Source organism: Streptopelia decaocto (genome assembly GCF_964273445.1).
Source record: "Streptopelia decaocto genome assembly, chromosome: 7".
NCBI lineage: Eukaryota > Metazoa > Chordata > Aves > Columbiformes > Columbidae > Streptopelia > Streptopelia decaocto.
This window is the reverse complement of record NC_138661.1, coordinates 43,530,893-43,602,981: the sequence shown is the minus strand read 5'-3', so window position 1 is coordinate 43,602,981 and position 72,089 is coordinate 43,530,893.

Genomic DNA, 72,089 nt, shown 5'->3' with positions numbered 1-72,089 from the left:
GTGCTGTTTTGGAAAGCAGTGAATAACGTAATTCAGGATTATGCAGTGTAACCCAAAGGAAGCAAAAATCCATTATGTAATGTATCTACAGTGGAATATCCAACATAAGTAGGGTGTTGTTAGTATCAGAAAAAGTGACAGAAGAAAATGAATACATTTAAAGGTGCCTTGCCTGGGTTGTATATGTATGATCTGAAGATAGGAAGGCTCTTCAATCTACCAGGCAAAGCTATGCTGAAGAGAAAAATTAGAGTTAAATTTTTACTAAAGAGGTTCATTAAACGCTGGAACAACTTCTTTATGAATGTGCCAAATTCATCTCCTTGAAGTCTTTAAATAAAGAAAAGATCTGTTCATAGAACACACATCCAGCTCTGCTGGAAGATACAGATTTTATAAAGGAATCTGTTGATAAAATTAATTGGTCCATGCTAGGCAAAATCTGGTAAGATTATTACAGGAGTATTCTGGCCTGAAAAGCTGCAGCACTTTCTGGAGGGTTTTAACTACAGAGCCACAGAAAATCCATGTTTGTGTGAAGAATTCTGAACGACACAGCTATAAGGATTTAGTTTGCTGTGATGCGTGCACATAAAATAGACAAATTATTGGCACTCGTCTCTGAAACAGAACCAAATGTGCTGATTGAATCCATGTTTATACAATGATTGCTTTAACTTTCAGTCAAGAAAAAAACCTGCCTTTGTGGCAGTCTGGTTTCTAACACTGGTTACTCAGGGGAGGTATGCAAGGTAATATAAAAGGTATTTTAGCACTGGAGAATGTTATCTGAAAATGAGTGCATTATTTTTTTTCCTTCTTATTTCACTGGTATGTTAGGTATATCTGTGCCATTACACCAGTAAAGGAAACTTACTAAGGAAAATTATTATTAATGTGCTTTTATTCGTTAAGTTTGACAGAAGATTCGGATCTTTTGTAAAGAGCTTGTGCTTTTTATTACAATAGAAGACAACTTGTGGCTCCAAAGTGAAAAAAAAAAAAAAAAGGAAGTAAACTTCTCATGAACTAAAACTGAAAGAAACAGAAAACTCTCTTCTTGTTGGTATTTAACTTCGTGCAGTGAAGATACATACACAAAAGGAGAAAGGTTGTTGAACTAGAATTCAATAGCATCTGACAGAAGTCTATTGAGTACTATATTGTATTCAGAGTTTTAAAAATGAATGCTTAGGATTGAAAATTTTATGTCAGTTTTCATGCTACATATCAGAACAACAAAAAAACTGTTGCTGAAATTTAGGTTTGTAGATTCATTTCAATGAACATGTGATGTGTTCTACTCTTGAATTACCCAATCATTGTTAGAAAAATGCAAAATGTTTGCAGTATCAGTGCAGGAATAAGAAATAGGATACAAACTACTTAGCAAAGGTTCAAAGGGTAGATTCTAGTGAATAGGTTTAAGAAAATGAAATTGTTTTCTTTGGTGTTCACGTAAGCAGATACCACCATAATCTGAAAGCAACTGAATGAGTCAAAAAATAAAAAAAAAATAGAGGCTTTGAACTCCAGGTTAATGACTTCAATCTATATCAGGTGAACAGTAAGATAAATCTTTACATATCACTTTCATGGTTTCTTGATGTTTTACAGTGGAAATGCTTTTTTCTGTATCATGAGTGATTACATTGTTAGGTGTATATTTGCAAAATTATTGACATTCACTTTGTTTTCTATGTATTAACAAAGCAGAACATATGTGGCTTTCAGACACCATTAAATAATCCTCACTTTCTGCAGGCATAGATAGAAGACTGCTTCCTTTTTCCAGTTCATTCTGGAATGAAAAAGCTACTAAGTGTTCTATCCTATGCAACTTCCTTTCCTTCCCTGCTCTTGAGAATCACTGAGACTTGCATGCCCAGTTTTACTCTTTGTGCAATGTTAACTTCATCCATTAGCAGTCAGATATTAACATAAAACAGGCATCTTTCGTGCAAAGAGGCCAAGCAGCAGAAAGGGAGAAAGCTAACTTTTCTTTCTATCACAGCTGCAGCATACATCTGCTTTGGTGTGAGATTCAGCTTGCCAGGGAGCAGAAGGACCAGCCAAGCCAGAAGGCAAGCCATAAGCCTGGGCTGACAGCAAGGGAGGCAGAACCCCTGCTCACAATGCCAAAGAAAGAAGAACAGCCAGGTCAGCCGATCAGCGAGCAAACCCATGATCGCCAGTCTGCAGTGTCAAGGCAGGAAGCTACAACACCAGGCACATCATACCTCCCACATTGTTCAGACATGGGCCAAAGCCAAGGCCAGAGATTAAATTCAGCTCCCATGCCAGAGAGTGGAACTCACATGGACAAGAGCCTTGGATGTGGTTGGTCAGGGTGGTTAGAGTCTTTGGTGTAGTCAGGGCCCTGAGAGAGCCGTGCATCAGTCTTACCTGCACTGTAGTTTCTATGGACACCTGAAAGGAACATGTACCAGCCCAGTTAGTAATCCAGAAAATCAAGGAACCATGAGCCTGAGGTGTCTCATGATTCAAGTCTTTCCAACAGCTTAGCCATGATTGCTATTTTTGAAATAACTCTATAAAACCCCTTTATTTCTGTTGGATGTTTTTGCTGCACTGAACTTCACAAATGAGGAAGCCAAGAAATTAATGCAATATTTGAAGGATGGAAATTATTAAGCATATTTTTCTAACGTTGACTGTTTTTCACATACTGTTTTTTCTGGTCTAGGTTACAGCCTGCCACAGAAACACAAAATAGCCCAGAGAAAAAAGCTGATCTCATTAGGCATTCACTCCAGTTCCTAGACGCGAGAAAGAGATGGGCTGCTAGTTGTCTATATTTTACCAGATTCTCCGGATTTTTCAAAAGCCATCTGTGTACTCTAAAAAGAGCATGTGGATGCATACACAGTATCAACTATACAGCAGCTATTTGTTGATGGAGTATTTGGTGTGGAATGAAAAAATCAGGCTTACAACCATTGTTATCTGTTGTCTTACTTAAGATTCAAAGGAAGTTGACTATTGGAAAATACATTAGAATACTACACAATGTACTCTGTTAACTTTTCTTGTTAAGATTTTAGTAATCAAAGACTCTTTGCAAAAATGTTGCAGCTCTTTGAAAACTTCACTTGAAGCATGCTATGTGTCCCTTGGTAATCACAGTGCAATTTGTTGCAGTCTGTAGCCAGAACTGCCTTTGCTCACTGTTTGTAATAGTGGTGTCAATACCAGTTGCCCTGGAGGTAACTGCTCCTCACTAGTACTAAATGGACTATGCTGTGGCAGAGTAATTAGTTTAGAAAATTTTATTCCTTTTTAAATTGATTAATTCCCTGTTGGCTACACTTTAGGGAAAGAGTTAGGATTTATCCACTTTTTTCTTCTACCGATATTGTTTACACTACTGAGCTCACATCATATCATATTCTGTCAGTCTTGCTAATCCTTTCATATGAGTTATATGCTGAGTAGAAAATGCAGGAATCTGCTACGTGCTACATTTTGTACATTCTACTACCCGATACAACTTTAGTCCTTGGATTTCTGTATTACCAGGGATCTGAAAAATAATGTTGTATTACACTATTTTAGTAATTCTGCCTTGGGCCATTACACTACTGTCTTACATCATTTGAAACCACCCAGAAAAATCTAAGAACGCATAGAAATAGTACACTTTTAACTGTTTTATTTTACCAAGTAAGATATTTTGAGCTACATTTTCTCTTGCTGTGTCTTTGTAAGGTTTTTTATCTATTAATCTATTTGGGGATCTAATACAAATGTTGAGATAATAATGAAAGATTGTAATGGACCTTAAAAGACTTCATGTAGGGATTATCATGGCATCACTGTGTTATCAGAGACCTCTTGCAATGAAACTGTAGAGAGACTCAGGACTACGACTGCCTCTTTGGAGAAAAGTACATGCAGCATAACCATCTTAATGCCTGAAACTGTCTCATCTGGCATTTTGCTTGCAAAGGAGGTAACAAGATTGTAAGAAGCTGCTGGGCTAAACATTAAAACTCTCAAGAGAGACTGACTGGTGACGAAGACATGCTTCATTTTCTTAGATGCAACAAGAAATGTCTTGAATTTCTAAGTCACTGACCTTATTTCAGGTACTGGCTGTGAGAAGGGGAATTGGGTTTTGACAGCTTTCTTTCATCTGAGCATATGATGACTTGGATTGTAGCAAGGCAAAGGCTTCTTTCAAAGTGACCATTCAGAATGCTGGCTGAGAAACTCGAAATGCCTTTGTGCAAGCAATGAAAGAATCATCCAGAGCAGCAGTTCTTTGTCTCTGCCTTTGAAGGGAGATGTATACAGGGGACAGAATTTGAAATGCTGTTTTTCAGATTTAGTAGGCTGGTGAGCATTCCTGTCAAGAATTTTCCTGAAGAACTAAGCACAATGTAAGGAAGGGAGTAGGACAGACTGCACAGACAGTAAGATCCTGTTTGTTTCTAAATGTTTATACAGCAATAGCTTAAAGAAATATCAGTTAAGAGCAGAATGACACAATTTTAGATATTTATCTTGCTCCCAAGACTTATGATCTGAATTAGAGACATCAAATGCTTGGGTTCACAGTCTGGATATTGTGCACTTGAAGTGTTTACATGGCTCACACGGCATATTCAGAATGTGTCTGTTCACCAAAAAGGAGATTTTTAGCTCTGATCCTTGGAAGGGTAGCATTTTGGATGTAAACACATTGTCAAGAGGCACAATGTTCTCCTTCCAAAGCTGTAAACTGGCTCCAATAGTGATTGGAAACCGTGAGTCTTTTGTTCCTTTTTTTTTGATGAATGGGTTATATTGTTCTATATTTTTATATACTTCTATCTTTCCGACTCTTCACTATTCACTTTTAAAAAAATTATGTTAAAATAGCCTTACAGTTTCAAAATCAAGTCTTCAAATGTCAGGAAACTTGACAGTCCAAGTTCTAAATGAATGATTGATTATGCATGAATGCACATACATTATGATATAGATGTCATAATGTATGCTGTCAAGCATAGATTTTAGTGACATGATCATGTTTTTTTTTTCTTTTTTTTTCCCCCACAGAGCCCTTGTCTCTTTTAGGTCAATGAAAACAAGGGAAATATAAAACAGAAAAGCATGAGAGACAGATAACAAGACTGAAGCCTGATGTTAGAAGAGGGAACAGAGAAAGGAATATGCAGACAGAAAAGAAATGGAAAAAATAGAGCTGATCCTAAAAGTTTTACTACTGCATAATGCTGAAAACCAATGCAATAAAAACTACTGGAAAGTTTTATTAATATAGGGAAGTTAGTTTAATTCTTACTTCTCCTTGATTATGAGGGAGATAGAAGAACATAGAAATTTGCTGTTGCAAATTGCAACTTCCCTGATTAATATCAGGTCAAACAACCATTACTCTCTGAATTAAATCCCTACTCTGAGAAAGAGAGAAATTCAGAACCAGTTAACTAGGTACCTCTGATCAGCTTTAGTAACCAGCCCTTGGAGTTATGAAGGCCTATTGTCCCTCTACAAGGAGAGAGAATCCCTCTGCCCATCATAATTCTTATTTTAAATGAGTTTATTAATACACTGATTAGCTGCCCCAGTTTTACTTCTGCATATTATAGTAGATGATAGTTCTTTCTTTGCAAAATTGTAGCTCCTATTTATGTCAGCAATAGTGATACTTGTATCGAAGTGCCAAAACCCACCTTCTCTGTTGTTGTGGCAAGGGGACTACACAGTATAATATGCTTATTATTATATGAAAATAATAATAGATCTTCCAACAGATTAAGCCAAGCAGCTGCCCTTTGACAAAAGGAATAGTACAAAAGCACTGGGTACTCAGGAGAAGCAGAGCTGCTGTAATTTATTCTGATTAAAGAGACGCCACCGTAAAATTAAAACCTAAGTACTTTGTTTTGTAAAATTGGGTTAGAGTGTCTCAATACAACATAACCAACAGTTACAGAACATACCTAATTGCTTATTTCATTCAAATTTACATTGGACAAGCCTATTGTACATTAATCAAAGAGATGGCTGGCTTGAAAACTTGGTGAGAGTTTACTCAATAGTTTTATATTGCCACTCAGTGATGGTGAAATATGTATTTTTCAAATTAATTTTAGTACTGCTCATCATCTAAAATATCTGAAGGGACCAGCCATGACCCTGTTAGCAGCACTAAATGTGTTTAATTGTGCATATGCAGCCTTCTAAAGCTACATCTACTATTGTGGCCATGTAAGTGTGGGCAGTTTTAGTAGTTGCAACTCTGATGCCAGAGTGCTTATGGCAACATAGTGTTTAGGGTGGTTCTAACTGCTCAAATCTTTTGTGTATTTATAGTCCCCATTTGGATGTATGATATCAGAACTAGACTCTTACCAGTGCTCCAGCCAACTTACTTAAGTGGAGAATACCTTCAGTTTACTGTAGCAGTGACTGTAGGTAAGTGTTCCCTAAGATCTTATTGTTCTGTTTAACCTTGTGTGCTTATTTTTGTATCCTATACAATATTATACAATATACAATCCTATACAATATTATAATGGCATGGGCCCTACTCACACCACTCAAGAAATTTTCCATTATATTGCAAAATGCTACTGACTAGACCATGCAACCTGAACAAAGGAAAATTATTTAATCAGGCTTGTAAATGATAAAAAAATAAAACATGACAGACTATTAGAAAATTATTTTTTCCCAAGCTAAGGACAAGACAAAAAGAGTCAGCTTTGTAAGTGGTGTTGTCTCTCTTCATATTATATTTTCTTTGAGTATTATTGAAGTCGACAGATATCGTTAAAAAGTGCACCTGCTATTGCAACAAGAGCCTTGCCAGCAAATTTTGAGGTAAATTCAATGACTTCTTCAGTAGATGAAAGTCTGCCACCTAGTGACTGCCTTCAGCAGCTCCATTGCACCTAAGCACATCGAAGTCTTGGAAAATTACCATGAAGAACTGAGACTTGCGGTGATTTGGCATGGTTTCTGATTGAGGAAATTGTTATGCATTGATATGTGATGTCTCCTCCTGATAGACTTTGGTGAATAAATTATCTGCTCTTTTAAATTACTTGGATGTTTGAAAATCTTAGAGAGCACGTAAGCAGAACAATAGCACACCCACATCTTTTTATCGAAGACAGATTTAAAAAAGATCCCATGTCAGTCATTTGACTTCAGAAACATTCTCCATTACAAGTTCACTTGAGAACATGTTATTGTTAATGCTGCTGTTATTGAAGGTTTGTTACATTTGATCTTAGCATTTATGACTGTACAGTAATCTATAGATGATTAGACTTATATAGTAAACTGCTGGAGCGAATAAGGACTCAGCAAAACAAGTCGATTCAATGTGAATCACGCTAAAGCCATTTATTACAGAAACAAGTCTCCTTATATATGTAACTATATTCTAATCACGCGTCCACGCTCCAAGCATGGATTCGCTAAATGAGTATCGTGGGCTGTCCGTGCGCTGGAGTCTCACTGATGATACGTCCGATGATTCATGCCACGCCAGGACCCCGGTGATTGTGGAACGCTCCTCTTTCTCACAGCAGATTCTGTTCTCAGCTTCTCGAAGCAGCCTTGGGATTCCTTTGAGCCTGACTAATTCAGCAACAGATCTTTATCTATCAAAACCCCTCCACAGTAAACCTCAATGGCACACTGTCACAGAGGCCGTGTGCAGCCTCTGAACACCATGGTAATAATGATTCTTACTGATTATTACTGGATTTCACAGACAAAGTCACTTTGCTATCAGTGAAATTATCCTTAGTAGAAATCCCAGGCAAAATGTTGAGGAGTATTGTAACAGAGAAATAATTTGCTATCATTTTTGTCACAGAGTCAGAAAACTTGCAGTGATGGACACGAGCAAGATGGGACCTGTGACAAGCATTGTCCATGGAGAGTCCAAGGAACCAGGTAGAATGTTGTCACACCTACTGAATAAATTGGTGTGTCTTCTTAAAGTCTTACCTCTTAGTGATCTGTGTATTCTCTTCTTTATGTACTAACAACAACAAATAACAATAATAGTGATACAGTCTTAAAGTAAATGACCTTGAGTCTCCAAATTTTCTAAAGCAATCCAGTAAATATCATTGCCAATAGCTTTTCTTCATACCCAACCTTAATTTTCTTTCTTGATCTTTTCCATTAACCCTAGTTCTCCTCTCTTATATTTGTTTAACCCTCAATCTCTCTGTTACTTTGGTTTTAGCTGCATCAAATACTTGAGAAAAGGAAAAGGATGAAAAATGAAATGTAAAAAAGTTGAGAAAAACAGAGAGAAAGTGAAATATACAGAAATGTGTTTCTTTTGGCTAGTTTTGTTAGGACTTGCCAGTTAGGACTGTGTAAAAAAGAATAACAGCATTTACAGAACATCAGCAGAATATGGGAGAAAATAAAAGAGGAACTGAACATAAAGTGGAAACCACATGGAGTAATTTGCTGAGCTTCACATTGTCTTAGAGTGTAATTTTTTTCTGTGCCGTATTACAAAATAAAAAATAGGAGATAGGATAAGGAGCTCAGAGAAACTTGTGACTATGCCACAATTGCTAAGTACATCACTGTTTTTTCCCCAATGTGTTTTTCATGCAATAAAATGTTACTCAGTTTTCTTCATAGCAAATTTTCCTTTGAGCCTCCCTCCTCCCTTCTCTAACCCTCAACTATTCTTTTATATTATTTCCAAGGGGGTTTTGCCAATTACTTCAGCTTTATTTTTGTTATATTGTATTGAAATAAAGAGTTTCTGCCTGGCTGGTAGGATCTAGAAAGACTGAAAGGAAATCTTTATATTTTCCTTTCCCTTCCTGTACCTTACGTTTTTAAAGAAAAAGCCATATCCCTCTGACCTGGAAACTGCTGAGGGACATAAGGATTGTTCCAGTCAACAACCAAAATTTGAAACATGTTACTGTGTTTTGGTATGTAATAACTTTACAATGCATGACAATAATGAGGAACAATGAAAACAAGTAGAAACTTGATCTTCAATATTAGAAGTCTGTTCTTGTTAATTTAAAAGAGATTCTTCTTTGTCTGGGAACAGTAGGAGGACTTTCACTGTCTGAGGACTTCAGCCGTAACAGAGCTATGCATAATCCTACAGTTGAAATATGGGAACTTGGACTGGCATCACTTACACACTTATAGTGTTCCCCATATCAGGTGATGTGTTCAGGATAAGCTCTTCTACCTGGAGTTTTGCAGGATGAAGTTACAATATGCAAATTTATACAGTTGTCTGCATGTCCCTGTGCCGGCACTGTTGTCCTCAGCTCAGTGAAGACAGAGGAGCCTTCACGTCATAACCAAATAGGAAGAACAGTCTCCCTGTAGAAAGCTGTCTCTGTCCTTTCTCATTCTGCAAAGACAGATAGCAAAACCATCAAATGATGTCTATTACTGGTGTGCACTCTAAAGCTGTGGTGTCGCTTCATATCTCCTTTTGCTGAATATTTCTAGATGGTTGAGATTAAAGTGTTCCGAGTGAGCATTTTATTTGGTTCTAATGAGGCTATTCTGGTGTGTTAATTTCCCATTCACTGGACTCTTCAAAGAGCTCAGCATGGCTACAGAGTCCTGAAGATACACCTCAAGCTGCTGCAGAATTAACTTAGGAATTATAAAAGATTACTCTTTACATATAAATGATTACTCTTTTTCATAATACATGAAAAAGGAGATGTGCAATTGGCACTTTAACAAACTGGCAGAAGGAAATTAAAATTTAACATGATTATGAAATGACAATTATTAGTAGTAATTAATTGGTGTTACCTTTCTGTAGCCCTGTTCAGTACCCTTGTTGAAAGCTTATGTCAGTGTATTCAGGTGAAAATTTGGGAGAGTAACCTTACAAAATACTGTAAATTATGTATTTTTTTTTTCTGTGGGAACTATGTCATTTGTTATTGTTAACAAGCAGCACTTGCATCCCATAAATTTTCATCTTAAAAGAACCTAAAGAGCTTTGGGACTGCCTGAAATTGCAGACATTCCTGTACCAATAATTAAAGTTAACTGCATTTGTACTACACTGAGAAAGGTTGGTAAGATACTACCCCTAAATTGCAGCTCTTAGTAAAAAGTAGGGTAGATAGTACTGTAAACATTTGAAATCACAGAAAGGTCTTCCTGGCTTGCAGAGGAGAATAGGAAGGTACTGAAGCTGACATGATGCCTTTGCTGATTTTTAATTACTATGACTAATCATAAACTTTTTACATGTCATCTACAGTACTACTAGCAGAGAATTCCTCTACTAGAATCATAGAATTGTTTTGGTTGGAAAAGACCTTTAATATCATTGACTCCAACTGTTAACATAGCACTGTCAAGTCCACCTCTAAACCATGCCACAAAGAACAGCAGAGGACCTTCTGCTAGAAGACCATGGTGGGGCAATGGCTCAGTAAACGCAAGTGTGATTTCTTGTATAATTTTTTATTTTTGGAATCTCAAACCTCACCAGTCTGGACCACATAATTTAGGAATGCAGTCAGGCAAATGTGACTTAGACCAGTCTTCTGCCACTTCCCTGTATGTCTCAGTGTCATTCGAACCCATTTGCCAGACACCAGGCAGCAATGTACTTCCCTCATGGACTGATCCCTCATGGAAGAGGGAAAAAACAAACTAAGCCAAAACAAACCTCACAAACTCATGAAAAAAACATGAGAAAAGACACAGAGGTATGCATAGAAGGAAAAAATAATAAAAAATATCAGAAGTTAAGAAAGAGTGAAAAGCAGCAGTGGAAATATCATAAAGAATATATATTTTACCATTATTGCCTCATAAACCTATGTTTCCTGCTGGAGGGAAATAACAGGGAGCAGCAAGAGAGGGCTGCTGTGCAAGGTAAGGTGAACCAGGAGCAGAAGCTGACAGCAGGCCATGGCACACTAACAAGGACACAGTCCACCTGTATGTGACAAAGAGGAACAGAGCACGTCCAGTGGCAATAACCAGAGCCAGCCTCAGTCCTGTGGTTGTCGGACGAGACCGTAGTAATGAGGCAGGACCAAAGTTAAGCCAGGAACTCCAGCCAGTAGATCAGAATCCAGATCAGCAAGGTCAAGCACAGATACAGCTGCCATGTAGCTCAGGACTGAAGGCAAGGACCTCAGCTTAAAAGTGCCTTCCAACCAGACTGGGGGAAGAGGCCATTGATGGGGCTTCTCACAGCTCTCACACAGCTTTTTCTTCAGCAACTTGATCCCAGGTTTCAGCTGTACAATCAGAGCTGGCTGTGGGCACAGACAGCCAAACCCTGCCTATGAGAAGGGGAAGTGGCCTTTTGCTTGGGGAAAATTAAGGCTTTTCCAGGGAAGAAACTAAATAAGACACTTCGGGGCACAGGTGTCTTACTGTTTTAACATATACTTTGTGTGCACAGAAGGACTACCTGCCTACAGCAAATACATAGAATGCCTGGTATTACTCAGAAATACCAGTCTTATGTGGTATTAATTACATTAACACCTTTTTTATATATGTGCAAAAAAATGGAGAGTTCCTGACAGGTAGTGAGTCTAGTACTACAAGGAATATTGGAGTTGCCATACAAAATTTTTCTTGCCCACAGGAGGATGCAGAGAAGGCAGATGGAAAAGACAAGAGCTAGGACTAGGCTGCTGTCTCCACCATAAAAATTTATGTAGTTTCCTAAGCTGCCCCTCAACACTGGCCATGGGGCGGAATTGTCTTTGATGGTTTCACAAGCATCCCTGCTTTAGGGGAATAGGGAAGCACAACAGGACATGATACAGCTCCTACACAACCAGAATATCTGTGTTGCACTGGTTGGTACTAGCTGGGAGTTCAGCATCCACAGGTGTTCTAGTAAATCTGCACCTGGACCTGGATGAGAGAGGAAGTCAAGGTAGCCTTGGGAACTTAGTAAAGGTCAGTATCAGCATGGCCCAGACATGCTGTAAAAGCCCTGTGACACATAAGACAGACATTAAACTAATCAACATTGTGTTCCTTTGTTACAGGGCCCAGGAATTTTGGACAAGCTTTTCAATTTGCGTGTTGGATTTGGACAGGCTAGGTTTGTCCTGCTTCTTTCTGTTCTCAATTTTAGCATCTAGCAAATGTGTGAATATTCATCTGTCATATTTGAGAATGCTAATGCATACATCTATTCTGTTCTTTCATTGCTTCAGTCTGCTACTCTTTTCATAACACTTCTACCTCACCAAAGAAAGAAGAAAGTCCTTTCAGTGAATGAAAAAGTGTATACTCCAGATGTTTCATTGTTTTACAACCAGTATCTTACTTGTATGTCTTGTGATCATTTTTTATCGTTTTTCTGCAGGACAGAGATCAGGCCCATGCTCTTTATTTCTAACACTTTACTAGGATGGAAAAGTATAGTTATCTATCTGGACAAAGATCTTTTTAAAATTGATATATAAAGTTGTAAGTAGAACTGTTACTACAGAAAAACGGTGTTGGAACATCATTAGCTGCCAACAAAGACATGAAAATAAAGATTTCTATATTTAAGATACCACAAAGAAATTACCTCTAAGCATGGCTATTTACCAGCAATCTTGTTATTTTTAACAATAGGGGAAGCTGAAATGTCAATACACACTTTTCTCAACATTTTGTTGGAGGCCTTTAACAGTGCTGTATAACAATACAGTGCTTTTAATGTGGCTAAAAGCTTGTTGTAAAAGGCAATTGCTACAAGTATGCAATCTAGGACTTCCACGCTGCACAGGGCAATATAAACATTGCAGAGGGAAAAGGAAGAAGGTAGGGCTGATAAATCCCACCTGTTCCTGTATGAATAAAGGATTAGCTAATAATCCTGATTTCTGGTGGTTTTAGGTGGTTCAACAAAAATAATTTATCCCAATGCTCCATAACTATCCAACAAATTACAGTAATAGCTTCCCTGTTTTTCTGGATACTGAGAGAAAATGGATAAGTATCTACAACTTTGTCAAAAAAAAAAAAAAAAAAAAGTTTTGAATTACTTTGAAATAGAACTTTTCAGCCTGTCAAAAGATAGACATTTCTCTTATTGGAACTGATTAGAAATTTACAACTTAAATTTGGATCATATTAAGAACTGGGCTACTGTTTGGACCAGTTTTGAGAGAAACTGATTAAACCCATTTCAAAATACGATTGTGGATTTCTTGCCATTTTCTTCTTGTAGGTATCCTGTACAGGATGTCTCAGTGAAACACCATTCTCATCCTCAATTCCCTTCCAACCTGAATTATCCTATAACTATAGATTAATCATCCTATGACTTCACTTTAAATAATTGTAGAAGATATAGTTTTAAAAATATTTTTGCTTTAAACAAAGACAAGTAAAAGCCTGTTTAAAACTGCGGTGCCATGGTAGAATATTTTTCGGTAGGTACTGCTGGAAAAGGAGGTGTATATTTGTGAAGAAGGAAACAACCATGGAGACAAACATGGAAGCTGGATATAACCTGAACAAGACTCCTGTGTTCCAGAGACAAGGCTAAGGAGAGAGTTTTTGAATACAGTTTGAAAGGGACTCAGAAGTTGTCAACAAGAACTTTGGTATTTATTTGTTGATTTTGAATAGCTGCTGTGTACAAGATTTGTATATTCTTACATCAAAATAGAATTGCATCTTGACTTGATACCTTATCCCTCCTAGACCTGCACGTAAAAGTCCAAATTCCAGAGAGCAGCTCACATCAAAAATGATAACGATAATTAATACAATAATTTAAATAGGGCTCAGGCATATAGCCAAATGGAAACAGAAGCTGAAAAGCCTAGAATTGTATACAGTCTGAAAGGTGGTTGGCAGTCTAGAAAACTTGAAAGAAAGTTTACGTAATGAATTATTTTGAAAGACTATAAAGACCCTTTATAACTCACAAAAGAATATGAACCTTTTATTAGGAGATTGCTCATCTTTCGCAAATATGAAAGCTGTGAAGGAGAGTTTATTTTCAACATTAGGCTGGTATTAGCCTAACATTTTAATTTCTGGTTTAGTTGATAATGACATTTATTTTCTGTATGTACTATAGTGGGTCTTTTGATAGTTTTATTAATTTGTGAAAATAAATGCATCTTTTTCTTTGAAACCCAGTTTAATTTTACACATTGTTAAAAAGTGTTAAGGAAGATAAAACATACAGACCAATTTTCTGTCAAAACATACTGCATTAAAACATCAGAGGAACGCACTCTGTACTCAGAAAAGCTATAAACATGCTGACTGACAATACTATTAAAGTTGTATAAATAGCCATCCTCATTGTTTCAAATATCATCCTAAAGAAAAAATTATATCCAACCCAAAAGTAAAGAAAAATGCATCCTTTCAGACTGAGTAAAGTGTTCTGTAAAAAAAAAAAAAATAAAAGTTGTTCTGAGTTGAAAAAGGAAAAATTTTCATTTAGAAAATGAGTTTTCAATTTTCTATTTTTTTTTACTGTTTCTTTGTTTGTTTTCATTAAAACAAGAAGCCAAAAATAAATAATACAAAACCCACTCTCGATCTTTAGCTTTGTTACAACAAAACAAAACAACAATCTAACATCCATAAAGTTCCATAACCCATAAAATGAGATGTGGACTTAGCTGGGACAGACAGTTGTGTGGTATTTCTGTTAGCTCTATTAAGAACTTGCGGATTATACTGGCCTGTTAGTCATCTGTTCTGATTTTTTAGATAGGATTACCATAATAATTCACTTTGTTACTCTTAATGTTTTTTGTTTGCTTATACAGAAGGTATACGGAAAGTATGCAATGGCTTTATACTTATGACTGTGTAGCCAAACAGCCACACTGAGCTAATTGCCAACCGAGATAATAGTTTGGGGAACAGGCAGAGACAGAGGTCAAGTTAATTATGATCAGTCCAACAGAGAGGATTTGCCCCCTTTTCACTTCCATTTCCATAATTCAAAGATAATATTAAATACAACTCCAGCTAGCAATGTCCTTTTCATCTGCATGTAGCTGCATACACAGCAAGAGCCAAGGCCATTGTCTATTCCATACTTGACTGCTGTAATAAACCTTCACTGTTCACTTGGCAGCTAACTTACTGTTCAGCACAACTGTCCAAAGAAGGCCTACGGCACCTGTGTTCCAAGATTTGCACTTGCATCCTGCAGTCCCTCCAGAAATGATCCCACTTTTCTGCTCGCTGCTTAAATGTTCTGATAGTATGACTAAAACCACAGGCTGAATCCCAGCAGGTCTCTATCAAGCACCCTAGTTCCTCTTGTCTATTATTTGTGGACCTTCTGAAAACAAATGTGGTGCAAATCCCTTTTGGCTTCCAAGCCTTACAGTTGCTTTGCCATATCCCACACATCTTTCCCTTTTTCCTGCAGCAGACTTCCAACTCTTGCTCTTAGCTGCAGTTTCCACCCCAGTTTCATTCAAAATACCTTGCTGCTCCCACTAAGGTTGTGCTTTAATACTTTTTCTGAACTGTTTCTGAGGGAGCATTTACTGCCAGGAGATCAGCATACCTATTGCTGCCCCCTTCTTCACACTAGAACCCATGATCTATACTGGATCTGCAAGTTTTACTAATGAGAAGCTAATTAAGTCCATCATATGATCCAGATCACTGCAATGTACTCATAACAGTGTGTGCCTGGCAGGTTAAATGTTGCTCCTTAGTCCAGATCACTTTTACATACTAGACTGGGCTAGGAGCAACAAGTGTAGTGACTGTCAACAGAGCTGAAGGAACAGCAGGAGGCTCTGGCAGGACGTTAGTGATACGTGTTTGGAGTTGGTAGCCACTAAACACAGTTTAACTGCATTCAGAAAAGTGTGTCTGACTGCAGCTCAATTCCCAGTAAGTTTTAGTCAAACATTGCTGTTGCACTTTGCTTTGGAAACATCCTCCTATGTGTGATCCCTGCCCCATCTTTTTGCTGTCTATCCCTGTCAAACAGCCTTGATAAAGCTGCCACCAAAACCCAGCTTGACTTGTAAGCTGATATTTATACAGAGTTGTCTAATGCACCTATAAAGCTGCTATAAAAGTCTGGAGTAAAACCCTTCTGATATTTGTAGCACATCTTGCTTCTGTCTGAGTTTCATTTGGAAAATACAAAGAAACTCTGTGTTCAACAAAAGTTGACACATGAAATCTTCTGATTTTTGCAGAACAAGTGATGGCAGCCAGAACATAACACAGCTCTCAGAGTTCAAAGTATCTGCACTGCAATTAATTACTTACTGTGCTGTTCACTTTGCATGAAACTCTTGTCTCAGTAATTGAACACATCACTGGGGGAGACAAAGATGTAATTTGCTGCTGCTGACTGTGTTTGGTTATGTCTAGCCTGTAAAACTGAGTCTGTCACTTTTGAATCTGTTTTGGTTTGTTCTGTGTGGAACTTTTTCTACCATTTCCACTTTTCTCAGCATGGGACCCCCATGTTTTGCACCCTATGTTTTTAATTAAAAGGCTTTATTCTTGTTCAGCAGTTTCATTGCCTTTCTGAATCATTTTCTTGGCAGGGTCCAGAGAGAAATTTCTAATGGTTACCAATCTGGGACCTAATCTGCTCTTTATTTTTAGAGTTCAACTCATATTACTTCATTAATAAAAGGGTGTTTACATTTGCATAACACTTTTTATCCAAAAGGATCCTTTTTCATATTAGTAGATGTCAGATAGTGACTTGACATGTTATCAAAGGCATCTCTTGCAAGAAAAACCATCTGGAGATGAATTATTCTACAAGCAGCTGGCAGATGTCTCAAAATCGACGGCCCTTGTTCTTGTGGGGGACTTTAACCTGCCGGATATCTGCTGGGAGCTCAATACTGCACAGAAGAGGCAGTCTAGGAAGTTCCTAGAGTGTATAGAGGACAATTTCCTTCATCAGCTGGTAAATGAGCCTACCAGAGGCAAGACCCCGCTAGACCTACTGTTTACAAACAGAGAAGGGCTGGTGGGAGATGTAGTGGTTGGAGGCCGCCTGGGGCATAGTGACCATGAAATAATGGAATTCTCAATACTCAGAGATGCAAGGAAAACCATTAACAAAACCTCTACGCTGGACTTCCGGAGGGCAGATTTTTGCCTATTCAGAAGTCTAGTTCAGAGCATACCCTGGGAAACAATGCTTAAAAACAAGGGGGCCCAGGAGGGTTGGACATGCTTCAAGCAGGAGGTTTTGAGTGCGCAGGAACAGGCTATACCAGTGTGCCGAAAGGCTAGCTGGCGGGGAAGACAACCGGCTTGGCTAAACAGGGAGATTCTGAATGAAATCAGAAATAAAAAGAGACTTTACCGACTGTGGAAAAAAGAGCTGGCTACTTATGAAGAATTTATGGAAATAGCTAGATCATGCAGAAAAAAAATCAGGGAAACAAAAGTGCAATTTGAAGTTAATTTGGCCAATTCTGTCAGGGATAATAAAAAGTCCTTCTTCAAATATGTTAACAACAAAAGGAGGGGCAAGGAAAATCTCCATTCTCTGTTGGACTCTGAGGGAAATATAGTTAACAAAGATGAGGAGAAAGCTGAGGTACTTAATACCTACTTTGCCTCAGTTTTTACCAGTAAGACAGGTGGCCCTCAGGACAACTCATGTCTGGAGGTGGTTGACAGAGATAGGAACCCAAATAGGGCCCTTGTATTCCAGGAGGAAATAGTTGGTGATTTACTGAGCCATCTGGATCCTCACAAGTCAATGGGACCAGATGGGATCCATCCTAGGGTGATGAGGGAGCTAGCAGAAGAACTTGCCAAGCCTCTCTCCATCATCTTCCAACAGTCCTGGCTCACTGGGGAGGTCCCATATGATTGGAAATTGGCCAATGTTACCCCAGTCCACAAAAAGGGCTGCAAAGCTGACCCTGGCAACTACAGGCCTGTCAGCCTGACCTCAGTGCCTGGCAGGGTTATGGAGCAGATCATCCTGAATGGAATCACACAGCACCTTCAGGATGGACAAGGGATCAGACCCAGCCAGCATGGGTTTAGGAGAGGTAGGTCCTGTCTGACCAACCTGATCTCCTTTTATGATCAGGTAACTCACCTGGTGGATGAGGGGAAAGCTGTGGATGTGGTCTATCTGGACTTCAGCAAGACCTTTGACACTGTCTCCCATAATATACTCCTGCAAAAGCTGGTAGCCCATGGCTTGGACAAGTGTACTCTACGCTGGGTTAAGAACTGGCTGGAGGGCCGGGCCCAGAGAGTGCTGGTGAATGGGGCTGCATCTAGCTGGCGGCCAGTCACTAGTGGTGTTCCCCAGGGGTCGGTGTTGGGTCCAGTCCTATTTAACATCTTTATTGACGATTTAGATGAAGGGATTGAGACCATCATCAGCAAATTTGCTGATGACACCAAGTTGGGAGGGAGTGTCGACCTGCTGGAAGGCAGGAGGGCTCTGCAGAGGGATCTGGACAGACTGGAAAAATGGGCTGATTCCAATGGGATGAAGTTCAATAAGGCCAAGTGCCGGGTGCTGCACTTTGGTCACAACAACCCCCTGCAGCGCTACAGGCTGGGCGCAGAGTGGCTGGAGAGCAGTCAGACAGAAAGGGACCTGGGGGTACTAATTGACAGGAAGCTCAACATGAGCCATCAGTGTGCCCAGGTGGCCAAGAAGGCCAATGGTATCCTGTTCTGTATCAAAAATAGCGTGGTCAGCAGGACAAGGGAAGTGATCCTTCCCCTGTACTCTGCATTGGTGAGGCCACACCTGGAGTATTGTGTTCAGTTCTGGGCCCCTCAGTTCAGGAAAGACATTGAAGTGCTGGAGCGAGTCCAGAGAAGAGCAACAAGACTGGTGAAGGGACTTGAGCATAAGACCTATGGGGAGAGGCTGAGGGAGCTGGGGTTGTTTAGTCTAGAGAAGAGGAGGCTTAGAGGTGACCTCATCACTCTCTATAACTACCTGAAGGGAAGTTATAGCCAGGTGGGGATTGGTCTCTTCTCCCAGGCAGTTAGCAATAGGACAAGGGGGCATGGGCTTAAACTCTGCCAGGGGAAATTTAGGCTGGATATTAGAAAGAAATTCTTTACAGAGAGAGTGGTCAGGCATTGGAATGGCCTGCCCAGGGAGGTGGTGGACTCACCGTCCCTGGAGGTTTTTAAACTGAGATTGGACATGGCACTTAGTGCCATGATCTAATAAACGGACTAGAGTTGGACCAAGGGTTGGACTCGATGATCTCTGAGGTCTTTTCCAACCCAGTCGATTCTGTGATTCTGTGATTCTGTGGATCATTAGGATAAAGCATAATGCTGAACCTGGTACTCTTTATTCAAAGTATCAGAGCTTTGACAGGAGTAACAGAGAGGGCTCTTGCCCAGCATGGCAGCTGGCAAACTCCCACCCTCTGAGAAATGAATTAAGGTCGCCCACTGCTCGGGTGAGTACTTTAACTACATGGATGCTATATAGAAGGCAGGCATGACCTCTTTGATCTGTATTTTAAAAGCAAGTTACTGCTGTGTTTTGTGAAAGGAAGAGTTCCAGTGTGTTGGCATGCTCTGGAATTGCTACCACAGCAAGACACTCAAGGGTGGAGGAATAATGCAAGCTTGACCAAACACTGCTCTTGCTGGGGCACTCCAGGACACATGTAGAAGCAGAATTCTAAGTCCTTAGGAAATTTTAAGGTTAAATAAAGAGATAGCTAGTTAGTTTAGGTACCTCCAAGCTTGAACAGCAGCTATCTCTGAGTATTTTGGATTGTAGCTTTGGATTTAGGAGCCTCACTTCTATTCAAGTCTTGCCTGAGGCACCTAAATTCTTAGTTGGAGCTAGCCCTATAATCCCAGCTGGTACACATCAGTAGAGATCAGTTAGACTCAGAAGCATCATAGCACATGATCCTACTTGCTGCAGGCAGAAATAATTTCACTTGCTGTTGAAGAGAGTTGCTTCAGAACAAGCAGATGAAGAAGATGCCTAAAAATACAAAGCAGTATTATGATGACATTTAGATCTGGGATTCTTTTCTAAGTACACTAAAATGTCGAAATCTGCAAAAACACAATAGTTGTTGTATTTCTTTGATTTTTGCAGTTGATCTCATCAGAGTTTCTAAGATCTGTTACATGTTCCAGCATTAACAAATAATTTTTACTTATAGCATGTCTCTTGCCAATGTCTCTTACCTTGGCTTTTTATATTTACCTTTATATTCCTACATTTGTAGCAAATTTAGCACAGAAATCATAAGCCTGTGGTGGTAGCTGCTGCAGCAAATGTCAGAATGGATCAAAAGGAATGGGGGAGTAGAATGAGAAAATGTTCTCTGGGCCTCTTACACTTGCTGTTCCACCTGAAAGACGACAATACAAGGCAGGCACGTGCAGCTCTAGGTGCCTGTGATGCACTTGCTGTGAGAGTTCAGTTTTCCTGGGCTGACCACCAAGCACTTCCACCAGGAGGAATGTTTACTGAGAAATTAAAGTGATTTGAATTCAGTTTTATTTCTCTTTCTGGAATAATCAAGTGACTTCCTTTCTTACAGAGTTGATCTAAACCTGTTAGTCCTTTAAGAAGCCCTTCTTGGATGGAAGCCCGGTATAGTACTATTTTCCAGGGCCAAGAAATAAAGCTTGAATAATTTACTCTGTGAAAGATAGAAAAAAAATTAGAATGTTCACATACTGCACTATAAATATGAAAAATATCATTAGGCTTTCAGCCAAATGCCATGGTATGCTAGAAATGCTTATGCCATATGTGCATAATAATTCTTGTTAACGCTAAATGAAACTGTTGTTACTGATCATATTTAGTTTGGAAGAGATCAACAGTGAGTTACTGTGCTCTAAAAATTGCCCAGAGCTTGGGCTTAGGATTCCTTTATTTGTCTGGAGTTCAAATTGCAGTTAAATCTTATCAGGTGGGACTTTTTGAGTGTGTAATTTTTTTTTTTTTTACTGGAAAATGCCGTGTGTTAACAAAGTCGATTTTCTTTTATCAAGTCCTTATCTTGGAACTCATGTGGTTTATATACACAGTTGAGGCAGTTGCACAGACCCTGATGAGATCTGGAGCTTTCAGTAGGACAGTTGATTGCTCTTTTGAGCATTTGGGCCCCACTGTAGCTGTCCTCACGTATGCACCTTGGCTGTATGCACCTTGGTTGATGCGGACCATCATGTCCTCCCACCCCAGGGCACAGTGACTCCTCACATGTTCACTTCACCTGGCTGGGGGAGCAGTAGGGGTGCGACCCCGGTCAATAAGCAGGGTCCTCAGCCAACAAGATGCCCAGGCCCAGAGGATCTTCTGGACCATGCTCATAATGACCTCAGCCAGATCTAACCTGGCTATAAAATGGGGCTCCCACCAAAGGCTCCCTTTAGTGGTCTCCCTGGAGCAGTAGAACTGTGAACAGAGCCCTCCCCTTAAATCAAGGGTGCCGTCTAAGGAGACTTCCTGAGATTGAGAGCTCTCATCTTCTCCTTGGTGAATGATTATTTTTCTGGATATCTCCTTGAGTCCTTGCCCTGCCCTGCTCCTTCTCCTGGGTACCCTTGAATGAGAGAAGCTTCTCTTTTGCGTCACTGTGTGTGTGCTGTGGATCATCATTCTTGTGTGGTCTTATGGTAATAATATCCCCAACACGTGTATCAAACCTGCAGTTTATTAAATGTTGCCAGAGTGCTGACTGATTTTGGATTACATCCCCAGTTTGCATTGGTTCTGTCATTGGTTTCAGTCCCAAATTAAAGTTGGTTTAAGCTTCTTATTTGCTTGGAGTCATTTTGGGGTGCCTCTATGGAAAACAGTTAACTATTCTTTACCTCAGGGTAATTTAATTGCCTGCTGCTAGAAATCAGTGGCTACACGAATTACATGGAAGGTGAAGGCCACAGGTTCAAATCTTTTGTAGTAATAGAGATGATTTTTGTTCCATACAGGTGCCATAACCACCAGATTTTCTCAAACCTTGCTTTTCTGCCGGCTTCCTCTGGGTAAAATTGTTTTTCTAGCTCATTCTGCTGGTAGTGATTCCTCACATCAAGAGGAAATTCTTCTGAATCGTTCTCCTCTGGTTTTGCAATACCAGTTTCTGATCTTGGATTATCTCAACAGCATAACCTCAGTGGATTTGCCTCTTTGCCTGCAGCCTGGCCCCATCACCAGCAAGTGTATCTTCTTTCCTGTGAAGATGAATCAAATCTTGCTGTAGTGCTGATATAACCATATTGACCATTTGCACCTTGTCTTGTCATCCCAAACAGTGAGGGGCAACAGGAATGGGAAAACCTCCCACACCTAACAAGTCATATGGCAGTTGCCACTCTGTCCATGGCTGGATTGCCATTTTTAATCCCACTTGTCTTTTGTTCTTTTGTCGCCAGTGGCTCAGTCTGAAGGCTTTGTTATTCATGTGACTGCTGGAAAGGAGACAGCTTCCAGAAGAGGTGGAAGGGAAGTGAAAGAAAAGAGGAAAAGACATAACAATGAATAGTCTTTTCTCTCTTCTTCCATATTGACAGCCTCAGGTTTGAATATTGCTCAGTTTATTGAAAGATGGCTACTAGGCAACTGGGTAGGGGATAGATTTGTATCAGGTATCAGGTATACCTGATTTGTATCATATGTATCAGGTATGGTATTTCCAGTAGAGGTAGAAAAGAACTAATGCCATTGTACAAGGCCCTGCTGAGATCTCCTCTATAGAGTACAGCTGTTGTCACCCATGTTGAAGAGAGGTAATCCAAGCTGGAAGAACTGCAAGGAAGAATTATTTGAATGGTCAAGGGTAGATAATATGCTCTGCAAGAGGTTGTTAAGAGTATATGTACACCGTGCAGTGCTGTACAGAGACCCGAGTAGCTAAGGCAAAGCTATTTCTAAATTTGGAAGTAATACTATGGTGTCAGCATTTCGTTGCAGCTAGCTTAGCTGTGCTGAGTGGCAGCACTAATTAGCACAGGAATACTGCTGTGATGAAGAAAATATGCAGGACTAAGCAAGTATGGATGAGCTGAGCCAGGTGAATGCACTGCTGTGCTTTAGGCTAGCCTTGCTGCGTAGTTTAGATCCTGAAAGGGCTTGGCTTGCTTAGCCTACCAAAGGATACTGGAAGGAGAATTGTTTACTCTTCATAAATACTTAGGCAGGAAAGTGTTAGAAAAGGAGAGAGGAAAGCATTAGAAAAGGAGTGAGCTAAAAAGTTGGTTTGGTGCAATAACAAATTGGGAAGGTATTTTTTATTTAATTTTGTATTTTAAAAGGTGATTAGGGGCCTCCAAATGGTGACATTAGTGCTTCTTTTAGAGTTCTAAGGAATTAAAAAAAAAATCTAAAACTGAAAAGACAGAACACTTTGGTAATGTCAGTGACTCTGTTCACTTGAAAGGTGCCTAATGAAGACTAAACCAGCTGTGTCAGGTGTCCTGATAGGCATCTGGGCCTTGCTATATCAAAGGTGTTGCTTCTGTTCTCCCCTCTTTCTCACCTTTGAGTGTGTTTTAGTTCATAGGGTTAGAAATATAGTAGACTTTTGATATTATGGTGTTATATGCAATAAGCATCCAGTCTGGAAGAACGCTTCTGAAATATGAATGCGGTGGTTCCCTATTTGTCTTTTTTGTAAATAATGCTAATTAAAATTAAAACGTGAACATTTAATGGTTAGTTCTTAAAGAGATGAATGGCAAGAAAGTTCCTGCGTGAAACCCAGACCTGAAATTGCTGCAGGAAGGAAAATGAGAAGGGTAGAAAGCAACAAAAGTCAAGGAGAAGGGAAGAGTGGAAGAGGAAAGCATAGAACTGTTCACTGGTCCTAAAGGCAATCTCATTTTCAGTGTGATCCTGAATGCTGCAATAAGGCACTTAACACATTAGAAATAAAATGAAGTTTCACAGATAAACATTAGAAATAAAATGAAATTACACAGTTGTGCATGAAGGAGCATAATCTAACTTTGGGTATCCTCTTGATCCTGTCACCTTGGTTTTGTACCAGAGCCAGCCGAAAATAATTGAAACATCTGACATTTGGGCTTCTCTACTGAGTTTGATGCTGACAATTGTCATCCTCTGTTCTGCTTGAAAAGCTGAAGTTTTTTGCTCCTTTATAAGTAGGTTTCCAATGATGGCAAATACCAAAGGTTCTGGCATTCCACTTGATCTGAAGTCTTTAGTTACAGTCAAGCATGAGGCTGCAAGGTGCCTTCAACCACTCAAGGTCTCATAAATGCCCAGAGGAAATACAGCCTACATGATTGCTGCGCACTGTGCCTACTAGAGTAGATCCCATTTGTTGGTACTGACAATCAGAAATAAAACAGTTCACTTGGTTACTATAATCCATACCAAAATGCTTTTATGCATTGTAGCATTTAATGTGTGGCTGTAAATTACATTGGAGAAGGGAAAGTGATAATCCAAGATCATGTTTTCTACAAACTACTGTGACCTTATTTTGATGCAGATTTGATTCAGTTTTCAGAACTTTGTGCAAAGATGATCTATTTCAGACACGGTGTAAACAAAGATTTGGTTATTATTTGCACATCATTTGAGAGAGGCCAGAGGTCAGAAAAAAGAGATTCTGCTATTTTTTTTTCAATAACATAATTCTTACTTTCACAGTTACTGAACCTCTGTTTCAAAAAGAAAAGAAGACAAACTACATAACTGAACAGTTATCTTTCCATAACCAAAGATAACTGTAAAGGAAATAAATCATACACTTGATATCTCTTTTGCAAAAGCAGCAGCTGGAATATATGCTTTCTTCAGAATAACGACAGTGATATTTCAGAAACAGCGTTATTTCCACCTTTTTGTCCTTTTCCCCGTTGTCAAGAAAACACACAAAACAAGATTAGACCTAAAGAAATATGCAAGAATAGTGCTGATAGGAGATGGTTCATGAAGTAACAGAACCAAAGAAGAAAAATCTAGAGTTCATACATCATACGCATCCTTCTCTGCCACAAGCAAGTTTGTTTTTTTCTCACAAACAGCGGATAAGTCTTTACCGACATTTTGGTAAGAGTATCTGGGAAAATCAAAGTGGAAGTGGTGCTGTGGTACCAAAGAAATTTCCCTTTGTGAAGGCTTATAGGTTGAACTGATAGGATCTCGGTCAATAAGCAGGTAAGAGTGACTTGAAAATTGCACATTACATCTGTAAGAGAAATGAATGGCATATGAACACTTGTTTACCTGTGGTTGTTTATGGACCAGTAGAGGTCTTCTTAAAACTCTGTCCTTGCCAAGTCTGGCAGCCCTCCTTTGTAGGTGGGAAAATGATTATGTTAATTTAAAGTCAATACTTGTAAAATCAACATGCGGAACCTATAAAATCTTTTTTGTATGTCAGTCCCTTATGAGAAAATGAGAGTTAAAAATAAGTATGATAGCAAATTATTTTCAAGGCAATGAAAGAAAATATAAAGTCTATTTGATCTCAGACTTTTCTGATTACAAAATGGACAATGATGGACAGACAGAATGACTCCCCATTCAGATGCCTTCTGGATTCATCCAGAACCCAGGAAAATTAGGAACACCTCTGGCTTTGAACAGTGCTGCAGTAATTAAACTTAGATGATTACTGTATTGAAAATGTAACTGTAGCAGAACTTAGAAGAACTAGAAACCACACTCCAATTTATTGTATGAATTTCATTCTTCCAGCAGGAGTTACTGTGCAGAGCTCAGCCTGCTTAGTTTGCATATGTGAATAGTGTTCCTGTCTGAAGTACTGTATTTCCACATGAATAGGAAATCCAGATGACACAGCAAAATCTATGATCTGTGTTTTCCTCCATGCAGCCTGTGTATGCATGTTCTATTTTTCAAAGTGTGAAGGTGAAATAAATTGAGACCTGTTCATTAACAGCTATTGTCAGGACAAGTAAAAGATTGCACACAGATTATGTTGTCTGGACACTGAGGGCACGAATAAAACTAACACTTCCCTGTCAGGCTGTGTTCATGGATTATAATAATCTAGAAACAATCACAGTAGTTTACTACCTCCAATATCTAAATTCATGTCTTCTGAATTCTCATTCCCATCAAAAAAGGTCTTAAACAACTATGCCTCAATATTTCACATTGATACTTCCCTGCAGTTTGAGTGACTGGTCCTCTCTGTTTCTGATAAGAAAATGCTTAAAAACTAATAGTCAAAAGTTCCAGGAAATTATATTTGAAATTACTTGCAACTTTCTTCTCTCGTTTTGGTTTTTTGGTTGGTTGGTTGTTTTTTTGTTTTGTTTTGTTTTGTTTTGTTTTGTTTTGTTTTGTTTTGTGTGTGTGTATGTGTGTGTGTGTGTGTGTGTGTGTATGATAATTTTATTTTTGCTTGGAAAGTCTGAATTTCAAATGCATTCCATATGGGCTAGTGACAGACATTGTATGATAATGATTTTATTCTCTTTCCTCATGGAGACGGCAAATAGCCGTCTCAGCCTTTTGAGATAATGTATTTGTTTTGCACCAAAAGCTCATTCAGTCCATTAATTCCTCCACATAAGAGTAGGCTGTGGAGTTCTCAAAGTGTCTGAGTGCCATTTATAGTTGCAGAGAAGTAAAAGTCAATCAACTAGTTCCTTGGAAAAGACCATTTGCTTCCCAGTGTGGCTAAAAATGTGAAAGAATGACATGGCTTTTACACAAGATGATCACATACCTGATCCATGAGTGACTGGGCTGCTTTCTTGCAATGCATTTTGGAATAACATCAATATTCTGAAGCAACCCATATAAACAACATTCTTCTACTCAGGAGGATTCTGTAGCTTTATGTACAAATGCTGCATGAAATGAGAAAGTGCTTCTCAAGGAGAAATAATTTTTAGATCAAGAACATGTTAGCTCCCTCTAGCATCAGCTAGAAATCGGTATTCAAGGTAACCTGCATCTCCATATTACTTTAGCTAATATTATATGACTACAGAAGAGCACAATATTGTGAAATGAAGATTGAATTAAACACAAATAAACACTCTTGTACTGGTTTGCTGATTCTTACAAGAGTGAGAAAGATGTAGTCCCCAAGAGACTTGTCATTAAATCACCTCAGCTTTACAGTATGTAACTGCCTTCAGTCTTTCTTGTTTCATGGAAACCGTCCTCCTCTTCCACCTTAAAGCCTTTAAAAGAAATTGAGATAAATACCAGAGAACAAAGGCAAGAATGAGCAACAGTTGACGTGCAAGGCCTTGTGGACTACATGATGTCCATGTTTCCTCACTTTCCTGTCTTCTCTAAGTGTTTCGTATGCTCCTACAACTTCTTTATTCTTCTTTTCTGTGATTCCCCTCTGGCTTGACTTGTCTCCAGAACTGTGTGTGCTTGGGGAATAAGAACTATGCCATAAACTCAGGCTCAAGGTGAATAAAATGCTTTCAAAAGGCAGGCTTAGATTAATAAAAAGGCAGAAGTAGGACAACTTGGCAGTACTGTGAAAAAAAAAGGTCACAGCCTACCTATGCAACACTCAGAGTACTTGAAATAATTTCCTTAAACCAAAATCACTTAAGTCAGTATATCCTGATGGGACATACATATGCAAAACTGTCGGTTACATTGTTTGTATTCTGAGAAATTTTCTGCCACTTCTGAAGTAATGAGTGGGAACTTGCAACACACAGTGTAGCAACTGAAGAAGTGTGTGATATCAAGGATGACTGCACATTATTAGGCACCAGAGCTACTGTAGTATGAATTATATTAATCTTGCACCTTCTCTGTGCAGCCTCATGCAGGTCATTTGTGGCTTTGCATGATATTGGTTGGTTTAGTTGTGACTCAGTCTCCCCTCAAGTGCATAGCCCATCTGCTCCAGGTGCAGAAGATGGAATGGCTGAAGCTGGAAGGAAGTTGTCCTCTTTTCCTTCCTTGCTGTTGACATTGCCCTCCCTGCCTAATAGAGTTCTGGGATAGCTGTGAAGTGTTTGGGCTTGGTGGGTCTGGGAGGGAAAAGTGATAGACGCACACACCTTTGGCATAGAAAACAGTTGTGTTGTCACTGAAGGCAATGGAGTGTTGTAGCAAAGAGTCACTGCATGCTTTGCTTGTGTTTTCAGTCTTCCCATGATATCTGCCACCGGCCTTTGCAGGAGAGAGGGTACTAGGCCAGGTGGAACTTTGAGTTGATCCACTATGACGATTCCTAAGTAACAGGTTATACACAGGGCAGCATAAGAGGTGACTGAACTCAGTCCTACCAGATGGGCAGGAACAAATCTTAATCTAGGAATGGAGAATTGTGAAATTCTGCCTTGAAACATGTAAAACTGCAAGGTCCAACACTTAAGTTGGCACATTCAGGGACATTAGAATAGAGAGAGAGGTGCTACTGTTAGCAAACGAGACACATAACCACGGATGTAGTTATATGCGGTGCTTTTATTTCAGCGCTGGGAAACCAGGGGTTCGCACCCAAAGCTGGCTTTGACCACTGATTTGAACTCCACTACATTTATACAATTTGGTTACATACATATTCATTAGGGTTACAACTTATGTATTGCATATTCATCAGATTACACAACTATTTCACAATATCAGTTGCAACACCTTGGAACTACTCTAAGCATGCGCAGTGTCCTCTGGTGGTCGTTCAGGGAGTCTTCAGGATGAAGTAAGAAGTCTTCTTCGCCCATGTACTTTTCACCTTTTGTCACCGCGCATGCACGCTATTCCTATGTTCATTGTGAAATCATGTAAAATTCTTGGATTTCTTAGACGTGCATTCTCAGCACATCCTATCCTTTCAAGATAAGGACTAACTGAGGACTAACTTTCAGTTCTCTTTTTGTATACAACCTGCAAAGCCTCAAGATAAGGTAAGAATCTTGGATATAGTTTACAAAACTTAGTTACAACTATAACACTACTAGCCCCCTCATGATGTTACTTTAGTTCCCCAGGCTGGCTGTGGTCTGTAGGTATCTGGATGTATTGCAGAAACTAGAAGATTTTGAAAGTGAGTAAGAACAGAGTTCACCAATGTCTCTAGTTGTGCAGTATGTGTTTGGTTTCTGATGGTGGTTCTTCACTGCCTGTAACTCATATTAGTCCCAGGTACCTATAAACTGCTACAGAACAACTTGGTCATAAGTGACTCAAGAACATTCAGAGGAGAGGAAGATCTAATCTTTTGCCAGCACAAAGAACTTGATTGTACCAATAGAGGGCAAAATATTGCCTCCCTGCCCAACATGCTAAACCTCTTCTAGACACTGATTTTCAAATGTTTATAATGACCTTCTTTGCTGGATGGAAATGGACATTCCGTCAACTTTAATTTTTCATGATTTTTCCATAAATGTTCGATGTTGTCAATTACCAAGTTTTCCTCCTGCACTGCTTAAAGCATGTGATGGCCTGTTAGGCCACACTTTCTGCCACATTTTCGCTCCTCACAGTCTCAATAGTGTCAGGTTGTCACAATGAATAAAGCTTTTGTAACACCTCACTGAAGAGGTGCTTTCTGCCTTTTTCTTTTTTTTTTTTTTAAACATTTGAGGAAGGTTAAATTGGGTAACAACTACAATAGGAGAACTACTTAACAAACCATTAACTGTTTTCTAGCAGGTAGCAGGATGTCAGTTGGCTCCACACTGTCCTTCTGATTGATCTCAATATGCATAGCCACCCACTGAGCAGCTGAGAAGGATATTTTATTATTCTTATCATATCATACTATGCTGTAGTTTTAGTTTATGCTATCTTGGTTCACCCTTTATTTAAATAGAATTCACCTCTCCCAATAATACTCTTTTCTAGTGCGACCTCTGGTTGAAAAATCAGTTGAAATGGGAAGTATCATTGCATGAAAAAAAAAATAGTAAAAATACTAACTAAAATTTTCTTGCACGAATCTCAATGATTTCCTTTATCTGTTTTATTTATGTTATTTACAAAATTTCTTTCTGGTCATGGTGGAAAGTACATTCATTTCCATCATTAGTGATGTGTAAAATTTGCTGCTATCACTCACATTACCAGACATTTTTACTGTAGAAAATAGAAGGTAATTGGTACTTCAGGCAGGCCACGAATCATTCCTGGCAGCAGTGTATCACTCACAGTACATTGATTGCAAAAATTAGTTAATTCAAGAGGAATATTATATTCCTTGAGTCCTGGCATAAATCTCTCCAAATTCTGCAGGCATTACTGTCACCAAGTTAAAAGATAGATTTCTGTCAGCCTACTTGACTATGTATGCTCCTGATTTAGATGCTACTCATTCCAACACCTCTTCTAAAACTGATATATATTGCCTATTAAGTCCACCAGAAGAGACTTTAAATGGCAGGATTCAATAATATTGGGCTAATCTGTTGCTTTTATTTACCAATCTTCTTAGAGTTGTAAAGCCTCAACTGCATGGTGTTTCCTACTTCTTTACCTCCGTGAATGAAAACTAATATGAGTGAAGTGTTTATGCATTGATGAGAATCTGTCTGTCTGTACATTTGGGATGCTCTTCATTGTTAGTCTTAGGGAAATGAGGTTAGAAATTTTTCTGACAAACCTAAGAATTTTTCTCAATGTTCACCTAATGAGAGTGCATCTGGATTTGATATACTGATTGCCCATGGCAAACTATTGTATTTATAAGCTTTTACTGATTTTTTTACTACAAGTGTCTTTGTAAATTTCCATCATTCTTCTGAAATACCTGAGCTTCAAGATGCACAAGTATTTGCATACCAATTAACATTTCTTTAGTGTGAAACATTCATTGCCTTTGCAAGGCCTAAGATGAGGATGTTTCAGAAAAACCTGTATTTTCATGGCATAGCTGCATGTGGGGCTTTGGCTCTGCCTTAGTCACTCAAACCTCTTCCACTTCTTGGGGGCCAAGACCTAGCCTCAAGGTGATACCTACAGATGAAATACTTGTGGTCATGTATGCATTTTGGTCTACAACTCTGAGCACAAGTGAATAGGTAAAGCCTGTTTTGAGGGATCAGGTTAAATTGAGTTAATGGTGGTAACAGAACAACTGTATGAGGGAGGAAGGTTTTCTGGTGCTCTGAGCAAACTCAGCTTATTTTGTGGAAGGTGACTGATCTAATTTGCCACTAGCAAAAAAGGGAACAAATCTGTGAGTCACATGGTGTCACTTTTGTGGTAGAGGAAGCCATCAATGAAATTTTCAAAGTCCTTTTTGTTTAAAGAATTTGATGTGACAGAGCTGATGATAGTAGAGTGAAGTAATGGTTGATCTCCTGATTTTTTTTTTTTTAACGATAACACAGTACTCTGTAATATCCTTGCTGTTTTTTTATGTAGAAAGAAAACTGTTTTCACTGTTAAAGTTCTGGGTTTGTGGCTTTGCTGTGAGTTTTGTTAGAATGCTGAGGAAATGCATTTTCAAGAAAAGTAACTGTTTTGCACAGCAAAAATGGTCCTTGTTACCATAAACTGCCACAGTTGACAAAATTTAAAACTTTCCCTCTTCACAGAGTCAGAAAACACATTCTTTGGGACCACTATTTATTTCACTGAACTGGAACTGAGAGCAAGAGAATTGAGAACAAGCTGAAGGTGAGAGATGCCTATTACATACTACAGCAAAGTGAGGAATGACCAAGGCTTCAGACGTTGGACTGAAAGTGTTTCCCTTCAAGGCCTGTTTCCTGTTAGAACAGGAAGTATAATCACGCTCACCCCCATAAAAATATCCATAGGAAGATATAATTATAAACATGCAAAGTAGAAATGAGAATTGTGGCTTCATCTGGTCAAACTCATATTCCAAGTAAATGTGCAGGGAGACTCATGGCATAATTCTTTGCTGTCATATTTTGTTCAGTAGAAAAGAGAGCAAGAGCCATGGGAATTTTAACTTAATGAAAAGAGGCTCTTTCAGGAGTCATTTGAATGGGTCGTTGTGTAGAGGTTCATCTTAATCAATGCAAACACAAAACAATGAACAAAGTGGATGTTATCCAACTCTTAGCTCTTTGGTGATCACCAATCGAGAAAAGCCTCTGCACAAAGGCAGAGAGTAGCTATAATCACCTTCACACCCAAAACTTGCAAACCCATGAAGAAAAACTGGAAAAGAATTTAGTGTGTTATCCTTTGGAAAAAAAAAAAAAAAAAAAAAAAAGAAAGAAAAAAAAAAGGGCAGTCTGAAAAAAAGTTTTGATAACAGTTGTTTCGGAAGTGCCTGATTTTTCCATTCATTTTCAATTAATTCTGGTAAAATATACCTTTGTGAGATTGTACTATTGCACTCCACAGAGTGCTGCATGCTATATAAAGACAAATGAGTGATGTGTATGACAAAATATAAAAAGAAGTTGAAAACATACACAAATATCCAAATTATTAAATCTAGTGAGACATTTTGGTAACTGAGGCACAGATCAGATAAGGAATTGCCAAACCCTAGGCCAACGGGCAAAGAGAAGCTGAAGGCGGAAATCAGCACAATAAATTGTGCTTCTTGTGACAAATGCCACTAGCTGAAGGGCTGCTTCATACTTGGAAAAGCGAGGCAAATGTAACAGTAGCTCATAGTAAGCTGTGATTATTTATGCCCACAGCATGAACAAAGAACAACAGTATCACTGCAGATAATGAAACTCAAAGCATTAATGGACAGTTTTGAACTAAGCTGGGGATCAGTGCTCAAGCCAACATGATCCCAGAGAATATTAGCGCTGTAGGAGGAACAGTGATAGTGTCAGATAAGCAGGCAAACCTGAAGATTTAGCTTACATTCAGTCTTACCGTAGCTAGCCCCACTGAGGAAGCATATGAAATAAATGAATGAGTAAATAACAAATTTTTGAAGTTCTAGCTCCTAAGACTACCTAGAACAAAATGTATGGTTCTTTAAAACACATAACTTTTTGGAAAGCAGGTAATTCAAACAACAGAAGTGCCAGAAATGTGTTCCAGGATAGAGGGAAGCCTTCTAAAGAGAACAGAATAGAAGCTGAAAAACCTATTTGTCCACTGATTAATGACCTTTGGAAAACTCCAGTCTCTCAAAAACAAAGACAAAAGGAAAAATGGAGTAAGACCACTCAGAATCACAGAGCAAGCAAGGGAACCAAGAGACTTGACTTTACATACGAGTCACTGCAGACAATTCATTCCAAATAATAACCTATATGTAGAGGTGAAAGTTTTTGATCAGTTTAACAAGGACATTCTTAAATGTCTTTTATGGTGGATGCATCAGCCATGGAGAAATATTCGGTATCAGCAGATTTTGGCCGGTAACATTAAGAAACGGAGCACACTTTCTTGTTAGAAAATGCTGTTTCTGCAGACTGGTTTCTGGGCTTGTTTTGGCACTTGACTTTTTTCACTGGAAAACAGAACGCATCTTTGATAGCATAGAGAGTAAGTCTTCATAGATGTACTAGAAACAACATTCCTAGAAGCAAAGGTGTTCAAGCAGATCAGGTAAGTATAAAGCTTCTACCAGCATTCTTGTCCTTTGTAGATAAAATACGATCCTTATGTGTGTGGGGGTATTTTGTTGTTTTTTTGGTTTGTGGGGTTTTTTATTTGTTTGTTGGTTGGTTGTTTTTTTAATGTTTCATAGACACAGTCATGAATAATATAAAGAAATTAGTACCTATTGTACATGCTCAAACAGAGGCCTTTGAGTACTCTGGTGGAAGTATGTTCACAGCATGCAAATGTGAATAGAGCCGAATGAAATTAAGATATTAAAGAAACTCTAAATTTGGTGTCCTTAGGAAGTATAAGATTAAGTTTGTTATGACGCAGACAGAAGTATGGTCAGAACTGGAGACTAGTATTATATCATTGCACATCTCATACTTGATCTGCGAGTGTGAGAAATTTTGTGTCTATTGACAGAAGTCCATGTTAGCAGAAGCTGTCGATGGACCACTTATTGCTACTGACAGAGAAGCCTGACAACAGTACAGATTAGCTATAAGCACATATATATATTTTCTAAATAGAATATAAACTTGGGATATACTTTGTAGCTAAAGTACAGAATATGAGAAAAGCAAAGTTCCAAACTAGATTGCAGAAAAATCAATCTTCCTTTGAAAGAACACTACTGTCTCTGGGACAAAATGCAAAATGAGATTGCCAGTGCTAATGCTGAGAATGGAGACCGTGTTAGATGTAACTGCAATTATTAACAGTGTGAGATTTAGAAAATATTCTCAGCCTCCTTTACTTGTTTAGGGGTAAATTTTCAGGATTAGGATGTGATAATTAAAATGTTGCACAAAAGCATAGAAAAAGTTACACAAAGATCATCTGAGGACCAAAAAATTAATGGAAGAACACCACCACTTTGGAAGCTTTGAAGAATTGTCACCTGCAAAACCACAAGTGAAATCCAGCAAAATTTCCCTATTGATAGCATAAGAAAAATATGGTCCTTGAAGCAGAACATGTTCTAAAGTGTATTTCCATTTCTGTGAGAAACTTTTGTAGGATGTGTTAAACAGGTGCTTGTGCATATCCAGCATCTGTAGAGAAGATATACCCCAAGCAATAATGTTTTACAGTTGTGCCATAATTTACTTGGCAGTGAAGTTAAGCATTCTGCAATTAGATGTATGTATACATGAATTACTGTTAATCTGTATTATCTCCAGTCAAATGATTTCATAAAAGACAGTGTCAAATATTAAGTACATACACAAAGTATTGCCAGATCAAGATGACTGAACTGCAGGACATGACTCTGCTAAAACAAATGGATTTGCTATCGTCTGTAGTCACCATTTAGAAATCGGCAGATTCATATAGCATGCAATATCCAAAGTACTGTCTGAACTTTGTTACTTACTAGGCTTGTTTACAGATTGACAATTCAATGTTAATTAATGTTAATATTGTTAAGATTATGATCAACTGCAAGTAAGATTTGGACAAATGTGCCAAGAAAGTCATGAAAGAGCCAAGTTTAGTGATCAGCAAACAAGTCATGCTGAAGCTCACAATGAATGTTTAAAACAGAGCAATCCAGAACACCATGCAGATCCCTGTAGCAGTAACAAATATAATACGAAACTCCACTTTGTGTCTCTTATAACAAGTGTGCCTACATGCTGACAAATAGTAAGGCTGTTAATCACAGAAAGTATAGACCGAGAAGCCTCTTAATTCATACAGTTTCTCTATGCAGGGACAAGTGAATTCCTGTCTGACAGGATTATTTTATGCCAGGTTCAATTTTTACTGCTTTAAATGAGCTAATCTTTGAGAGGTAGTTCGGTCATATTAATTCCACCACTCTGAATGACTTGCTGACCCCCAGCCTAAATTCCAGCTGTTTAATCCAAGTTCCACCTTTGTGCACTACCCCAATGCTCAGATTCTTGAAGTATGCAGAGGTACTTGCAGCTCCTTACTGCAACTTGCTTAGATGCTGTTAGTACTGAATACAAATCCTGCAAGAAATAGCAGCCTCTGTGCTACTTTAGACAGACACTGTGTTTTAGTTTCCTCAGGGCAGTAGAGGAATGGTTGATTGCAATTCCATTGGCAGATGCCTTTCTCTCTCTGCTTTGAGGCTTTTCTTGTTTTGTGGCTGTGGCTCAGTGAAGTGAGAGGAATGCCTTCTCCAACACACAGTTTTCCAGTGGCTCAGATGAAGCCAATGAGCAAACATGCACTTCAGGGTAAATAGTGTCTTCACAAATATATGTCAGATTTTGTTCTCTTTCATGCGCAGAAACCAAAGATGAAGTGACAGATTGGCTAGACATTCAGAATGTGCTGATTTTCTCTGCAATCTGAAACAGCAGAGCCAGGCAGGAAGAGGACTACGATTGGTTTTATTATAACAGGAACACTACTGAGGTAGTGCAAGGCATGTTTATACAGACACCCTTCTTTAACGTAGTGCATCATAAAATACATTGAACTTTGCAAGTTGTTTTCTTCTCTAAGGGTCAAAAAGCATTTTACATTCATTAACTACTTCAGCAGACTAAAAGGCAGCCTTCTCTGGAGTGGGAAATGAGAGCTGTTTAGATCAGGTAGCAAAGAAAACCGCTGTACCCAGATGAAGCTGAAGAGTTCTTCAGGATTCACAAACTTCTGTACAGCAGTGTGTTCATGTGCAGTATAAAACTATCTTAACAGAAGACACATTTTAGTGTTACAAAAACCTGCTGATGAAATGCAAAAAGAAATTATTAAGGGATTCCTAAAGCATCATCAGATTGTGCTATGGCATTCTTTTTGGTGTGTAGATGTCAGGTTAGATCCCTACTCCTGTTATAATCAAGGTTAGGAGAGGCACACCTCATTAACCTGAACAAACTAATAAGAAGTAACAGAAAGGAAAAAGCCTCAAGGCTGATTGCCGTTCATTTATTACATCTTTCCTGCTAGGAGTAAAATTAGAAAGATGAGAATGCAATTGAAGTCCTACACACACCAGAAAGTTGAATAATTTGCTTTGAATTTTTCTATTAACTTTGTTATTCAGTCAACATCGATTGTATCAACCTAAATTAACCCTGAAAACACTAATTATTCCCTGTCTGAAGATTAGCAGATCTTGCATTATTGTGATTTCCAGCTTCCTGCCCCATTCCATTCCTCTTCCTGCCTCTCCTGGTGGGACAGAGAAAGGCTCAAGTGACACAGTGGCAATGACAGGGGAGCTGGGTCTGTGTTCTTATGCTGACAGAGCAGGACCAATCAGGTGGGAACAGCCCTCAAGTTCAGCCCTTCTAGGAAAACATTTTGGTAGTTGCTACACAGTGTGGTAAAATAGTTTTGGGGTTCTGGGGAACTGGGTTATGTTTGAAACTTATGTTTACATTGATTGACCCTCTATCCGCTCTAATGAGAAGAACTAGCTCCCCTTGACGTTTTGAAATATGTTATTTGTTTAGTTTTGACTTTGTTGTTTGTACCATGTAGGCAAATAATAAGATAGTCTTGACCGGAGTTTAGGCCTGAGGTTGGAAAGAGCTGGTTAGGAGGCCGGAATGCCACTATTTGAGTCCAGAGAAATTTCACTATTATGAGTAGGCTGAAATTAAGATCTCCTATTTTGTTTTAAACTCTCCTTGTTTTGTTTTAAACTAAGATATTTTAACATTAGTAACAAATATTTTGCATCAAGAATGCCTTTTCTAAAGACCTTTTGTCTGAAAAAAAGAGTCTCAAATTTTAAAAAAACTTTATTTCAGAGTTTACTTGACATATTTTTATTATGATGCAGAATACAGTGCCACTGTTTTTCACTGCATGGACTCACAAAACAAGGTAGCATGTTATGATTACTGACCTTGCACAGCCTTTTCAGAATAAGGTCTGAAGGCTGAACCTTGAAAAGTTGAATGACACTTTTTCTATGTATGAAGCTATGCAGATTTATCAGAGTGTGACAGGCTGGCATTGCACTGCAGTATTTGTGTCATGATATATCATAACCAAATCATAGGGTGCTCACCTTTTTCATCTACATTACTCTGCTACCAAACTTCAGTATGGGGCTTTTAGATTCATACTTTTCTTTCCATTTCTTCCCTTTGCTTCCCTGTTAGGCTGTATGTGTTCATTCTACTTTTTTTTTTCCTGCTCGGCACATAGTGAAGAACTTTCATTAATATCTCTCAGCCAAAAGTAGAGGGCTCACCTAAACTATTGCAAAAGCTTCTTGACGGGGTGAGTGATAGTAGATGTAAATTTAAATGTACTGATGGCTAAGGTTGATTCAAAGATATGATTTTTGTCATGGCTCTTCTAATCTTTCGATATAACTCTCTGATCAGATACTTCTGCTGCCTAGCTATATGAATGAAGATTCTCTAATCTCTTGTGGGATGTGGTTTAAGATGGTTTAGTTTATACTCATGGTGGTATCCTTAATTATTAGCCACGTCTTTTTTAGATCGAAATCTCTTGTATTGTATCTTGGCTATGCAGGTATATATAAAGCCAGATATGTTTTGTACTCAGATAAAACGTATAGTACCTGTTAGACAATACATTCTATGGAGTATAAAATAGGAAAATGACCAACTAGCCAATTAATGTTTTGTTTTGTCTGAAGGGTCAAAGTACATGTGAGTACAAATAACAGCAATAAAATGTTGAATTATTAGTAACGGAATATTTATTGGACAAGAGATGATTAAAAGAAAGTAGTAAGGGATTTGTTGTTGATTGTTTCTAGAGAACCTCTTAGTATACAGGTAATGTTGTTAATAATTTTAGTAATCCAAAAGCCAGTGTTATGAAGGCCTGCTGCATGAATTTGTACATGTGACTTACATGAGGTTAGAGTAGCACAGTAACTTGGGTCTCTTCCCTCTGGTTGTGAAACTCTTCACTTGTGAGGGCAAATGAACTTGGGACACCGACTGAGTGTGAGGTGCAGAAATATGAAGTGCAGGACAGAGCTTGAGAAAACTTCGGTTAAATAATCCCACAACTGGAAATGACAATGATTCTTTAAATCATTAACTCCAGGTTCTCTGAAGTACACAAACAGTCAGCTTAATAAAGCACAAAATTAGGAGTAATTTGTCGTAGCATAGTTCAGCTGAAAAAAAAAATAGTGAAATCATCAGCAGCATTATAAAATCAAATCCCTCTTGCATATTGTTTTCTTATGGCTATTCTGTCACACTAACCTTGCACATGCTGTCTGGTAACCAGAATATCACAGAAATAAAAATGGGAAAATTATTTTTAAAATAACTCACATTGTTCAATGTTTCATCTAGTACTTTCTTAAATAATCCTAGTGGTTAGCTGACATATTTTCTCTGGGAGCAGTACTTCACATCCAGAAGTTTTCTCTGTCAGGAAGTATTCTTTGGATATTTAATCTCAGTTTTTCTCTACCTTAAAGAAGAAGGTTTTGCAAACACTTTTAATCTGGAGAGTAGCAATTCAAACTAGTAGCTTGATTTCACCTCATTTGCTAATTGGACTAACCTTTAGGGAGACTACTTGTTTGTTTTTAGTTTTCATCTACCATGTGCCTCTTTACTTGTGCAGATATAATTCAGTACTCAATAATGAATTGTGGAAAGTACATACATTTTACTGAAAATTTTCCCCTTAGCATGTACAACTGAGTCATTGTGGTGCTGTAAATCATTTACCTTACGAAGTTCTGTTTGCAGTACAGAAGCAGCACGTGGATGAAACGGCTTAATTAGCCAAAGATATTCAAGGTAAACCTTACAAAGGATCTAACAGTGCTGTGTTGGAAGAAAAAGAAAAAGGAGAAATTGGAAGATGTTAGTTTCACTGCTGTTACTGGGCATATTTTATTTTGTCTCCACAGCTCTATCACAGTCTGCCCAGCTGCTGAGGTTCTGTTTCAGTCATTGTTGAGATGAATGAAACATTATTTTAGCATTTGGTGCAAAGAACACAATTCAGGCAGTGCCTCACATGAACGTCCGCACAGATCTCCAAATACCTGGTGTACCAACTAGGAATCTGGCATATAAAATGCACATTTTTAATTTGAAGCAGATGAAGTTAACTCTGTGCTGTGTCTACAGAGCTGCTTCAGTTAGCCCTGTACAATGAAGTGCGAGTGATTCTGCTGCAGAGAGCTGAAAACACTGCTGTGATAATTTACTAGTTATTTTCCCAAATCACAGAATGTGACATGTCACGTGCTACACAACCAATTTTGATGATATGATTTATCCAAAACCAATGTTGATGTTTACAAATTTCTAATTCTTCATTTAAAAGAAAATTTCTGTTCAATACTTCTCAACTTTTCTGCAGCCAAATGCTCCAGTTCTGGTTATGGTCTGGTGTGTGACAAAGTTAGAACTAGATACAAGTTTGTGAAGTCAAAAAATCTTGCCTACCATGATTTGGACATTGCACATCATGCAGTCACAATGAATCAGTACTCAGGAACCCTGATTTTCTTGCATTGTCTTTATGGTGCTGCCAGTATTTCTGACATTTTGAGAAACCTAAACTGACTATTGTGTGAGCCTGAGGAGTACTGCAGTATAGGATTAAAACTACATGAATTTAATTTTGAGTTACTGACCTTAATAAGCCTTGAATCTTGCATTACTGCAGGACTTGCTTCTGTTATTTTGTTTCTTCTCCCCTTATCATGTGAAGGCATTATTTGAGAATCTCTGGGGCCAAAAAGTTTGGGTTGATTTGGAGTTACCAGATGCCCTCTCCAGGGTGATACATTCCCTCTGAGGGCCATTTGGCATGAATATGCTTCTGCCTTCTTATTGGACATACACTTCAGATCTCTTTCTGCATCCACATGTTGACAGACTCTGAATAGAGATGAAAGGAAGTTGATCAATGACTTGAAGAGAGAGGTAAGAAGAAGGAGTCTGTGTTACATCTTGTGGCCTTTTTTAAAAAAAAATCATATGGTTAAGCTGCAGGGTGATGTCATCATGGGGATAAGAATATGATAGTTGCCGGTGTCTTGCATACCTATTTTTGCATTATATCTGTAAGAATAAATGTATGTAATTAGCAAGGAGCAGTGTTCTAATACAAATGTACATAATGTGTGTCAATCGTCAGAAGAGATTATGTCAAGCAGGACATAATAGAAATAGGATCTACATTTCAAAAAGAGGAAGAATTCTGTCTATCTAATCGGAGGCAATGGTGATACCACACAGAGAAGAATGGTATCTGATTAAATCCACTAATGTCAGATATTACATGGTAGGTAATTAATTTTCTGACATATTTTCTTTACTCAGGAGGGTGAATGATACTGCAAAATTTAGGTGAGAAATCCTTATACACATCCATCCACCAGTTTAGGTATTCCTCACATGCTTAGAAGATATATGTATATACATAGTATATATACTGGTGATTGCTGGTGACTAGTAGTGGCTTATGAACAACTGGTGTCAGTAATTAATAATGAATAATAAACAGCATTTAATTTCTGGTGACAACTGATGATTCATCCATGACTGATTGCTGGACTGTGGTCAGTAATCACTTGAAATTGATTCACAGATCATCAGTTCGTGGGACCATTCTGGATGTGTGTTTCAGTGATAGATGGTTTTTGTCATACACCAACTGATTGCCAGTGAGTGTCATTTTACCATTACCAGGGATTATGATTGACTGTTGTTGACTTTCAGAGGTAGACTGTACAAAATATCTGCAAATAAGCCTAAGTAAACAGCTGGGTAGAAGACCAAACCACAAGAGGGCAGAGAAGCAGCCTGGTCCCAGTTGCCTACTTTGTGGAGATCTCTGTCAAGCAATGCCAGGCTTCCTGCTGATGACATTAGGAGTAGGAGTTGGGATGGATGAGGGGTCATTAACTGCTGGGGGAGCAGAAGGGAAACATCTCCCTCAAAAACAAAACAAAACAAAAAAACAACAAAAAGCTCTCACCCTAAGCATCCTATTTTCTGTTGTCAACAAGAGAAGCGAGTCTCCTCTTGCCAAGGGCCAGGTTGTGCCTCTTTCCTTTGCCCTTTTAATGTGCTCGCTTCAGGTGACAAACTTCAAATTTTCCTTTGCTGCTAAGAAGTCCTGAGCTGAGCTGGGTCTGTATGATATAATTTCATAGAATCATAGAATAGTTCATCTTGTCCAACTGCTAGCAAGGAGCAGGAACATCTTAAACTAGATCAGGTTGCTCAGCCCCCCGTTCAACCTGACCTTGAATGTTTCCAGGGCTGGGGCATCTGCCACCTCTCTGGGCAACCTGTTCCAAAGTTTCATCACCCTCATCATAAAAACTTTCTTCCTTGTATCTGGTGTGAATCTACACTCTTTTAATTTAAAACCATTACCCCTTGTCCTGTCATAATAGGTCCTGCCAAAAAGTCTGTCCCCTTCTTTCTTATGGGCCCCTTTTAAGTACCAAAAGACCGCAATAAGGTGTCCCCAAAGCCTTCTCTTTTCCAAGCTGAACAACCCCAACTCTCACAGCCTATCCTCACAGGAGAAGTGTTCCATCCCTTTGAACATTTTTGTGGCCTCCTCTGGCCCCTCTCCAACAGGTCCATGTCTTTCCTGTACTGAGGGCTCCAGAGCTGGATGCAGGACTCCACCAGAGTGGAGTAGAGGGGCAGAATCACCTCCTTGGCTTGCTGGCCAGGCTCCTTTTGATGCAGCCCAAGATACGATTGGCCTTCTGGTCTGCAAGTGCACATTGCTGGCTCATGTCCAATCTTTCATACACCAGTACCCAAGAGTCTTTTTCCACAGGGCTGCTCTCAATCCCTTCATCCCCCAGCCTGTATTGATATTGGAGGCTGCCCCAACCCAGGTGCAGGACCTTGCACTTGGCCTTATTGAACCTCATGAAGTTAATACGGGCCCACTTCTCAAGCTTGTCCGGGTCCTTGTAGATGGCAACCCGTCCCTCAGTGATGTCAGCTGCATCACACAGTTTGGTGTCATCTGAAAATTTGTTGAGGGTGCACTCAATCCCACTGTCTGTGTCACTGATGAAGATATTAAACAGTACTTGTCCTAATATGGACCCCTGAGGGACACCACTCATCGCTGATCTCCATCTCCATCTCCATTGACGACTCCCCTCTGGATGTGACCATCCAGTCAATTTCTTATCCAGCTAACAGTCCACACATTTAATCCATACCTCTCCAATTCAGAGAGACAGATGTTGTGACTGATCATGTCAAAGGCTTTACAGAAGTCCTGATAGATGACATGGGTAACTTTTCCCTTGTTCACTGGTGTAGTCAGTCCATCACAGAAGGCCACTATGTTGGTTACGTGGGACTTGCCCCTGGTGAAGCTGACTGGCTGTCTGGAATCACCTCCCTGTCCTTCATGTGCCTCTATTTATTAAATTAAAAGTAATTATGAGGGTTAACTAAAAACAATGAGATCACTGATTGTCTTTCTATTTATGGAGGTGATCCAGCTAGTCTTAAATTTTTGGGGGAAACTCACAAAAGATTTGGGGCCAGATTTAAAGAAGGACTTAGGAAGCAACTCTTGCTTCTTCCTATTTAGACAATTAGTACTGTCTGGAGCATGCTTTGATCAGGGATAGATGCTGCCTGATGACTAGTTGTTAAAGTTTGTGCCTGCACATTATTGGGTCCCCTAATAGAAACCAAAAGCTACTACTCAGAGTTAGGAAGGGGGTGAGCTGAGGCTTCCAAAGAAAACTCAGCATGACATCAATATCAGGGCTTGCAGGTGCAAGGCCTAGAGAATAACAGCCAGAGAACAAGAGTACGAGAACAGCAGAGGGGATGCTGCCACAGAGGCTCTGGAAAAACACTGCCACAGTGGCTGAGGTGAAAGCCTTCAGAGCTGCAAGTGAAAGCCAAGCTACAGAACTGTAAATAGATGACCCTTAATATCATAAAAGCTAAGACACCTAAGGCACTGTGAAACACAGTAAGTTTTAGGTTTTAAGGCTATCTGTTCGTTGTGACTGCTTATTACCGCTGTTTGATCAGCCAAAATACACTTGACTGACCAACACTTGAGGACAACATACTGTTTCAATTACTCTTTCTGTCCTCCTTTGCCTGAGTGCATATTCTGCAGTTTTTTGAGATTTTTGAGGCTTTTTTCTTTTTTTCTTCCAGATGTTATGAACTTACCTGTCAACAGGAAAAATATTTGGAAAGGCATTGAAAACCTATCAGAATTTCAAGGGTATTTTGCATGTTCCTTTACTCCAGATCAGGTAGCTAACAGCTAAAGTTAAGAATAAACAACAAAGACCCACTTTCTAAGCCTGGCACATATCTGACAAGCCATCTAGACATTAAAGTACTTTCAGATTTGAATGTTGGGATGGCTTGGGCTGAAATCCAGGAAGAGTTGAAAATAAGATCAGCAGAGAAGATATACCTTAAGTCACTTCTAAAATGAAGCATAATACATCAAAGCGCTGAACTCAAAATAGAATTTAGATAGGATTTAGGCATCTAATTCTGAAAGCCTGAGTCCACAGACTCTGCCTAACATCATAAGTGCCTGAGAACTTGTTGATTTCTTAGCTTTCACCAGTAAATTTGCTTTTCCAAATAGTTTGATTTTAAAAAACGGACATGCCGGTTCAGGTATCCTATTTTAAATGTGCAGTTGAGAACATGTTATCCTAATGACCTTCTTTTTGAGGGAAGGGAAGACCTCACAGGGTTCTAAGTAGATTGTTTTGACAATTCTGAGTGGAATGTTTGATGAAACCTGCACATACAGCAGCAGAATCAGAAGCTGAAGACTACCCTCGTAAGAATTCAGTCACAAAAACAAGACAAAGATTTAATTTTTCACAGCCCACAATCTGTTGCCCACAGACTTAGAAGGACAGAATGAGGGTAGCCGGCTTCTATAGCTATTTTGCTTCTCAGTGAATCCATTAGTGTTCAGATCACTAAAACGGAGACAGTAACTTTTCTGTCATTCTGTTGTTTGGGGAGAAGTAATCACTAGTGACAGGCTGTAGTTTGCGATTTATGAATTCAGTACTTTTGAGTTACAGCTTCAAGCATCTTACTCTTTGCAACCAGTGCGTACAAAAGTATGTAACTACATCTCAAAGTTGTATTTCAGTGCAAACATTCATGGTTCTAAGTCACCCTCTTTGCAGGGTCCAAGCAAATCTGAACTGGCACATAAAAATGTCTATCAAAATGGTTGAGCTACTTGTTTGGTAAAGGAAGATTACCCTTTGAGGAGTTCTGCACTAGCAACTACATTTGTTTTGAGAATATCATCATCTGAATGTCTACCATGGAAAAATTCTCAGGCTTACAGGAGGAAATCAGATGTGAACAGGAATTGTGTTAAAAATATTTATTTAAAACTGTTATTCTACCTACAGTTGATGTCAGGCCAGATACGGGAGCTGGGAAGTTTCCAGGCTGAATTTATGCTACTAAGCAGGGACAGACAGTAATTCAGGAATAATTTAATATTATTTATTTTAATAAGGGCCTTATTTTAAAATTTGAAATATGGTTTATTTCAACCTTCCTTATCATTGCCCATTGTCTCATCTCATTTTGTCATTTTCATCAGAACAAACATTTTCACACTGTGCCTGTGCCCTTTACTCAATCTGAATTGCACACAGTAAAAATGGTTAGGGGAGTTTGTGGAAAGAAAACATGAGTGGGAAATAAAGTTCCAAAGAGTGTGAGGGGTATAGGTTCATAGATAGAAGTCATTATAGGAAATGAATCCTTGGTCTGGTGAAAGTGCAGAGGGCTAAACATTTTTAAATGCTGTGCAGGAGAGGAAAGGAAGCATCTCACTATCAGAGTTGGAAGTGACCTCTATTGGATCAAATGCCATTTCTGTTAAAGAAGTAATTATCTCCCTCTGGAAACTGAATCCCATAAGACCAGAGCGTCATACTACTAAAAGGCAGTGGGAATGTTTCCTTTCTCTGACCCTTCTGCTACCTTAATACTCTAGCATCTAGTTAGAGTCTATAATCTTGTAAATATCAAGACTATCAACAGGTATTTTCATCTTTTACCTGCCAACTTACCCAGCTACTCTTCTCAGTTGCTTTAGCTTAAGTTTAACTATCATTTTGGAGCAAGTCCTGGATTCTGTTTATACCTAGAGTAGTCGGAGACTTTATTTATGTTACCAAGATCCATTACACACCTATGGCAGCAGGAGTTTGCCTGTGTTCAGAGGAACAGGGGCAAAAAAAAAAACCAGCTTTGCTTTTTTTTACCTTTGAACTTCAACACTGTATCCACTTTTAGAAGACCTCATTGTTTTGCATCCTTCAGATAAAGTGATGGCATAAAACATCTCTGACATCACAGTCATTTTAGTTAACATATTTTTCTTCATTTGTGCTCTATCTCCAAATAATTATATTATTTTTTTCAGCTTGATTTCTGTGTGTTTTACATTTTACAGTATCAGAAATTTATTGTTAACTTGATTGAAAAGGCTTTCACCTCTTCTGTTTTCCTGAAAATTCTTGGTTTTAAGGATTGTTTTACTCATATTTCCTGCCCTTATCAGGGGACATCTCCTGTGATTGGATCCCTTTCTGATCAATTTAATATCTATTCAACCTCTCTGGCATGATTTTTAAGTATCTTAAAATATGCTGGCTAGATCCTCTAGGCAATGTTGCTACCTATTTATTTAAATTAGTAAACCCATAGGAAAATATTTTTGAGCATTTTGATTTAATATAAACCAAGCAGGATAATTTGCAAAACAATCTCTGGAGGTGCATAAGAAGAACTTATTAATTATAACCACAGCAGACTACAAAACTCCAGTACAAATATTTGCACTTCTGTCACAGCCACTTATCTGATCTATGCCAAACGCTGACAGATTTTAAAGACAATCACATTAAGTATTAATCAAGCTTGAAAGATTCAGCTGAGTAACAGCATACTAACCAGACACCCATCTCCAAAGACAACTGCATGCTCCAAATATGTAGACTTCTATTACCCTGAAAAACATTTAAAGTCTGTTTCAGTCCCATGCTGTTTCCTTGAATCTTTTTCTCATCTTTTTCTGATTTATTTTCCCAAAGCTTTAAATATCCCACCCCCTGTGAAATGATTAAATACACAGAACAGGGCTTCTGTCTCAATGGTTTCACTTCACTTAATAGGAACAGTAGCAGAATAAACTAGCCAGACATGTTTTATTTAAACATTTCTCTGCCCCTGTGTACAACACTGATCACACTTCCACCTACACATTGTCTTTCTCCCATTATGGGATACATCTTTTTTCTTGTGCTTCAGTAGCCTCTATTGTCCATTCTTTGTCATTTATTCCATAGCATCTAGTAGATTGGGGACAACTTTATGGAAGCTCTGCTGCTACATAACCTCTTCTTCAAGTCCTTGTTTAATATTTTTCCATTATGCCTCCCCACATTACTTCCAGCAATTTCACCGCAACTCACATTGTGATTGTAAAATTGCCTGACTTTCTTCTTCTCTAGGACCAGTCCTGTTTGCAAAAACAATCAGCAGGTGCTACTTTATTCCATTACCAGCTGTATTATCTCAGCTACTGCATCTGTTCTGCTCTATCAGATTGTTACCAAAGACTGCACAAATGGCAGCCTTCTGTGCTGCTCCCTCAGGCTCTGTCTGGGCCTGTGTCCCACAAAGATCAGTTGCCAGTGTCCATCCTGACAGACCTTGGCCTGCTTGAATGCCTTCATGGTACAGGATGGCTCTTCTGCTTTGCAAATGCTGAGGCCTGAGTGCACTGACATGCTTTTGCCATCGTTTCCCCACAGCTGACTGAATGTCCAGATGCTGTTTCCTTTGAGAGATCATAACTGTCGAAAGATATGGCACAGACCACTAGTTAGGATTTTGTTTGTGCATAGGTGGAACAGAATCCAGTCAGGAAACGAAATGCATTGTAGAGCTTGATCACAGAAGTAGCTCAAATTTGCTGCTGTTGTAAAAATACCTTTCCTCAGTCTCCGATTCACATAGTCTGTAGGCAATTAACAGGTCCTTACGGTTTCCACAGACCACTTCCTTAACCACACAGGGCACAAGGCAGGGGAATGCATTCTCTGTTTTTACTAATCACAAAATACTCTGTAATAACACATCTGGGGGGTGCACTAGCACAGCCTTATAACCAAGGTAGAAATATACAACATCCAGACAGGCTTCTCCAGTCCCAGTCCTATAGAGAAACACCTGGTTTAACCATGCAAACATGCCAATAGCATTTGGTTCTAAAACTATACCCAACCTGATAAAAAAAGAGAAGTAACTCTACATCCTTCTGGACTGGTCTGGAAATCAAGATGTGAATGTTCTCGGCACAAACAGCTCATTTCCAGGGTAGAATGTGGACAGAGGTGTGTTCTTGAGATATTCCAAGACAGCCTATTTCTGGCTCATCCAGCTTTCTAGATCTGTGTTGGGTCTTGATCCAAAAAGCCCTCCTTTGCTATGAAAGCCTGGCTTAGCTGACTAATCTAATCACAGGCAGAAGCTACATCAGTTTTTCCTTCTGAAATATTACTGTGCCACCCTTGGGTGATTCAATCTGTTCTGATTTGTATTTGTGCATGTATCAGACCCTGGCCTGAATGTAAAATTTTCTCTATATGAGTCCATGCCCCATCTTGTTACTTAGCAAGGTGTCAACCTTGCAAGTGTCGTGGGGTGAGAGCACAGAGGGAGGAGCAGATGGGCAGAGAATGGATGGGACCGAGAACTGTGTAGGAACAGCCATGTGTCAAAAGAAGTGATTCTAAGCCAAAGACTGGCTCCCGTTTGTATTTTTTTTTTCTACCTATGTGCCTGTGTGTCTGTGCAGATCTTCTGATGCCTGTTCAAAAACATGCAGCTGGCTGGTAACCTCTCCCAGCTGGTGGAAGAGGGAAGCCAAATGTGCAGACAGCGCAGTCAGGGGTTGCCTAAGGAAAAACTGGCATCAGATGCAAACCAGCATGCTACAGGGACAGCACGGGTACTACAGCTCCACTGGCATGCTGATCTGCTTGACCTGTTATTTGTGGCTTGAACAGTGACATGTGTGTAGGGGAATTGCTGGCCATGTTGTGGAGCTATGTCAGTGAAAGTGTTGTGGAACAAGTTAACCGAACTGGGACTGTGCTGTGTGAGGCACTTCTGAAGTTGGATTATTCAGACTGTCCTGTAATTAGAGGCTTGGCCAAATCCAAGATTTTGGACTTCTGGCTCTGACACATACCTCTATTGGGACTACAGGAAGAGTATTTTATAAAGTAAATAAGGCTGCCTGTCCTACTGATTTCAGTAGGATTACTATGGATTAATTAATGTCTGAGCACAAAAACTAAACCTGTTGTTATATACTTATCATACTTCTTACAAATCTTTAAAGTAATATATAAACAGTGAATAGTACACAGTTCTTAATTCTATACTCTGCAGAGGATGGGCAGTTGGGAATTGTTGTACCTGGGAAAGAAAAGAGAGATTGGACTATCTGATTTAGAAATCTGCAACAGTACCTTGGATGTTGAAGGCCAAAGTTAGAAATAGGTGGACTGGATTCTCACACAAAGAATGCGTTATGAGAACATGAAAAGGTCAGTGCTCATTCCAGGTGGGTTAATGTGTGTATGCACTTTGCCATCCTGAAATTTTCTCTTGCGTGTGCTCCTGTGCTGTATTTAAATTGTGCCATTTTGCTATTCGGAAGAATACATGTATATCTCAGGTACAAAATACCGATATTTGTTGTCTGACGAGACGTTTGTACCACCAGGGTTAGTATTGTTGAACCCTTTCCACCATAACAATTTTATCACTACAGTGATAATCAGCATGGTTCAAACTGAAAGCTTTAGTTCTAGTCTCTGTCTCAAACTGATGTGTGTTTTATAAAGTTTGAGTGAGGAATGTTGGAATTGATTTTTAAAAGCAAGACTTGTTGGGAAAAGCCGGTTTACTTGTGGGAATGGTTTTCAGCAAGACTTGCTCAAATCTGTCTGTTTTTCTGTGCTTTCTCCAGGACTGCCTATTCGTGCACTGTTTTCTGTCCATTTTTCGTAGTTGGTTCACAGATGATAATAGTCTACTAAATCTGACCCCCCCAGGGAAATAGTTAAAAAAGGGGTCTCTTCAGACCTCCAAATACAGAATTTCCTGTTCTGGTTCTAGAAAGAATCTGTATTAGTTTCTAGCAGAATACAATGTTTCTACACTAGAATCATACCTGCATCATAAAGCCAGCAAAATTATATTTTTCCTGAAACCAGAGTTGAGTTAATAATACACTTGTTGTGGAATCATAATCCACAGGAAACATCTTCTATGGCTGGTTCATTTGGAAAAGCATAAAGGAGGCGTTCAAATCACTGAAAGCCAAGAGGAGATTATTTAAAATAGAAATGGAAGGCGTTGCTAGTTTGTTTTAACAGAATTAGGGAGCTTTTAAATTTTACTTCAGTCTTTCCCAAGAGAGAAAATGTGAAAAGTTAGTCTAAGAATAAATAGATTTAAAAAATAATTAGAGCAGATCTCACCACATTTCCTCTGATACATATTCTGGGAGAGAGATCACTGTTTGCTTTAATTACCATCACCAAAGTAATTACTCCATTTGACAAGGTCAATTAAAAATAATTTAATAACACTGTCCCCTATTAGAAGGGGAAAATTGCACAGGTAACAGCACCTTTAAAGCATTGTCTAGTGTTTCTCAGTCTTTTTCAGGTGGTAGGTCTTAATTGTAGTCCAGTCTACAAATTTATCAGCTTTAATGTATTTGATATGTAAATCAATATAGAGAGAAAAAGTTAAAGGCTGAATCTTGGATACTTGAAGATCATTTCAATAGTTTTTGGATTTGCTCCTAAATCTAATCTTTTAATCCAAAATTCTTGTTTAGTTGTTACCTAACCCTGTGAAACCTACAGTTCTTTAAGAGACTTCCCATTAAGACTGAAATCTCTCTAGGGACTTGCAGCTGTTTTTCTGTGCATGCTAAATTTGTCCACAGTCTCAACACCCTTACACCCTTTTTTTTTTTTTTTTTTTGTGAGTCTTGCTGTGATCCAAAAAACGAAGCAGAGAAGGAATGTGTCTGCAGTGGACCCAATCCAACAGGTGTGATCTACTCCCTCAGCCTCAGGGAGTCAGAAATGCATGACTTCAGAAAGTGCCCTACCTGATGTGCTGAAGACTCTTGCTGGGGCTGAAGGCAGGCTGCAGTCCTCCTCCTGAAGTCACACCTTGGTGCAGAGCTTCATTTTAAGATTAAGGGGAGTGGCAGGAGAGCAGAAGAGGGTGCTTGCTCAGCCCAGTCACTAACATTCTCACTCATGTAGACAGTAGGAGTGTTGGGTTCTTACAGCAAAGATTGCTTCTGTATTTTATTATTAGCCAGTGCATAAATATGTAAATAGTGCTTGGGCAGTGAACCTGAACACTCACCTCCCTGGAATGTATCCCAGGTACTGGTGTCCAATCTTAATAACTCCTGATACAGTAATCTTGAATTTTGTTATGCTTTATGACAGTTGCTCAAGGAGGGTCATAGGCACTACCACCATGAGTAATTTGGAGTTCTCTGATCAATTGTTGCATCAGGAGATGAGAGATGTGGATTTTAACCTCCTCCAAAAATAAACTCTGCACCTGCCAACTAATGCTGAGTGCCAGGCTATTACATGAAGTGCAGCTGTCGTTTCCATCTTCATTTGATAGAGTTTAGAAGATAGCAAGCCATGGTTACAAAATGTAGTTGCCAGGAGTCTGATCTTATCAATATACAACAGCTGTACTGGGAACATTTACTGTAATTAGGCAAAGAAACACCTTCTTTCCTTTTTCTTAATTGGCCATAGTTGTGTGCTATACAATAAGCTGATCAGTTCTGTGTGCAAAATACCAACAAAGCTAAGACTGAGCCAGAAAAAGAGGTTGCCATTATCTGTGCTCATCTCTACCCATTCCTATTGCTCATGGCAATCGTTTATTCAACCTAGTTGCCAACAACCTATTTGCATCTCAGCCTAGTTCTGTGAAAATGTCCCCGATTAATGTATACACTTCTAGTAGTAAACGTTTATCATGGCCCCCTTTGCTTTGCAAGAACTAGGTTAAGGAGCAACCACTCACAGATCTGAGAAGCCACAGGCAGCAGGGAGTTTAGGTGCCTCTGGCATTGACAGCTGATTGGAAGTTTTCACTAGAGGATTTTTTAACATAAGCACATGAAATCTGTAAGTTAAGTCTTACAATTTAAGCATATAATGGGTTCCATAGCTTTTAAAAAGCTAAGCAAAGATGTGGCTAATTACTTCACTCCACTCCAACAGCAGGGAAATGACTGGGCACTGCATTTGTAGCTTCAAATGGGGACAAGAACAATATTGCTTTAATCTACTGATTCTGAAATGCTAAATGCAAAGAAACAATGTGCAATCTCTAACTGATGAACACTTCAGCAGGCTAAGTGGTTGCACATAACAGTATGCAGACATGGCAGGAACCTCTGACACCAGGGCTATACACTACAGCAGAATTTCTACTGCCTGCATTTCATCTGCATATAATTATTATACTTGCTTGCCTTGGTCTTTTTCCTTTTAAATCTTGCTGCTCAGGAACTTTTGTATTAAGATGTTACAACTTAGAATAAGATGCTTCTTAAACTTACTTAAGCATGTCTATGCTATTGACTTCAGATAGATGCATTTCTTCCCCTCTCCAAAGGCAGGGTTCAATGGAAGGAAGGACATTCGCTATTTAGTTTCTTTAGGGTGATTTGGCTCAAGGGGAGACATCCAATGAAAAGTGATTATCTCAATTATGTTCCACATCCTTGAAAATGATTAAAGGAACATGCGTTTTAATGTGACTGTTTTTTCTCTGTCTCAACTTCTGTTCTCATTTTTAATTTCAATAGCATTTTCTTAAAACTTTTGATTAGCAGTGTAATCTAATTACCTGTTGTATTACAGAACATCTACACAAGGGAGGGCTGTTACACATGAACTGAGGTTCCTCACGAAGCCTCTCCTGGACAAATCTGTTACAGTAAATTCCACAAATGGGCAGCAGATGTCAGCTCTCCAGCCCTGATTAAAAGAAAATCCTTAAAATTCTGTCTTGCTTCAGAGATTCCCTGCAGTTTTATTAGTGCTTTCCTGAACCAATCATTTCATTTTGTTTCCATGAGTATGATCAGGAAGAAAATTCATAATGGTGAGATACCAGCCATGGGTGTTATTTGTTTATAAACAAGAAACAGCTGTTCTAGGAGAAAGCTATTAGCAGTAGAGATGTGCACTATGTGTAGAGGGAAAAATATAGAAACAAAAGCAGAGTAGCAGGGGAGGTATAAAAGAGGGTGCACAACTGAGAGTAAAAAGTTTGGGTGCTGTTCCAGTAGGTCATTAGCTGACTGATAAGATTCGCCTTACTTTTCTTTGCTTTAGTTTCTGTACAGATAGTGACATTTACTTTGTTTTGTAGGGCTTTTCATAATGTACTTGTACATCCTTAAGAATTAATTAAAAAAAAATGACAACAACAAAAAACAACATCAACAAAAACCACCTAGAAATAAGCCTCCTGATGCATCAGAAACACATCTTAAAGAACCAGAAAAACAGAGCCAAATAGGAACACATTTTATCACCTGTAGATCAAAGCAGCTGCTTTCCCCTTCCTTTCCTCCCTTCATATACTCTCCCGCTCCTCAGAAATGAAAGCAGTCACAAGACATATAATCCTCAATCCAGGTTTGTCTCTAATTCAGTAATCATTGATGATTTCTGCAACTTCAGGAACTTGACTTTTCCTGGAAAAAAAGCATCTGGAAATTCAACTTTTCTCCCTGCAATAAACAGGGTAAGTGGAATAAAAAGACTAAAGGCTTCCCCAGCACATAATAAAAAGTCAAAATAGTCATGTTTTAGAGAGGGAGAAAATTTGTGCTTTGATGGTTAGGCAGAGTTGGATTAGGAAGCTTTATGACTGACATGTTTTGATCATCCATTACATTCACCTGGAATTTTGATGACAAGCTCCTATTGTACCACAGAAGTACTACTCAAGAAAACACTGAAGTTTACTGAACAATCACTTCTGGTTAATGGTTACCACAGTGACCTTAGCATTATCAGTACAAACAAGTGTTTTGAATTATCTTCAGTCCTCTGTGGATGACTTTCTGACTTTTTAAATAATTTCTGTAAGGACATATAAAGAGTGAGTGGCACAAACAGAAACAGAGCTTGGAAATCTTGGTTTGCAGTCTCTTGGCAGAACCATTGCATCCTATACATATATATTCCATATATAGAAGTCTTTTGCTCAGAAGAAGTTGAGAGAACTGTATACAGGCTTATTTCTACAGAGGATTTTTTTGTTTATGTATGTGAGTGTTGTGTAATAGATAAATGTTATTTCATATAATTGGCTGTAGAATGAAAGAAATTCCCTGAAGTTTCTATCTAAATCCAAACTGAATAGAGTTTAGGAAATTATAATTATGTCCCCTTTCAGTCACTGCCTTAATCCTCCCTTTAACGAGTGATTACAACGGCACAGTAGCAGTAATACATAGAGTTCATGTCAGCCAAAGGGTATGGCTAACAAACATTGCCACTGGCTATCCGTAAAATACTTTGTGTGCATTAATTGGATGTTTGTACAAACAATGATCTGAAATTTTTCACAAAGCTATTACATTTCTATAGTTTAGTCATCAACAGTTAGGGACAGAGGGAAGTACTGTGGATTTAGGACGACCTAGCCTCACTCTCTCTCCTTCTGTCATCTCTGAAAAAAAACCCCTAACCAACCCACAGAATAGGAAATGCCCTGTGGAATGAATCTGAATTAAGGACAACAATATGTCCTCATTTTAATCCAGGCAATCAAGTTAAAATCAAATTAACAAAGGGCAAAATTAGGCCCCAAATGTTCTTTTAGTATTTTTTTTTAATTAACTCTGTTTTCATTATTTTTTGCAGCTGCTTCTATACTTTCAGGTTCTGAGTAGAACTGGAGGCAAAGGACTGAAACTGAAAGAGCAGTTCTTACGTAAGACACAGCCATCTTGCACATTTTTCTCTGCTAGGATTTACAGTTTCAAATACATATGCTGGGGGAAGAAAGGGGAGATGGGGAGAGGAGGGTTCAATACCTCTTTAAAAATTGACTTGCTTTTCAGAGTTAACACTTCATAACCCAGTCATAAATCTGCGTAGAAACTTCATGTGAAAGGCTATTTTTTTAGTATTTCTTTTTCCATTTTTAAATGGGTTCTGAACACAGTATAACTATTCAGTGTGAGAATTACAGGACAAGTTTGAACTCTTAGATGGCAAGTAACATAAGGGGTTAGATGTTCCTATATTCTTTAGGAATATTTGGCCTTTGAGGCTGCCTAGAAAGAGTACACCATTGAGAATTTCTTTTCAAAGCTTCCCATCATTCTGAAGATCTACAGAGAATCCAATATTTTATTGATGTTTTGAGTGAATCTTAGGGAAAATTACTTCTAGTTAAATCAGTTTACTCATTTCTCATTTTAATTACAAGCTTGAATAACTCTTGTTATTTCTAGTATAAATTTCTGTATTTCATTCTCCGGAGATATTCAAAGTACAAGGTCCTGAGCAGCATGCTCTAGTATGCCCTGCTTTGAGTGGAAGGCTAAAGTAGATGACCTGCAGAGTCATCTACTAATGTCAAGTGTTCTATGGTTCTCACTGCAGCTCTTTTTAAATGCTTTTCTTGACACTAGCCTAGAAGTCTGCTTGTGGCCAGAATACACAAGAACTAATTATGTTATTTATTCATTTATTCAAAATCCTTTGTACAATTTGCCCTATCTTGGGCAAGTGCATCACAAGATAATGGGACAGATTTTCCATAAAAACAAGAATCCATAAAAACACATATAAGATTGAGGTCTGAGGAATTTAGCCTGGAACTTGTTTGTGTTTAAATGGGTGTGGGTCTGTAATTATTCTTTTATATCACACTGTGCTCTAACCCCACCCTTTCCTGAGAGTCTTCCAAGTGGTGTGTAGCTGGAGTCTCAACGTGCCGGGAATGCATCAAAGATTTACTGGCCAATTGTCCTGGCTAAGGATGTTCCAGTGCCTCTTTTCTCTAGAATGTTTGTATGAAGGAGCATATTTGAATCTGCTTAGGATTAGCTTGAAACACTAATGTATTTTACTGTTGTAGCTCCCACTCCCTCCCCTCCGCCATCCCATTGTTAACTGAAAAAAACCAGTTAACACATTGGCAGTGTTCCACATCTCTGAATTGCAGGAATGAATTTGAATGTGGGGAGGGAGCATTTGAATGGAAAAGCAAAATTCAAGGTAAAATTATCCTCTACCTTGTAGCTGGTGATCTGTTAATCTGGTCTCATAAACTAGAGACTTTGTGGTATCCAAAAAACTCTTGAATCTGGCTTTTTCCCTGATTTTTGGAAGTAATTTTAAACTGGATAGACTTTTTAACAAGAGATTTGTGGTTTGTGTGCAGTAACTCTAGAGGTGCAGGTGTCTGGGGACATCTCTGCCTAATCCAGTCATACTACAGTGCTACGTCAGTTTTCTACCCAGGATTGAAGCCAAAACCAAAAGCTAATATTCTTCAAAAGACGGCCAACTTTACAAGTTAAAGCAGTACTGTGTATGAGATGTGCTTTGTGTACTTCTTCTTTGCTTTACCAGCCTTTTAGATGGCAAATGTGCTGTGTTTAGTTATAGGAAAAAAGAAAAAGAAAAAGAAAAAAGAAAAAAAAATTAGATTGTTTCCTTCTTGGTTTACATTTAAACAAGTATTGCAGATTAATGGAATTTTCTTATTTAGAAACCAGTTGATCATGCTTTACAGGCACTCAGAGTCAGAGTACTTGTTTAAAGTCAATGAAAACCCCCTATTGGATTCTTTTCCATAAAGTTCTTGTGGAGACTTGAAACTTGTCAACAGGATGGTAAGTCATTGTCTGAAGGGCAATGGCAGTTTCCATTGGAAAGGTCTCTTGCAACAGCATCTTCATCTAGATTGGATGAGCCTCTCTGAACTATTTTTTCAGTATGTTCTTATATCCAGCTTGCACATGGTCCTGTGTGGGTATTCCAATGCATACATGACTCACTGCTATTATAATTTTAAATTATGTGCACAATTTTTCCTATCTTAGTTACATACAAAAGACAGTTCTGCATCTGTAGGATCAGTTTCTACCAATATCTACGAGTATCTTCATGTAGAGTTTGGTCAGTTCTGCAGCAGGGCCTGCCTAGGGGAGTTACTGTGAGCACTAGAATTTCCACCTTGTACATTAGTCAACACATATAAGCATACAAATGGAGTCAGGCTATGCATCGCAGGGGCTATCTAGACCTGGAGAGCTCCAGTAAACAAAGGCTTCAGTGTGACCAGGGCTGGGAGTTATCCATCCATTGTCTCATGTCACACCAATGTCTGATCTATGCAAGGACTAACTGTGGAGTTCCTGAACTCCGTAGGGAACTGATGCACTAAGTTCATACAGTCACAGCCCTGATACCAAACTACACTAAGATTTTAATTTTAATTTTCTTCTTCTTCTTCTGTAACAGACACAACTCAAATTCCATGGGTTTGGCTATGCTAGAAGTCTATCTTATTCCTCTTCAAAAAGTTTTCTGATGCAGAGGAACTGTATTTAGATCTGCCAATAGAGGTAAATCCATAAGCCATCAGTTAAACGTAACCTTCGCTAGACCTGCCACAATGGATCTGCATATCCCCAGCAAGGCCTGGATACACTGAGTCTACAGCTCAATGCTGTATAATGGTCACTGTGAATCTTGTGCACAGACAGTGTGTTGGTGTGACTTCATGTACAAAAGAGGTTTGATTTTTACATGTATGATGACAATTTCTTGGGAAGTAACACCAGAAATTCAGATGATGACCCAAAATATGCATTACCATCAAGAGCAGTACTCTGTTTATCAATAATGCCAGAGTCGACAGGTCTACATACTTGTTGTTGTTGGTCCATAAATGCAGTAGTCACTATGTTAAGTGTCATAGTAAAGGCCGTACTCCATCCCACACAATCCTTTGAAGAGAGGTTGAGTTCTCTGCCTTCCTGCCGAATTTAAGTCCACCCCCAGCAGGAAACAGCTTCCTTTGGGCTTATCTTCCTCATTCAGAGAGCTCCCATCTAGCCTCCTTACCCTGGCTGTTCTACCACTGTGTCAGCCTTCTGCACTTGAACATGTAGCCTTTTAATAGGACAAAATGTTCATTATTTCATTATTAGGATAACATTCCTTTTTCCTTCCTGCAGGTTATTCCTCTTGGTGTTGCTGGTAATAGTGACCCCACTGCAGTCAAATACTACATATCATATTAAAGTGAGTTTTGTTATTTGTATTTTGTTTTCTGTGTTTATTATGTTTTAAGGAACCTTTATGCCATGACTGCTGGGTGACTTAATTAGAGATGGGCCTAGATAGGCTTATTTTGTTTAAGAAATTGGGACATGATAACGAAGTCTATCTGACCCTCTTTAAAAGGGTCAAATGGATCCTACTCTAGAACAGGTTGGTTAGTCCTTACCAGTGGTAAGCAGACTGTGTCCTTAGAGTACGCAGTCTAATATATAGTGTCAGCTCCACTGGCACGCCAGCTCAGGACTGGAACCTTGTCTTAGTGAAAACATTAGACAATCATTGTACTTGATGTGACCTATCTGCTGGGATCTAGACTGTGGCCATCAGGTATATTTCCATAGTCACTGATTTTTATTTTGAGTTTAGTGTCTAATTCATTTAACTACACTTAACATCATGTTTCTTAAACATGAGTGGAAACAACAGTTTTGTTACTAGCAAGACAGGAACACAAATGGTAACACAGTGAGTAATAATGAATGTAAGTAGCCCTTCTCTTTGAAAAAATATAAGTGAAATAAGGGGCAGATTTTGCTGGAATGAAGCATTTTGTTGAAGAAGTAAGGGTGCTGGTAGGGGCCAAAGACATATTTTCTTCTCCTGTACCTTTTAGGAATTTTAAAATGAAGGTATTTCTTAACAAAGAACAGTTTGGAGGAGAGCACTATTTCTGCCTCTGCATTGGCCCCATCCAGCCCTTCTCCAGTCTTACACTTGTCCTACTGTGATATTATTTCTGAACCTCATTCATTTCCTGCTATTTTTATTTCTGCTTACTTCACCTTACCCTACCTCTTTTTAATTTTAAAACATACACAAATGTGGTTTTGTTTTCCAAATCCTTCTATCCATTCTTAATTTTTTTATAGATCTATTACTTGTCTTAACTAATGTTTACCTCTTTATGTTTCCTTACCAGGGTGACTGTCTGAGAAACACAATTCTTTCACGTGTCCTCAATGAAGGACTGGAGATTCACTACCTCTCTTGGTTTATCTTCTGGATGTATGAAAAAGGATGACTAATATTATTCTGCCTTGTAGTACATATATTCATCCAGGGAAGAGGAGAGGGAATAGAGTCTTTGAAGTCCATCCCAGGAGCATTAGAGTTTGTAAGAATTAAGGTACACAGAATATTATTTCGTCAGACAAGTCCTGTTCCCCCTTTTTAAATGAAAGGAGGATAAACTTTTATTAGGAATTTGGACCATGTTTTCACTGTATCAAGAAGAGAGGAATTTTTTTTTTCCATTATTCCAAGTATCCCACTGCCCTTATTGTGTTCTCAGTAATCATGGAACAGTTGGAGAACAATCCCATTAAAAAAAAAAAAAGGACAAAAAAAGGGACAATTTCCTGTTCCAGCATGGGGTATAAATGCAATTTCCCTGTCTGACTTCTTGATTGTAGTAACCTCCTCAGGCTAAATTGAAGACTTCTTGCTGGGGAACTAAGATTGAAGAGAAAAACCCCTTCCCTTGCAGATACAAAACTCTTTCTTAGGCTGCATACAACAGAGAAAAACTTGCTATATGGCCAGATGTTGGTGATTAGACTGTGGGAGGACAATTACTTGGCAAATGTTTTTCATATAGCAAAATCAAGATTTATCAAAATCTATTGTGGTGTTTGTCCTTCTTCACCTGCAGCTCTAGGATACCAGCCAAAAAGAAAAAACAGCATATGCATGATTTGTGCAGTAAATGAGTCTGTTCTCCTGTCTATGGCCGATGGAGTTAGATGAGGTTCATGGTGTCTCAGCGCTAAGTCAGTGGAAAGTTCTCGGACTTTTTAAAAGCCTCAAACTGTCTCATCAGATGTGCCAGACCGAAAGTTAATTGCTCTGAGCTGCGTGTGTGGGTCGTTTGTGTCAGGGGTATTTATGGTGGAAGTGACATATCAACAGACCACGGTCTTGTGTCCTAATATTTAACTGTGTCCAATATGAAGTGATTCAGAAACAGAAATTCTGTAACAATTATACAGTTAAAAGGGAAGCCGTGCTTCTTAAAGTTTCTCCATTGCTCCCATCTTCATTATATAGCAGCAGATTTTTTTAAAACATGGCACTGTATGCCTTCTCTACTTTTTTATCCTCTCTACTGTCATACATATGAAAGTATATAGAGGTTTGATAGTATGGATCCAGTGAACAATTAACAAAACTAACTAATTGCTCTAGGGATGTTATGTATGGCTATAACAAAATGAAATTAAATCACTTAACCAACTAGAGGTCTAGTTTAGAGCCTCTGAAATGTCAGAGGAGGGCAAAAAAATACACCCCCCCCAATCCTTGCTGTCTTAAATACTGGATGACAGTGGTCTGTGCACATATAAACCCATCATATAACCTGCACAAGAGAGCAGTGTAACTGGTTAGATTTCCACTTTGCAGAAGACCTCCTTCAATTCGTCTATTGTCTACCACATCATTCAGAAAACTCCCACATTTTGCCAGTTTATTTATTTTTTTTTTCCAGTTTAAATTTTGCACTTTTAACTTCAGGATATACAGGATTACTCTTTATATAGTTGCCAGAAGTCTCAGCCTCACTCCCACTTCCCTAAGTACTTTGACTAGCTCGTCACTTATGCCAAGATTTAATCCAGGACTGGTCTTTGTAGAATTGCTGTAGATGATTTTCCAGCACTCCTTTCTTTCTTTGTCCCCTTCTAGTGCTTGCCTTTTCTCTGATGATTCATATTTCTGTAATCCAATTGTTATTCATCTGAGCAGCACCTGGTATTTCATCCCACTTTTTACAGTCCTCCACTTTGACCCTTTCCTTTATTTCAAATGTTAATCTCAAAATAGAGTGTTATTTCTTTCTCTTTGGTGTTAATGAGCTTTGTGAATCTTTATGTGGCTTGCTGATGCTTTTATATCACTGATTTCTGTAATTTAAATTCAATTATGTTTTATTTCTTTTAACCGTCTGAAGGCTTTTACAGTAACTGTCCCATTTAGAGGTCTATTGCAATGTATTATTGTTTGATAACACTCTATGTCTTATTACCAGTTTGTAGAAACATGCTTTTTGTCTTTTTCTTTCATTTCTGCACAATGTAGTGATTCTGCTTCAAGAGTATTTATATTAAATCAGCACACTATCTCTTTAAACATCTATTCTGACTGCCCATTGTCACAGAGCTCTGAGTTGTTAGACAAAAGGAGAGCACTACTGCAGTGGTTTATGGTTTTCATCTCCCACTGGAAGTCCCTTATCTTATAACTGGCTGAGTTGTCTACTCTATTGCTCTGTATCACTCATTTTATTTGTCATACCTAGTGCTGGAAGCCACCATCTCCAAGTAATTAGTGACTACTCACCCAGACCATTTTATCTTTAATTGCTTCCTTCTGTGGCTGTGTTCATATCCTTTATAAGAAAAGATTAAAATTAAATAAAAAAGTTTTCAGCTACTTGCACATCATTACACTCATGTGATCCAAGACTGGATTTGAATGAGGCTTCCAGTAGCAAAGATCAAACAAATTTTTTTTGACAGCCAGCATGCATCTTCCTCCAATCTGTTACTCTCAATAGGTACTTCAAGTTTCAGCTACTGGTAGTCCATGACATCTCATGATGGGCACAGTGATAGCTTTTCTAGTCTGTCTGTGAAGATGTAATGCGATAAACTTTATAGCAGCATTTTAGCAAACCCTTCCTGGTGAAAATCAGAGAAGTGGAAAAGAAGGGATGTGGTGCATCAGATTTTCACTTAATAGAGCCGTCACTATTTAGCAGTTTTGTGACTGTCTGCAAACTGAAGTACTGGTTGACTGTAGCCATAAACAACTCCTAGCATAGTAGCACCCTTCATCTCTCCCCCTCCGAAGTCCTGCAAATTGTCTCAAAGACACTGAAATGCTAAATATCTTTTCATGCAGTTGGAAAATAAAAATGTATTAATTGCCAATGATTGATATTTATGTACACATTTGACACTTAGGGAATGAAGAGCATGCAGGGAACTCAGGCAAGACCTCCACCTTCAGAGTTAGTGTAACCTACTCTTTTGGTCACTACCTTGCACCCTGGGCATAGTATTAGTCTCCCATGTAATTACAGCTTAGTGCTGCAGTCTTCGTTGTGAATTAGTCAGCCTTGTTGAAGTCCAGGGACCTGAAGTAAGTGTGAAATAGTAGAACTCTGCTGCAGCCAAGGAAACAGTCTTTCAGTAGGTTAGTAGTATTGGTGTCTCCCTTCATACTAATTTGCCAGGTTTGTGCGACTGTACTCCAACATATCAAGTAGTTCACCTACACAGGTATCAAGTAACTTCAGAGATAACCAAAAAATGAGACACATCATGTAAAAGGAAAGCAGATACCCTTCAGTGCATGTTGGATGTTCAGCTTACAGTAGAAATTAGATGCTCTAACACTACTCTTTCCAGCTATGTTCTAGCTCTTCATGTGATATGATGACATGTTGGACATCTAAACTCACTCCTCTGATATCTAGGAATATTAGTCTCAACCACCAGGTAACTGATTCTTTTGTAAGACTGTCCTACATAGGAATGGCTCTTCAGCTAGAGGGGATGACCTATTGGTACACAGATGAGGCAAAGGATTATAATGTGAGTGGATTAAACATACATCTGAAGTATATTTCACATCTTGTTCCCATTCTAAGGCGAGGTGCTTGGAATTTTATGAAAGAGTATTTCAATAATTATCTATAGCACTCATTAATATGCCTGAAAAAGTGTAGGTCTTTGAGATGTACTTCCAAACAAGGCTTTAAGACTTGAATAGTTGCCCACTAGATCAAGGACTAAGTATTAAGTTCAAGCCAAAATTTCCAGCTCAACAGTTATTGAAAAATACCCATACTTTTTTCCCTTCCTGAGGTCTAACTGAACTTGTGCTTACTGACCTTCAAGGGACACAGCAATATCTTTCTTGCTCAGGCCTTTGCCTGAGGGGTGGTCCAATGACAGACTGAATTGTCATTCTGGGAATTTGGTTGGCATTGTGTCAGTTTTGCTTCACATCAATTTAGATAAGTCTAACTTATCATGTGTCTCTGCAATGGGATAGGTATATATGTATTAAATGAAAACTATATATGTAAATATATCCTGGTACCTCTGGCAGCAAAATTATGTAAATGTCAACTGGAAAGCTCTTTCATGCCATTAAGGGTGAGTGTGTGCATACTGGGGTTTTTAACCCTCTAACTGAGAGTAATATATTCACATAACCATATCATATAATGCATGTGCAATTGCTTTCCTTGTGTGCAGAAATACTCCTAAAATGCATATAGATTGTAGAATATGGATTTGAGGCTCAGCATCTAAGATTTCTGGTAACCCAGTTCCTGTAAATTTTATTATTTTTCTGATAACCATACTTAAAGTAGTAAGTATTTTGACAAAATGCAATACTCACCAGGCAACTCTCGATGCAGAGGTTGGGTTTATTATTGGAATGTTTTCTCCATTTCTAGAAGTAAGTTTGGGAAAACTAAGTTGTTGTGCAAGGTTAAAGAGTTGAAAAGCACCTTTTTTTTCAGAGATGCTACTGCATCCATGCTTTGGGTAGAGATGTAAAATTCAGAAGAAGGGTAGCTTTTTTCACAGGGTCTATCTGCTGTGAAATATATATTAAAAAGAAGCCAAAATTGGCCAAATTACAGAATATAAACTTCTAAGAGTTTTACAGCTCTGATCTTCAGCGTGCTTAATCCTTTTATAGCTCTTACGGGTGTCCAAACCACATATTTATCGCTGAACAGAAGAAATGTGTATGACTCATTCCCTGACATCTCTGTTACAGGACTGGAGTGTGCATGTAGAGCTATGTAGTCACCTTCCGCTTAAACTGAAGTATAGTGAAGCACTGAAAAAGAGGAAAAATATGCAATGTGGTTTTTTGTTTTGGTTGGTTGGATTTTTTTGGTTTGGTGTTTGTTGTTTGTTTGGTGTGGGTTGGTGTATTTTTTTTTGTTTTATTTTGGTTTTTCGTTGTTGTTTCATTTTTTGTTTTCAGGGAAAAGAACCTGTAGAGCTAAAGGAAGGAGAGTGAAGATATTGGAAGCTGGCAGATGAAATAAGTGTTTATGAGAGAGGCCATACCTGGCTGGGAGGAGGGAAGCTGTGACTTAGCATCCTTGAGAGAAATGTGATAGGGAAAAAAAGTCTAGATGGGAAAAATGATGCAACATCCCCATTATGAAAGGGAAGAAGTTGAAGGTCGCTTCATTTAATCAGTACTGACTGAGCAAAGAAGGTGGTGAGAGGAACCTGAGTGGAGTAACATGGACAAACTGATATGAAGAGCCAAATTAGGAGCTTGTAGTTGGCAAATAAACACCTGATAGAAGGAGGCAAACGAAAATCTGTGACAGAAGAACCTAGTCTGACCAGGGTAGGATGTTGACCACGAGCATAAAGAGTTGTTTGTTGGCTTGTTGTCTTTTGGTTGGGTTTTGTTTTGTTTTGAATTAAAGGGAAAAAAAAAAAAAAAAAGCAGCAGGGAGAGTCCTGTGAAATATCTGTGAAGTCCCTGACAAGAACTAATCTGCAGGCCTCCAAAGAGCATAGGAATCTGCTTCTATTACTTATTCCACAACCTCAAGTTCTTGAGTTGTGTGGTCGTTCTGACAAGTCCAACCCCAGAGATGTCAGCTGATGTCACAGGCAGCATTTTCTATTTTTCAGCTTACTTGAAAAATCCAAGATATTTAAGATAGTCCAGGGTTTAAAAAGTTTATGTAGTTTACTATTAAAACTTAATTTTCCCCTTATGAAGCATATACTGTGTTACTGCTTTGACTTCATTACCTAACTTCCTTGCCAAAAGATCTCCATGTCTGTTAGTCTACTATATGGATTGTGCTCACCTAGTGAAAAAATACTCAATATTTGTTTTTTATTCAGTGTGTGCTCCAGACCTTATATACTACATGCTGTTCAACATCCTGCTGTGAATGAAGATAGTTATGGATTTTTTTTCCCTCCCTTTGTAGTCATTACAAATGTATCTAAATGCATCATAAATGGTAATGCATTTAGTATCATAAGGTGAAGAGTTTCCATTATTACTTCCAGTTGACTGATGGAGAGCCTGTTCACAGAGATTAAGGTTAAGAGTGCCATGTAATTGTAGGTGTCCTCTATGATGTATCTGTGATCTAGATTTAAAAGCTCTCTGCATTACGTATCCTATTATATGTTCAAAGGACAATCCAATTCCAACTGGAAATGCTCTATTGCACTGAGTGGATCTGGAAGCACAAGGCATGCACTCAAAAAATGAGGGAAAAAACATGTAGTAAGTGCTCAGCTGTGAAAAGCTCAGTTTGAGTGACTTGCCCAATAGTGCCCAAGCATTCTGTGTTAGAGATGCGGGAAGATCCTGGTTTTCTAGGAAAGTATTCAGTTGGCCTAAACTTGAAACTGCACTTTCTCGTCCTGCAATCTCATCATTTTATTGAACTTTTTCTAATCTATGTTTTTTCTTTCCTATGTTCCTTTCCTCTTATCCATTAAGCATTCCTGCTTTTCAGCAAGGGGCCTTCTTTTCAGGACTCATCACATTTAGCAAAATGTGACTTTCACTGTATTTGAGGCTCTGAGTAAATAAGGTGAACTATTACTAAGATGTGTTAATGTCAGTGGTAGTATAGGAGACTGAAATTTTTAAGATAAAACCGAAGTATGTTACTAATAGTCTTGGAAAGGCTGCAAGAGATTATAAATATAAGTAAGTGGAAAGCATTTCTCATAAGCCCAGTTCGTGAATTGTGAAGTAAAAGGAAATATTGTAAGGTGAGAGAGATACCTAAATAGGAGTTGTCAGTTATGTCAATGGCTTGTCATTTCAACTCTCATTAACATTGGGGAAATGCCATAAGGGGGTTTTAATTTTATGCCTCCAGAAAACAGCAAGAGTAAAAATCTGTAAATGTTTCATGTTACATCCTCACATAAATGCGTATTAGCTCTCCTCCCATGTAACTTTAATATTTGTAAACTATAAAAAAGAAAATGACAGCTTAAGGATGCTGGGAAAATTATGTGATCAGCTATTACCCATTTTCTTGCTCCCTGTCTTCCTCCTCTCACCCTTCTTTTTTCCTTCTCCTTCTCTTCCCTTATGATGGCTTTAAAAAATACTCTTCAGGACTGATATACAAAGGGTATAAAGGCCCTATGTCATGGTCAAAATCTTCTTTTTTGAGTAAAGAGGAGACTCATGTGGGCCATATTTAATATAAATAGAGATTTGTATGTATATACAATAATTGTATATTGTGTGTATATATTGCACAATATATTATTGGCGTATAGCTAAAACTACAAACTGATTGAAGGAAATCTTGAAAGAATCATTGTTAGTTCTTTATTACAGAAAAAAAAAAAAAAGGACAACTAGGTGGAATACTACATGTAAGATTGCTATATGGACACTTATTATTTTCTACCGTTTTTTCCTGCTGTTATGCTTATCCTTCCTCTGCTCCTTTGAGTCCAGACATCAGTGGTTTCATTCTGATGTGTAATGGATAATGCTGTGGTGAGTCACTAGTATGCAGAGTTCTTCACTGGGAGACAGATGATGATCATGGTTATTTTTTCTTGTTCCTCTGGCCAGGATCTGCTAGCAGTCATTTTTTGTTTGTTAACACACTTTAGCTCACTCTTCATTGTTCTGCAGCCCCACAATATATCTAAATTTACTGTATATGCTACACTTCATGTGATGTAGATACTATTTCTTCTCTTTGTCAGACCTAACACCACTTCTGTCCACTTCCAGGTCTGCATTTCTTCAGCTTCTTTAAGCAGCAGTGAGTTGTTTATAGACACGTGGTCTCCAGTGCCAAGCCTGTTGCTGTTACAGCTAAATCAAGCAAACCAAAGATGCAGGCAGGTCAGAGTCAGGCAAAGCAAGCCTAACAAAACCTGGTCCTGAGGCCTTGCAAACTTAAAAGTTGAAGGTCTTCGGAAGCCTGTTATTAGCAATGGTAATATCATAATGCAGGGCTACAGAGTAACATTATATTGTTGAGACTGATATTACTGGACAATACTGGTAAGGTAATTAACCCTGAACAAAGGGATAGCTAATAGATACTAATACTGCCTTATAGGGCTGAGATAACCAGTAGCACTTCATTTTTACAGGTAAAATATCTGTGGTGTAGGTTTCCATATCCTTAGTTTACAATGTTCTTAATAAAGTAAAAAGGATTACTCTACATTTTAGAGTAAGAATTACCATTATGAATCAGGCCTGCCATTCATCTGCCCTGGATAATAGCCAGTATCAGATGCTTCAAGAGAAGTGCAAGAAACCCCAAGGTGGGCAATTATTGAATAACTTGGCCACATGAAAGCCTTCTTTCTAATTCTCAGCAGTTAAAGATGTTTTCCTGATGCATGAAGGCTTATAAACCTTTTAAGTATTTTTTTATTACTACCTGATATAACTGTGAATGTCCTAATTTTCCATATAAATGTGAAGTCTTGCTTAGAGTGCTAAGCTTTTGGCATCAGCAATTTCTTGTGGCAATGAGTTCTATACCTTAACTATGCAGTGTGATAAAAATGAAAATATTTTATTAAGTTCATTTTATTTGGCAGTTGCTGCACTTCATTTTCACTGGATGTACTGTTGGTCTTTAACTAGCAAGGTAACTTTCCGTATTCCTCAGACACCCACAGCTATTTTTTGAAATACATTTGTGGAAATTTCTGATCTGTATTTAAGCATCAAACTAAACAGCATTTTTTCTCAGTGGAAACCCCATGGTTCCTCATTACTTTTTAAATACCTTCTGGTTACTTAGGCATATGAAGATTAGGTAGTCTGATTTTCTGGTACTGATTTTTAAAAAATCTTGATGAAGACATATGAATTCCCTTGTAACCAGTTGAGTTTTCATTGACTGTCAGCATTATTCTGCCTGGTGTACCAGTCTCTGATTGGCCAGCTCAGTACAAAAAACACTTTTCTCTAGAGCCAGTTCTCCAAATAATCTGGGAGTTTGGGAACTCTTATCTTTATCTACTAGAGTGTTCATGTGGATGCTGTTGCAGTGTAGATTATTTTCTTCTCTTCTCCTATCATATGAAAACATAATAAACTAGCAGCAGTCAGCCTCTCTGTACAGGCTTGTTGATGAAATTAAAAGACTAAACGTTCCAAACCAAAACTTTCAGAGCTTCCCCTTTTTTCACAAGATTTATTTCCTGGCATTTACATTTTTGAAACAAAACTGATCTCTGGGCTGTTTGTCTGCTGCTGAAACCCATTTCAACAAAAGACAGTGATTCCATATCAGAAGTATAGAACTCATATGCTATGACCGTCTCTGTCTTAAGTCACTTGCTTGGACATACAAAGTTTGTAGAGGGGCATGGAAAACTAAGGCAAGTTGTGTCCGTGTCTTGTCAAAATTCAGTTAAAGCAGCAGAGACTGTACTGAGTGCGGCAGTTCTCCATTGAATTCAGACCTGTATTTTAGATTCTAGACTACTTTTTCTGCTCTCTATAGTGTGAAATAATGTTCCTACTGTGTTTTGGATAACCACTTTGTTTAAGGATTTATTTTACAAGTTGGGTTTTCATGTGATTTTTGAATAATAAAAAACATTTTTTAATTCTAGTTCATTTCTTGAGTAGCTGGTTTTAAACACTTTCCTTTTCCTTAAACAATGCATTCTTTGATAGTTTACACAATTTGGACAGCTTTGAAGGATACAAAGAGGACCAGGAAGAGCAACCCCTTAGACTAACCAACCTTCTTGCTAGACTGTTTACATTCTCCTTAGAAAGAAATTGTATTCAGTCTTGTTTTAAGTGTATCCATGGACAGAACTTGCCTTGGGAAGGTTTGATGCAGCATTACATAGGTAATTTCAAATCTGTATTCTTGAAATTTAACTTGTATTTCCTATTCTGTTTGGATCCTACTGCATATAGTTGTCTCTTTACAAATTACACTAAGTTATTGTGTTCAGCCCAGAGAGGAGAAGGCTCCAAGAAGACTGTATTGCGGCCTTTCAATATGCAAAAGGAGCTTGTAAGAAATACAGAGACTTTTTACCAAGGCTTGTAGTGACAGGACAAGAAGCAACACTTTTAAACTGATAGATGATAGTTTTCCAGAGAAGCTGTGGATGCCCCATCCCTTGAAGTGTTCAAGGCCAGGCTGAACAGGGCTTTGAGCAACCTGATCCAGTGAAAGATGTTCTTACCAATGGCAAGAGGGTTGGAGTAGATGATTTTTAAAGGTACCTTCCAACCCAAACCACTTATACCACTTAAATTTTGCGTGTATGGGGTCTCACCACTAAGTTTAGTATTTTCCTACAGTGGAATTTTTTTTTTGTTGGTTTGTTTTGTTTTTTTTTTGTCATAATAGCAGTTTCTGTCCCCAAAGACTGCATTCTCTCTTCTTGGGGAGTTTTAAATATCACTGACCCCGCTTTGAGGAGAGGTTTTTACAAGATGGTCTCTGGAGATTTCTTCCAACTTGAATTACTCCCTGACATGGGACAGTATTTAGCAACTGGCCTACCTTCAGAAACAAAAGGTATGAAGCAAAATTGAAGGAAAAACAAATCTCTATCCATTCTTGGCAAATACCACATTACTTTCTATCCTATCCCACAAATCGCTATCAGCTAGTGACTTCACTGCATTTTGTGACATAACAAAATTACAGTGTCATGTAATGATGGAGATAAAGTCAAGTGGAGTGCTGCTGCTGATGATGTGATGACCAGCAGGAGAAAAATGGATCATGTATGACTTCTCTGTTCTTTATAATATGCAGCCTTTTCCCCACTGAATGGATTTTGAAATCTAAAAGCTAGTTGCAAACTGTTTAATTTTTTGAACATAATGGGTGTCACAGAGATAAATAGATTCAAATAGTTCATCAAACTTCACAAGAAAGCAGATAAGAAAATAGACTATTAGAAGAAAAGACACTTCTGTTTAAAAAGACAAGCAACTCTGTTTAAAAATAATCCTAAAACAAAGACTTTTGAAACCTGGCCCTTATGCATAGGACTTAATAATTAAAACTCTGAATTTTTCATTTCAGGTTTAGAGGATTCTGATAGCAAGAAAGCAATAAAGGCGTTGTTAATAAAATTGTTTTCTGTTTGGCTGAAAGTAGTTTTGTGTGACATGACACACTCAAATCCTTTTCATTAATTCTTGATATCATCAAACTGTGGATAGTTGAAAAAGCTGAGGAAGACATATTGCTGTAATGGTAACTTTGAGCAGGCTGTGAGAGCTAAAGTACTTGAGACAATTATTTACATGAGACTTCAAGCCTTATTTTGTAGTCTCAGGGCATCCTGAGCATTGGATTATATTAATTTATTAGGAATTAACTCCCATATTGCTGTTGACTAGTGGTTTTGTTATAGTTAACCTTGTGGAAGATATCCATTCTGCTCAATGCTTTACTGTAAGTGTAGTAGTGTTGAGCTAAGGGATACTAGTGGATCAGAGAGTTTTGAGTGCTCCTCTGCCTGGCAATACATCTGGTAATAATCCAGAATTTCACCTGCATCTATCAGTCAGTGCATGTTTGACCCAGTGGGACAGATTTCTTGTCAGATCCATCATTCAGATGTTGGATCATCACCACATAAATCACCTGGCTAAATCAGATCAAGCCAGAATCAAATTTATTGTGCCCATTAAAGACAGATATCATCTCATAAAATACATAACGTGTCAAAGCTGACATAATGTTCACTGAGAAAAGTGTATAACCCATCCATTTACTAAATGGAATAAATCAAAAGAGAGAAAAAGGCATCCTTGCTATCTTTCACATAGCAAAGGTGACTTGAATGTTAGACAGTAGGTATAGAAGAGCTCCACTGCTCTGCCCTTGTGATCCTTTGCTCTCATACAAACCTTTTCTGACAGTAGACAGCATCATCAAGTTACAGTGGTCTCAGCATCCTCCAGTTGCAGCTCTTGAGCTATTAGTTCAGCTCCAGCTACTGAGGATTGCACAGGTGCAGTCTAACTGCCCAACTAATTTATTACTGTCAAGACTGAGGGCATGACGTAGGCACTTAGAGCATAGTGTGTGCTCCTACACTTACATTTGCCTAGTTGTCACCTCACTCTGGAGACATTTAAGCTCTCCATAACTAAAATCACTGCAAATGAAATTAGCCTCATTTGAAGACTCCAGCAAATCTAGAGTTTTGTCCAAAAATAGAATGGCAGGCAATAGCAAGATTTTTGTTGGTTATGTATTTCGTTTTGGTTTTGTGGGGTTTTTTTGCTTGTTTCTTTGTTTGTTTTGTTTTTTGTCTCGTGTGTATAGTTTGAAGTAAACGAACTTCTGGAAAAAGGCCGGACATTGATCTCTCTTCTAAAGTGGTGTCTTAGTAATTAGACTCTTCACATTCTTTCTTCTAGTGCACATGAAGCTGTCTCTCTCTGGGCCCTAGCTTTCTTTTCTTCAGGGCAATGCAGTTGTAACTGAAGGGACAGAAGAAACCTCTGAGGAGTTTACTCCTCAGCTTTAGCAGCTACCTGCTAGGGTTACTGTCTGCTTTGGCTCCTTATTGCAAGGGAACTTCTATTTGCCAAACATGGCTGAGGGAGTGAAGGTTCTAATATACTGGTTTAGGTTCAGTCGTAGAGTTCAGTCATGTCAATGTGAGACACTGTAACACTCAGCCATTAGAAGCCTAGGGTTTTATTTTATTGTGCCGTAAATCATTCTTAGCAATTTCTATATCTGACATTACTTCACATTGACACGTTTGCTGAACTAATGCATTATCCCTACTTGATCTATTTACCCACAATGAGCTTTTTGTCTCCACTTCACTGGGAGGCACTCTTTTACTGTGTCTTGCCTTTTTTTTCTTCAACATGTCTTTCTCAGTTGCTGTTTCTTCTTTACTTTTCCGTGCACTTCCCCTTTTTCATTATTTTGCTTTCCCTTTCTTTTTACCATTGGCATTTCTGCTTCCCTACAACTGATTGCTGTCTGGTCCTAGGAGATAATGATCATCTCTAAGTCTTAGTGTCATGACTGCCACTTGAAAAAGCTTTCCAGGATTTGGTTCTTATTTGGCATATAAAATAAATTCAGATTGAGTCCAGATTTTAACCGGTGTCTTTTACTATCAAAAGAATGTTATTAAATACTAATGAGCAGCTTCAACTCTTCAGCTAAGCAGAGATTTTCATATATATATCTGATAATCTGGTACATAAATTTAT